A 72,089-nucleotide genomic window follows, 5' to 3' on the forward strand; every position below is an offset into this window, starting at 1 on the left:
AGTAATTTCTCATTTCTTCTTGTTCTGATGTTAGTGGAGAACAGAAAATAATTATACCCTCATATTTGAAAGTTTACTCTCACTTTTCAAAGAGCATTTTAATTCATATTATCAAAGGAAAGAATTTTTTTAATTGCTGCATGTCACTTTTAAAATATTTTATGTTGTATGACTTGTGTAAACTTTTGGAGACTTTTATGGAATTCACATGGTTAAGTCAGACAAAAGTTAGACCTATCTCACAGACGGAGAGAAGAAGCAACAGATTGAAATGTTCCGTAGCTATTGCTGACTTGGTTTATTTTGCACTTAACATTCATTACTTAAAACAATTACTGCTTGCTTTCAATAGATGTTGTAAGATGTTTTTAGATTATGTAGATATTAAAATGTAATTTGTTAATGAATCCAGAAGAAATGGAAAATTACTTAAGGTATTTATCATTGATGAGATTTGACCAACTTCTAAAATTTTTCTTTAAAAATTTCAATGCTTTGTTGTTTTGCAGTCTCTGAAGAAACTTAATCATGCCAATGTGATTAAACTGGAAGATGTTATCAGAGAAAATGACCATCTTTATTTTATATTTGAATATATGAAAGAAAACCTCTATCAATTAATGAAAGACAGGTATGTCTTTATTCTAAAAAACTAATTTCCTCCATGAGTTCTTCGGATCTTTTCAATGTGTCATACTTTGCTATATACAGATTTATCACTTAAGAGATAGATTTAAATTAATTAGTTCTCTTTTCTTAACACTGAGGAAGAACCGGCTATGACATAGCCACCACTTTTCTGTTATAATTTCTTAAAAATCAAAGTAGTACTCATATTTCATATAAACACACATAGTATCCAGTTATACTTTTTCTTTTATTTTTAAATTTTATTTTGTTGATATACAATGTGGTTGATTATTGTGGCCCATTACCAAAACCTCCCTCCCTCCTCCCTCTCCCCCCTCCCACCCAACAATGTCCTTTCTGTATGCTTGTCATGTCAACTTCAAGTAATTGTAATTGTTATGTCTTCTTCTCACCCCCGGTTTTTTTTTTTTTTTTGTGTGTGTGTGTGTGTGTGTGTGTGTGTGTGTGTGAGTGTGAGTGTGTGTGTGAATTTATTTATTTATTTTTATCTCCCACCAATAAGTGAGAACATGTGGTATTTCTCTTTCTGTGCCTGACTTGTTTCACTTAATATAATTCTCTCAAGGTCCATCCATGTTGTTGCAAATGGCAGTATTTCATTCGTTTTTATAACTGAGTAGTATTCCATTGCATAGATATACCACATTTTGCGTATCCACTCATCTGATGATGGACATTTGGGCTGGTTCCAACTCTTGGCTATTGTAAAGAGTGCTGTGATGAACATTGGGGAACAGGTATACCTTCGACTTGATGATTTCCATTCCTCTGGGTATATTCCCAGCAGTGGGATAGCTGGGTCATATGGTAGATCTATCTGCAATTGTTTGAGGAACCTCCATACCATTTTCCATAGAGGCTGCACCATTTTGCAGTTCCACCAACAATGTATGAGAGTTCCTTTTTCTCCGCAACCTCACCAGCATTTATCATTCAGAGTCTTTTGGATTTTAGCCATCCTAACTGGGGTGAGATGGTATCTCAGTGTAGTTTTGATTTGTATTTCCTGGGTGCTGAGTGATGTTGAACATTCTTTCATATGTCTGTTGGCCATTTGTATATCTTCCTTAGAGAAATGCCTACTTAGCTCTTTTGCCCATTTTTTAATTGGGTTGCTTGTTTTATTCTTGTAAAGTTGTGTGAGTTCCTTGTATATTCTGGATATTAATCCTTTGTCAGATGTATATTTTGCAAATATTTTCTCCCACTCTGTTGGTTGTCTTTTAACTCTGTTAATTGTTTCTTTTGCTGTGCAGAAGCTCTTTAGTTTGCTATAATCCCATTTGTTTATTTTTCCTTTGGTTGCCCGTTCTTTTGGGGTCATATTCATGAAGTCTGTGTCCAGTCCTATTTTCTGAAGTGTTTCTCCTATGTTTTCTTTAAGAAGTTTTATTGTTTCAGGGTGTATATTTAATTCTTTAATCCATTTTGAGTTGACTTTAGTGTATGTTGAAAGGTATGGGTCTAGTTTCATTCTCCTGCATATTGATATCCAGTTCTCCCAGCACCATTTGCTAAAGAGGCAGTCTCTTCCCCAGTGTATAGGCTTGGTGCCTTTGTCAAAGATTAGATGACTGTAGGTGTGTGGGTTGATTTCTGGATTCTCTATTCTATTCCATTGATCAGTGTGTCTGTTTTTATGCCAGTACCATACTGTTTTGGTTATTATAGCTTTGTAGTATAGTTTAAAGTCAGGTAGTATTATACCTCCAGCTTTATTTTTTTTGCTCAGCATTGCTTTGGCTATGCACGGTCTTTTGTTATTCCATATAAATGTCTGGATAGTTCTTTCCATTTCTGAGAAAAATGTCATTGGAATTCTGATGGGCATTGCATTGAATTTGTTTATCACTTTGGGTAGTATGGACATTTTCACTGTGTTGATTCTTCCAATCCAAGAGCATGGGATATCATTCCATTCTCTTGTATCCTCTCTAATTTCTCTCAGCAGTGGTTTGTAGTTCTCGTTATAGAGATTTTTCACATCCTTGGTTAACTCAATTCCTAAGTATTTTATTTTTTTGGTGGCTATTGTAAATGGGCAGGCTTTTTTGATTTCTCTTTCTGCATGTTCACTATTGGAGAATAGAAATGCTACTGATTTGGGGGTGTTGATTTTGCATCCTGCTACTGTACTGAAATCATTTATCACCTCCATGAGTTTTTTTGTAGAGGCTTTAGGCTGTTTGATATATAGGATCATGTCATCTGCAAACAGGGACAGTTTGACTTCATCTTTTCCAATCTGGATGCCCTTTATTTCCTTCTCTTCTCTGATTGCTCTGGTTAGTACTTCCAACACTATGTTGAATAGGAGTGGTGAGAGTGGGCATCCTTGTCTAGTTCCTGTTCTTAAAGGAAAAGCTTTCAGCTTTTCCCCATTCAGGATGATATTGGCAGTGGGTTTGTCATATATGGCTTTAATTATGTTGAGATACTTTCCATCTATACCTGACTTACCGAGGGTCTTTTGTCATCAATGAATGCTGAATTTTATCAAATGCTTTTTCAGCATCTATAGAGATGATCATATGGTTCTTATGTTTGATTTTATTAATATGGTGTATCACATTTATTGATTTGCATATGTTGAACCAACCTTGTATCCCTGGGATGAATCCCACTTGATCATGGTGAATAATTTTACTTATGTGTTGCTGTATTCTGTTTGTTACTATTTTAGTGAGGATTTTTGCATCTATATTCATCAAGGATATCGGCCTGTAGTTTTCCTTTTTGGTTATGTCTTTACCTGGTTTTGGTATCAGGATGATGTTTGCATCATAGAATGAGTTTGGGAGATTTGCGTCTGTTTCCATCTTTTGGAATAGTTTGTAAAGAATCGGTGTCAATTCCTCTTTGAATGTTTTTAAAATTCTGCTGTGAATCCACCTGGTCCTGGGCTTTTCTTTGTTGGGAGCCTTCTGATAACAGCTTCAATCTCCTTTATTGTTATTGGTCTGTTCAAATTTTCTACGTCTTCATGGTTCAGTTTTGGGAGCTTGTGTGTGTCCAGAAATTTATCCAATTCCTCCAGATTTTCAAATTTGTTGGTGTATAGTTGCTTATAGTAGTCTCGAATGATTCCTTGTATTTCAGATGAATCATTTGTAATATCACCTTTTTCATTACTAATTTTTGTTATTTGAATCTTCTCTCCTCTTTTTTTTGTTAGCCATGCTAATGGTTTGTCAATGTTATTTATCTTTTCAAGAAACCAACTTTTTGATTCATTGATCTTTTGTATTGTTTTTTGGGTTTCAATTTCATTAAGTTCTGCTCTGATCTTAATGATTTCTTTCCATCTGCTAACTTTAGGTTTGGATTGTTCTTGTTTTTCTAGTTCTTTAAGGTGAAGTGTTAGGTTGTTCACTTGCCATCTTTCCATTCTTCTGAGGTGAGCATTTTATGCAATAAATTTCCCCCTTACCACTGCTTTTGCAGTATCCCACAGGTTTTGATATGATGTACCATTGTTTTCATTAGTTTCAACAAATGTTTTGATTTCCTGTTTGATTTCTTCTTGGACTCATATGTCATTAAGTAGATTGCTGTTTAATTTCCATGTGTTTGTATAGTTTCCAGAATTTCGTTTGTTACTGATTTCTAATTTTAATCCTTTGTGGTCTGGAAAAATACATGGAATTATTTTTTTTAAAGTATTTTTAAAAAATAATTCCATTTTTTTAAAAAAATTTTTTGAGACTTGATTTGTGACCTAACATGTGATCTATCCTGGAGAATGATCCATGTGCTGATGAGAAGAATGAATATTCTGAGGTTGTTGGATGGAATGTTCTGTAGATACCTGCCAAGTCCAATTGGTCTAGGGTGTTGTTTAGATCTTGTGTTTCTCTGCTGATTCTTTGCCTAGATGATCTGTCTAATATTGACAGTGGGGTGCTCAGGTCCCCTTCTATTATGGTATTAGTGTCTATTTCCTTCTTTAAGTCTAATAGAGTTGCTTTATAAATCTGGCTGCTCCGACATTGGGTGTGTATATATTTATGATTGTTATGTGTTCTTGATGGATGAATCCTTTTATCATTATGTAGTGGCCCTCGTTATCTCTTTTTATAATTTTTAGTTTAAAGTCTATTTTATCAGATATAAGAATAGCTACTCCAGCTCGATTTTTATTTCTGTTTGCGTGATAAATCTTTTCTATCCTTTCACTCTTAGTCTGTATGAGTCTTTATAGGTGAGGTTGGTCTCTTGAAGGCAGCATATAGTTGGGTCCTCCTTTTTAATCCAGTCAGCCAGTCTGTGTCTTATGATTGGAGAATTTAATCCTTTTACATTAAGAGTTGTTATCAAAAAGTGTTGATATACACCTAGCATTTTACTGATTTTTGTTTGGATGTCTTAAGTGTCTTTTGTTCCTTTCTTCCTGATTTACTGTTTGTCTTCTGTATTTGTTGGTTTCTTGGGTTATAGATAAACTTTTTTTTCTCTTCATTGTTGGTGTTTTTATTTTACTAGTGGGTTTTTATTTTTCTTGAGTTTTTATGGCAGTGGTAGTTATTTTTCAGGAACCAAGCCCAGTACTCCCTTGAGAATTTCTTGTAAGGGTGGTCGTGTGGTGGTGAACTCCTGCAGTTTTTGTTTCTTTGAGAATGTACTATTTGCCCTTCATTTTGGAAGGATAGCCTTGTGGGGTAGAGTATTCTTGGCTGGCAATCTCTGTCTTTTAGTATTTTGACTATATCATCCCATTCCTTTCTGCCTTTTAGGGTTTGTGATGAAAGGTCTGATGTTAGCCTGATTGGGGCTCCCTTATAGGTGATTTGATGCTTCTCTCTTGCAGCTTTTAAGATTCTCTCTTTGTCTTTCAGTTTTGCCAATTTGACTACAACATGTCTTGGAGAAGACCTTTTTGGGTTGAATACATTTGGGGATTTTTGAGCTTCCTGGATCTGAAGATCCGTGTCTTTTCCTTTACCTGGGAAGTTTTCTGCCACTATTTTGTTGAATATGTTTTCAATGCTATCTCCTTTTTCCTCACTTTCTGGAATACCCATGACTTTGATATTTGAGAGCTTAACGTTGTCTGATATCTCTCTTAGATTTTCTTCAATGTTTTTAATTCTTTTTTTTTTTGGTCTGCCTGTGTTTTTTCAAACAGCCCATCTTCAAAGTCGGAAGTTCTCTCTTCTGCTTCTTCAAGCCTGCTGGCTAAACTCTCTGTTGTGTTTTCTATTTTGTTGAATGAATTCTTCAGCTCGGCAAGCTCTGCTACATTCTTTTTTCAGGGCCATTGATTTCCTTGTACATTTCTTCTTTCAGGTCCTGTATACTTTTCCTCCTTTCATCATGTTGTCTAGCTGAGTTTTCTTGTATCTCATTTGGTTTCCTTAGAATTATCACTTGACATTTCTTGTCAGACATTTCAAGGGCTTCTTGTTCTATAGGATCTAGAGCTTGAGAGTTTTTACCCTTTGGTGGTGTGCTTTCTTGATTTTTCATATTTCTGGTATCTTTCTTTTGATGTTCAGTCATTGTGGCAGGGGATTTCACAGTCCACTGGTTCGACACTATTGTCTGGCTAGGATCCTGCTGGACTCATATGTCATTTGACCCAATTTGGCATGGCTGCCTCAGTGTCTGCTCGGTTGCCTGCTGGTGCCTCAGGCGTGTGGTTGCCTTGGGTCTTGGGCCTCTCTGGGGGGGTGTCTCTCTGGTCAGCGCACACTCTGCTGGGCTGTGGATGGGTTCTGGGGGTGGCAAGGCCTTCCTGCTAGTTCACATGCTGGTGCCAAGGGGCGCATGGTCTCCACTGGACTCGGGCCTCTCTGGGGGGATGCCTCTCTGGTTGGTGTGCAGTCAGCTGGGCTGGGGATGGGGTCTGGCAGCAGTGAGGCCTACCTGCTTGGTTGCGCACTGGTGCCAGAGGGTGCATGGTCTCCACGGATCTCGGGCCTCTTCAGGTAGGTGACTCTCTGGTCAGCATCCACTTGGCTGGGCTGGGGATGGGGTCCGGCAGCAGCGAGGCCTACCTGCTCGGTTGCATGCTGGTGCTGAGGGGTGCATGGCCTCTGTGTGACTCAGGCCTCTCCAGTGGGGTACCTCTCTGGTCAGTGTGTACTCAGCCGGGCTAGGGATGGAATCCAGCAGTGGTAAGGCCCACCTGCTCAGTCACATGCTGTCACCGCAGGGCGCATGGTCTCCATGGATCTTGGGCCTCTCCAGCAGGGCGCCTCTCTGGTCCGTGTGCACTCGGCCGGGCTGGGAATCCAGTCTATATCATTTAAGTGGGGAATTTAGTCCATTTATGTTCTGGGTTGTTACTGAAAGGCAAAGCCTTCTTCCTGCCATTTTGTTAATTTCTCTATATTTGTTTTATATTTCTTATGTTCCTTTCTTTCCCTTTTATTGCTTGTCTTTGCTATTGGGTGTTTTTTTTGTAATGATAAAATGCATTTTCTTTCTCTTTCTCATTTATGTATTGGTTCTACTAGCAGTTTTTATTCCTTCTCATGTATTTGTGATGACATATCTTTCTCTTTTTATTCCAGATGTAGGACCTCCTTGAGGACTTGTTGAAGGGCTTGTCATGTGGTAGTGAATTCCCACGGTTTTTGATTATCTGGGAGAGGTACTATTTCTCCTTCACTTCTGAAGGAAAGTTTTGCTGGATATAGTATTCTTAGTTGGCATTTTTTCCTTTTTTTAGTACTTCGAATATGTCATCCCATTCTCTTCTGGCCTGTAGGGTTTCTGTTGAGAAGTCTTATGTTAGCCTTAGTGGGGCCGCCCCTATAGGTGATTTGATGGTTTTCTCTTGCTGTTTTTAGAATTATTTATTTGTCTTTGACTTTTGATAATTTTGACTATGATGTATCTCAGGGAAGTCCTGTTTGGGTTCAATTTGTTTGGAGACCTTTGAGTTTCTTGGATCTGTAAGACCATATCTTTCCAAATATTTGGGAGGTTTTCAGCTATCATTTCATTAAATAGGCTTTCAATGCTTTTTTCTTTCTCTTCCCCTTCTGGTACAACTATAATACAGATGTTTGTATGCTTAAGATTACCATAAAGATTTTGCAGGTTTTCATTATTTTTTAAATTCTTTTATTTTCTTTTTGGTCCAACTGTATTTCAAAAAGCCTGTCTTGTAGTTCAGAGATTCTTTCTTTTGCTTGTTCTGGCTTGCTGTTTATGCTCTTTGTTGTATTTTCTATTTTTTTGAATGAATTTTTCAATTCTAGGATTTCTGCTTGATTGTTTTTATTGTTTTTATCTCTTTGGTGAATTTCTCATACATGTCCTCAAATTTATTTCTTTTTATCTAATTTTTATCCATCATTTTGAGTTTCCTTAGTATTGCCCTTTGGGATTCCTCCTCAGGCAATTCATCAATCTCCTGTTGTATACTCCCAACTCAACTTACAGATGAAAGTTTTGTAGCCCAGGGAAAGAGAGTGGTTTTCTCCAAGACACACAGCTATTTAGGAGGCTGCAGTAACAGGGTGACCAATTGCCCTGGCACTGAGGGGTTTTCCAAGCACTGAGGGGCTTTCCAGGATGCAGCACTTTAAAAGCTAAAACCTGGGCAATCCTAGGCAAACCAAAATGGCCTAGTCACCATAGGCAGTACTGAGACAAGGTCCTTGTCTCCTGATTTCCAGCCAGAACACTAGCCTTTTCACTTATGAAACAAATGCTCTATACCAAGTGCCCTTCCCCCAGTCCTTATTGAGCTCACAGTCCTGGGTGAGCCCTGGGACTATGTTAAGGTCACTGTGCAGCTCAGGGCTAGAGCACAAGGACTGGGTGAATTGGCATCTGTCTGCCAATAGCCACATTGCATCTGGGTGTGCTGCTTGGGTACCCGTATTCAGGCCACATGGAGGTGAGGAAGGATAAGAAATATTAGTGGGAGCCTGGGCTGATCATAGACAGAATGGGACAAGTGAATTCAGCTCTAAAATAAAGTTGGGAGATGGGTGGGAGAAAGAGTAAGGAGTTGAGGTTGGTGGTATGAACTTTGCAAATGACACATCACATCTTCTGCCTGGATGCATATAAACAACAAAGAACCTGTATCCAGAATATATGAAGAACTCCTACAAATCAATGAGAGAAGACAGATCACCTAGGAGGAAAAATAGGCAAAAGACTTAACGAACAATGTACAAATAAATGATCAGTAACATATGAAAAGGTGCCAACCTTTAGTAATCAGAAAAAATGCAAATTAAAACCATATAAACTTACCAAAGTGACTAAAATAAACACCAAGTGTTGTTGGGAATGTGGAACAACTGGAACTCTCATATTCTGCTGGTGGGAGAATAAATTGGTACAACCACTTTGGAAAATTGCTTGGCAGTGTCTATTAAAGCTGACTGTACACATACCCCATGAGCATGCAATTCTGCTCTGAGGTATGTGCTCAAACAGAAGTGAATGTTTATGTGCACTGAGACAGAAAGAATGTTCTTAGTAGCATTATTTACAAGAGCCCCAAACTGGAAATAACTGTCTATCAATAGAATGATGGATAAATAATTGTGATATAATCGAACAATGGAATGCCATACAACAACAAAAATGAATGACATTGCCATATCTAACAACATAAATTAGATACAGAAAGGAACATGTTATATACATGATTCCATTTATATAAAGTTCAAAAGTAGGCAGAACTGATGCCTAGTTTTGGAAATGAAGATACTAATGCCTTTCAGGGAGTTGGTGAGTAGGATGGAGTGTGAGCAGAGCTTCTTGGAATGTTCTTTTCCTTGATCTGGGTGGTGTTTACATGAGTGAGTTCACCTTGTGAAAATTTATTGAGATGAGCCCTTGTAATTTGAGTTCTTTTCTGTATGTAGGTAATTCTTTAATATGTACATTTATTTAAGAAATGGAGGCAATGTTTCATCTAGTGCCTTTCCTCCATGTTCTGAGTCACTGTGCAGCTATGAGCAAAAAATCTGGGCCTTAGTTTCCCTAGGACAATATCCTACTACTGTCCATAGTTATGGTGGGAAAGAAAGGTACTTATTTGTGCCTTCCCCTTGGGTTCTGTCCTGTAGGCTGGAAGACCCTTGCCATCTGCCTTCCCTGTCTGGCATGAAGGTTCCCATGTGCAATGGTGCGATCAGCCCCAGAACACCTTTACTTCTCTGGAGGAAGTTCTGGGCCCCAAACCATACCGAGCCACCTGTTCTAGAACTTTATCAAATTGGCTCCTGTCAATCTCCTCTCTCCCTCCAGCCATTCCACTTCATTTTCAGGCCATTTAGTCCATTTTTTTTTTCTCGTTTGTCCTTGGTTTTCAAGACAGCCCATTTGGGCTGAACCGTATTTGATGACAAATTGTCAGAACAGCTCAGGCCTTAGTTCTGTTGTGTGATTTAAGCAAAAAATAAAAAAATTTTTTTTTGACTGGGGAAATTAGATGAAGGTGATTGCAGCTAAAGTGCCTTTTATTGAAGCTTTTGGAAAATGTAAATGTCATCAGTCTTGTCAAAGCCGGACACAGGAGAAAATAACAGAACTAAAGGCGGGCCAGGATACATGCTGGGCCTGCACAGACTTAGAATTAGCCTTCCTATTTGTTATTATTTTTTCCTCACAGGTAGTGAGGTGGAAGGGGGAGGAGAGGAGAAGATAAATAGAAGGGGAAAGGGGGGCACGGCAGGGATCTAGGTGAAAAATGCTAAACCTGAGAAGTCTTATTTATTTTTTTTAATTCCTCTAGAGTGCTGACAACATCCTAGTGACTTCTGAGCAACCGAGATGCGAGCTGCGAAGGGTTGAAAGCTTCATCCTTGGCCCGGACTTGGAGTTGAGGACAGTGGGCCAGGCTGGGCGGGTTGGGGAGACATGGCCATCAGGCCCCTGTGCCGTCATCTCAGCAGCTAGAGATTGACACCTTGGGAAGTGTACCCACATGGGAAGAACCGACCCATCAATCAAAGACCCACTGAGCACTCTTGGGTGTGAGAACCTGGATATAACATGAAGACCATGTCTCAGCCTTGTCCTAGAAGAGCGTGTTGGTAAGAATCTAGAACTGGGACTCTGATGAAGGGTTGGTGTTAACTATGGATCTGTACTTGTTTTTTTTCTTTTCCTTGGTGGCTGGCGTTAGTTATAAGGTGGCACTCTTACCAATTGAGCCAACCAGCCACCCCTGGATGTGTAACTGGAGGAAAAGCTATCTATGGAAATCAATTGCAACTTGAGTCTGAAACCAGTAGATTAGTGGATGAGGGTAAAGAACAGGTGACACATGAGTTATTTAACCAGGAATTCAAGCAGAGATTGAGGTTGGGGCATAGCAGACAAGCCTCAGAGAGCTGACCCTTAGTGCAAAGGTCCAGACTGGTGATGGTCAGCTCTAGTAAGGGCAGGCAGGAGGCAACAGATAACCATACACAGGAGGTGGGAGTTGAGGGGAGGGAAATTTAGCCCCTCGGTTCTGGGCCAGGGCATAGTCAATGGGAATTAGACAGAACCGAGTCTTAGGTTATGGGGAACAGGGTATGACTTTAAAGAGCAAAAGCTGGAGCCCAGTCTCAGAGAGGAGAAAGTTCAAGTTTAGAGTGGGAGTCCAGTAGCAAGATTACGTCAAAGATCATCTCTGGCCTATGACTGAGGGCTGCTCACAGTTCACCTGAGGATAATGTAATTCCTTATTCTATAGCGGGATGAGACTCTACTTGGGAGTTGAGTATCTGGAGTTCCTAGGGTTGGCAAGATGTAGGGAGCCTAACAGCTCTGCATGGAAGAGCTGTGTCTCATCAGCACATATCTGTCCAGACACGCATGTTGGGTCTCAGCAAGCTGGCCAAGAGCTTTTACTTTAGAGAAGGGAGAAATTGTTTCAGGCTGGCATCATTGGTAAAGGTTTTTTGGAAGAGATGGGAGCCAGACTCAGAAGTTGCCATCTCCTCCCTGGTTCACAAGGGTGGAGCGAGCCAGATGGCAGCTCCTGAAAGTACCTTCAACACTTCGCATCAGCATTAAATTAACTAAATTCCCCTTTCAAAGACTTGCTTTCCTTATTCGTGAAATCAGAGTTTGTAATGATGTTTAAGATCACTTTCTCATCCTACGTCTGTGACATGTCATCATTGCCTGGTGTCAGTATGCTTGAAAATGTCACTCACAATCTTTTGTAATTCCTGGTTTAATATCTGTTTTTGCAGATCTCTGAGGGCAGTAAATTTGTCTCTCTTTTTCATGGCATATATTTGGCAGAGAAACTGTCATAAAAGGCACTCAGTAAATATTTGTTGAATGAACGAAGAGCAGCCAATATTCTTTAATACCTGCCCAGATGTTTGAGATGTAAGTCTATCAGGAGAGTCAAAACACCCTTCCTGCCCCCTGCCCCCTGCGCCCTGCCGTCTCTTCCTCTTTGATGCTCTATAGTATCTGAACTGTCTTTCTTGGGACAGATGCTTTTTAAAGATATTGATTCCTCATTTCAAGCATGGTAAATCCAGAAGCAGATAATCTACAGCCTGAGATGTCCACAGAGAGCAATCCAGCTTCAGCAACATAGCCTGCATGACTTCAACCCTCTTCCAGCAGCAGGGAGGAGACCACCAGAATGTGCTGTCCCTGGACAGTGGACAGGGACTGTCCCAGCATCAGGCACAATGTCTCTGGCAGCAGAGGCAATACCACCTGAGGGCACTGAACACTTCTCTCGCCTGACCCACCATCAGTCTCCAAGGAAGCATCCTCCACCGGGATGTCCTCACTCACTCCCAGATCCTGGGCCAGATTTCAGTTCTGTCTTATAGTCTCACCCTTCCTAGAATTGAAGCCAAAGCAAATTCCCAGAACCTTCCCTTCTATGGTCTGCATTTCCAATCTGGGGAAATCTGGGAGTCTGAGCTCAGGGATTGGGGTAGTTCCTCTACTTCCCTGGGGTTCTGAAAAAGCGTTCATTTCTTTTTTCTTTTAAAATTCTCAGCCCCCAGGGCAGTACTATCTTAAGGCAGATGGCCCGGGCTGCAGTCCTTGGGGACTGGTCCCTTGCAGATGCTGCCATCCATCTAAGTCTACCTGATTCCCCTTCCCTGCCTGGCCAGAGACCAATAGAGTTTGTCTGGGAGCTAGTTCTGTCAGACCCTTTGTGCCAAAGAGAAAAAGAGAAAACAAATCTTGGGGCTTTAAATGGGTTTGGGAGAGTTCTCTAGCCCATCTCCACGCACAGTACCTACTATACTCTTCTTTCCTTACTCTTGCCTGACTTCTCTTCCCCAGCCGTGCCTACTCACTTCCTGCAGTGAGTATCTCAGCTGTCCAGTCCTGCAGCTTCTCCAGTGCCTTCACCTCCAACTCACCTCCTGCCAGTAGACTCCTGTCTCCCAGGCCACCCACCCGCACTCTTTGTACCTGCACATTTGACACCCACTGGTAAACGCATATTTTCCTTAGGGTGCCATCTCCCATGCCCAGACTGACCATGACCCTCAGGACAGAATAAGAAACTGTGATGAGTTCTGATGACATTCGTTTACTTTTCACTACTGCCCTGAGGTCAGTTCTCCTAGTTTCACTTTCCAGGTGAGCAAACTGAGAGGGAGGTAGTAACTTTCCAGAGTCAACCTACTTATAAACAACAGTCTGGGTTCCATATCAAGAACTTCCTAGTCTGAGTTTAATGCCCTTACCATTATATAACAGCTGCCAAGGGCCACGGAGATATTGTGGCCAGACAGTCATGAGCTTTCACTTAGAAGGAAAAGTCAAAGATTGTGCCCCAAGTAGCAATTTCTATCTGACTTAATATTATGAGTCATTCTCTCCCAGGCAGCTCCTTTCCTGTCCATTTGGCATTCCCCTTACACAGAGGCAGCTACAGTAGGGGCTAAGTGAGGCAGGGGCCCTGCTATCCTACTTTACCTTGGCACAATGGGGAGAGCTGCCTGTCAGATAGGAGAGAGGAGATGACCTGCCCTGCAGGCACCTCAATTAGTAAATGCATTTTGGACTTGAATTCATTACTGCAGATTAATTGAAAACTACGAGTGAGGGTGGATAGACTAGCATAATTCCACAATTGGAAAAACCAACCTTCTGGCCTGAGAAATGCAGGAAGCTCCTGAGGCTGCAGTCCAAAACCCTCTTTTTTTCTCTTTAATCTGCTCGTGAATTCATGAACCTCAGGTTTTGCAAGCCCAACAGAAAGGTGCTTCCTTTAATGCCTTTCTTCTCCAGCATTTGGTCATTTAAACCAAGCCCCCTTGAAGGTGGATCTGTATGAGTCCAGCTTTCATTTCAGAGAGCCCATTTCAAATGACCTCTGTGTTTGCATGGCATTTACCTCTTTCATTAGTGACTTGTTTCATCACAGGCATCCTGTCCCATAAGCATCATGGTTTGGCTCAATTTCAGCATAGAATCAGAGGTGTCAAAGGTTAAATGCTTCCATCAGAAAGAGCAAGGACATTAGAACCAGTCCAACTCAAGGTTGAATCCTAGCTCTGTTGCCTACAAACTGTGAGATCTCACTTCTTAGAGCATCAATTCTTAATTATATATGAAGAAAATAATATGTATCTTTAGGATTACCTTTAGGATATTGAGAAAGAATGAGAAAACAGATGTAAATTGCTTATTCCTTACACTTACATATAACAGTCCTTAGCAAAAGCCCCTTCTCTTCCTCCCAACCTTTTTGACCCACACCAGGTTTGTTCCAAATACACATTTGAATATTACCTTTCAACTCTTGTTTATTTCTCCTGTTTTGTCATCATTCCTTCTTGCTTTTTCCTGTCAATACACACACTTCAAATGCCTTAGGAACGTGGTGGCCAATTTGTGGCAGCTTGATTCCATGACTTTGTTATTTGTGGTTAACATTACCCTGCAATTTAAGAAATAGATTGATAGGAGGAGGCAGCATAGTTCCAGAGTCCCATGGCCTCAAATTCACAGAAGTGCATGTTTCATGACACTAGGTGACAATTACTTCATGTGAATGATCTCACTCACTCCTCACCACGGTTTTGGGAGGTATGTATTAGTATAAGCAATGCTTAATCTTCTGCAATAGATGATCCCTGTGGTTTAACACTACACCTTTATTTCCTGCAAAGGAAAAATCCAGTCTATGGGGACTGGGATCAGGAGGTTCTTCGCCGTGAAGACATTCAAGGACCTTAGCTGATGGGGATCATTCAGTTTTAACACGTGGCTTCCAAGGTGGTCTCAGGTGTGGAAAATGGTTGTAGAAAAGGGAGAAGAGAAAAAGGGTGATCACTCAGAGTTTGTTTCTTTGTTTTATTTTTGCTTTTTAATTTTTGTTTTATCTTCCAGGCTAGAAGAGGCATCAGTTTTTCCCATGTCTTATTCCTTTGGCCAGAACTCAGTCACATGGCCATATCTGGCCATGTGGGAACCTGGGAAATGTAGTCTAGCTACACTCTCAGAAAGAAGGAAAAGGATCTGGTGAACAGGTAGACAGGTGTCTGCCAGGGATTGGTATTAATATCCTCATTTTACAGATGATAACATGAATGGGCACACAAAGCAAACAGAAGAACCAAGTTCTGAATTTGGACACTTGTTTCATTTCTCTTCAAATCTTCTGAGAATTAGGTTTTTGAATTTCTAAGTACATATCAGAAATACATATTTTTACTAAATAATCAAATCCAGGCAAAATTTGAGTCAAGAAAGGATAATTATAGCAATTCTTCTCAAAATGGAAAAATTCCTTTTCTCTTTGAATTCTATTTTTTCACAACCTTTTTAAAATACCCTATTATGTGTTCATAAGCCAGAGGATGTGAGACTATGGATAAGCATGACACACCCGAACCATTAGTTTTTGCTTAAGAGTAAATTATTTTAAATTTTTTCCCTTTGAAACAAACCTGAATATATACATAGCAGTATGTAAAATTTGTATAGACTTTTAAGATTGAAAATGGGGCTTCAAATAAAAATCTTGCTTGTGGTAAGCCACTGCCATGCCCTGGGATGCCTAGAGGTTCAAGGTCACTCCTCTTAGTTTCAGTGGTAGAAAAGTTTGAGATGGATGGTTTAGAATTTTTTTTTATAGAAAAAAACAAAAAAACCCGACTATATGATACATTTGTATGTAGTGATTTCTGACTAACCCTTACTGTAATCATTCTAAATATCAACTTATGTTTTGCAACACCCCTCAAATTTGATTTTGGTTGTTAGTGTTCTACCAATTTCCAAAGCTTAGTTTTGTGAGCTGGGATTCTAAAGTCTTTTGAAGTATATTTCTCAGTTGACCGTTTACCTCACCTTTCAGGGATAGTCTCTCTGTTCCTTCCCCAAACCAAGGAATATACTGTCTTATCAGTATTTCTCTCGTTTGGCGTTTCAGCTTTCTTTTAGCCAGAAATCTCTTTCTAGTCCACTGGGAACAATGAAAACCTTATATGTTTTTCTTACCATCTCAAGAGAACATCATTACAACTCTTCTTATCTGCTTTCTGTAGTGAGTTAAGCCATTTAATCTGCATATAATGACTGGGGCTAATTAATAGTTTTCCCACAGCTGGTTCCCTTTAGAAACATTTAGCAACTGCCTTCTAGTAGAAGCTGCCCTAGAAACAAGAGTTCAGCCTAACAATATCTCTTTATAATAGAACAGAGCATTTTCACGCTAACTGGTTTGATCATGAAGGGCGAGAATGACTCACTGGGGTTGTGAATCATGCAAACATCTTGTACATGTGACCCCAAAATGATGGTGAAACACCTTTCACAGCTGTTATTTATTTACTTTTAACTTATTTATTTATTTATTTGATTTTACTCTTTCTTTTTCAATGTTTCCTTTATTCTCAGCAAGTGACCTCACATGTGATATCTTCACCAAATTGCCTTTAAACATTTTTTTTCCTCTATTTTTTAAACTCTCTGTGGACCTTAGGTGCACAGAACTGTATTAATTCTATCTTTGATACATCACTCACTTTCATCATTGGAATTTATTCAGTTATTTTTAATAACGTAATGAGCATTCACAAAACCACCAATGCAAATAAAACCTCAGCCACTGATGATAAGTAATCATATGGTTTCCCCCATCCCTTCAAATTTTCTGGTTTCCTCCATCTGAGACAAACATTACCATGAATCCTGTATTCATCCTTTTCTTGCTTTATTTTTAATTCTTTTATTTCACTCCTATGTAGTCCTAAAAAGTCTATTTTGATTTTAGTTATTTTGGACTCTATAAAGATGATATCAAGATCTATGCAAGCTTTGGGAGTTACTTTCCCACTTAACATGAAATTGCTAATATTTATTTGTATTATTGCAAGTTAATACAGTTTATTTACTTCATCTGCTTATAATATGTTATCCTGTAACCATTCTGCCCTTGGTTCATCCATTCTCCCATTGATAAGCATTTGGGTAGTTTCCACCCAATAAGGAACAGTGACAATATGAATTTTCTTGTATGTCTTTCTTGTTTTACATGCTCAGAAATTTCTTTTAGGTATATAATTAGGAGTGAAAATGGTGGGTTATAGGGTTTATAAATGATTAAATTTAGGAAATATTATCAAAGTGTTGTTCAAAGTGGTTGCACCAATTTATCACATCAATTCCAGAAGCAACATGATTATGTGGATTCATGTCTTTTCCAATACTTGATTTTGTCAGACTTTTAAATATTTCACCAGTTAATTAACTATAAAATGGTATCCCACTGTGGTTTTAGTTTTCATTTCTATGATTAAAGTCATCTTATGATTCTTGGCCATGCATTGCTTCTGCGAAATGCCTATTTAAGCATTTGTTTGTTTTTCAATAAGTTGTGCTTTTTCCATTGATTTGAAACAGTCTTTTTATTTTCTCTGTATAATTGTTTGTTGGAGCTGAGTAATAGAAATATCTTCTCTCAATTTTCAACTTTCTTTTTCACTTTTCTTGAAAACTATGTTGAAGAATAAGAATATAATTTTGTTTATTTTATGTTCAAATCTATCGATCTCTCCATTTATTTAATTCATTAAAAATATCTAATAAAGTTTTAAAATTGCCCTCTTAGGGTCCTGCATGTGTTTTGTTAGATGTATTTGTAGATATTCTCTGATACTATTATAAATGCTGTCCTCTTTTTATATTGTCTGGTTGTTTCCTGATATATTTTAGATTATCTTATATCCAGCTACTTTACTAAGTTCTCCTATTGTAGTAATTTATCTGTAGATTCTTCTAGGCTGCCTATTTAAAGGACCAATATCATCTACAACTCCTTATGAGTCTAAATTCTTTTCTTGGTTTATTTTACTTCCAATAAAATCTGTAATGTAAGTGGTAGTTGTAACTACTCTACAATTAGAAAGATAATATAGGATTATATTTTCTCTAGATGTAAAAATATTCTTTATAAAGTTCCTGTTTATTACTAACTTAATAAGAATTTATTAAGAATGGGTGTTGAATTTCATCAAATTCTTTCCCTGTATTTAGTGAAAAATTATGTTTTTTTCTATTAATCTCTTAATAGGGTGAATTATGTTTTAGGACTTTAAAGTATTAATTTATCCTTCTATACTTGGGATAAAACCAATTTTGTCAAGGTGTATTATCTTTTAAATATGTTTTTAAGTTAGTTAGATTTACTAATATTTTAAAGGATATTTACATTTATATTTAAAATGGAATGGCATGAGTTTTTCTTTTCCTAAAATGCCTTTGTGTTGTTTTAGTGTTGGGGCTATGCTGGCCTCACAAGCAAGCTGGGGAATATGCTCCCTATTCTATTTTCTGGGTGTATTTGCATAAAATTGGGATAATCTATTACTTAAAATTTGAAAAAATATCACCTGTAAAATCAGGTCCCTTGTATTTGTGGGAAGATTTTAAGTCACAGTTTCAATTTCTTTAACACTTACAAGACTATTTAATGTTTTTATTTCTTCCTGAGTTGGTCTAGTAAGTTATATTTTTTCCTAGTTTATTCACTTTAACTAAATTTTCAAAATTATTAGCAAATCGTTGTTGATAGCATTATTTAATTATCACTTAAACTTTTTTTTCTCCAGTTTTTTATTATGGTAACATAGACATAACTAAACTTACCATCTTAACCCTTTTCAAGTGTACAGTTCAGTGGAATTAAATACATTTAGAGTTTTGTGCAACCATCACAACCACCCACCTCCATAACTCTTTTCATCTTGTAAAACTGAAATTCTAGAACCATTAAACAATAACCCCCCTAATTCCCCCTCAGTCTCTGGCAACTACATTGTACTTTGTGTCTCTGATTTTGACTACCCTAGGTACCTCATATAAATGGAATTATACACATTTGTCTTTTTGTGACTGGCTTATTTAGTTTAGCATAATGTCCTTAAGGTTCATCCATGTCATAGGATATATTAGAGTTTTCTTCCTTTTTAAGATTGGATAATATTCTGTTATATGTACATACCGCATTTTGCTTATCCATTCACCTGTTGATGAGTGCTTGGGTTGCTTCTACTATTTAGCTATTGTGAATAACTCTGATATGAACTTGGACATATTGCTTAATTTTTTATCTGAAGTTTTTTGTTTTTTGGTAGATTGTCAGTTGTTTTCATTCACAATATTTTTTATTTATGTTTCCTCTTCTCTCTTAGTGTTCAACAGTTTCTTGGTTTTTTTTTTTTTTTTTAACAAGTCAACTTTTGACTGTTGATATGCTGTTTTATAACTTTGTTTCCTATTTTGTTAATTTCCACTCATGTTTTTATTGTCTCTTTCCTTTTATTTATTATTTTTGGCTTATTCTTTTGTTTATTAAGATGAAGAACAATTAACTCAGTAATTTAAAGCTTTGTTATTCTCCAGCATAGGTGTTTATAGCCATAAACATCTCTTGAACCAGTATTTTGGCTGTGCCCTACAGGTTTTGATTATCATTATCATATTTTCATATGTTATCAATTATTAATACATTACCAGGTGTTTTTATTATCATTCAGGTCTAAGTATTTTAAAATTTTATTGTGGAGCATAGATACAAAAATCCTCAAGAAAATACTAACAAACTAAATTCAACAATGCATTAAAATCCCACCATGATCGAGTAGGATATATCCCTGAGATGCAAAGATGGCTCAACATACACAAATCAATGAAGGACAAAAACCGTATGACCATCTCATTAGATGCAGAAAAAACATTTGACAAAATTCGACGTCCTTTCATGATAAAAACTCCCAACAAACTAGGTTTAGAAGGAATGTACCTCAGCACAATCAAGACCGTATAAGATAATCCCACAGCTAACATTATACTCAATGGTAATAAATTGAAACCCTTTTCTCTAAGATCCAGAATGAGACAAAAATGCCCACTCTTGCCACTTCTAGGCAACATAGTATTAGAGGCCCTTGCCAGAGCAATTAGGTAAGACAAAGAAATAAAAGGCATTGAAATAGGAAGGGAGGAAGTGAAATTGTCACTGTTTGTTGATGACATGATTTTATATAGAGAAAACCCTAAAAATCCCAACAAAAATCTGTTAGAACTAATAAGTGAATACAATAAAGCTGCAGGGTGCAAAATCAACACACAAAAATTGGTAGCATTGCTATGCATTAACAGCAAAATTTTCAAGTGAACAATCCCATTTATAATAGCTAGAAAAAAAAATTAGGGATAAATTCATCCAAGGCAGTGAAAGACCTGTACACTGAAAACTGAAACATTAATGAAATAAATTGAAGAGACAAATAAATGGAAAAATATCCATCTTCATGGATGAGAAGAATTAATATTGTTAAAATGTCCATTCAACCCCAAGTAATGTTTAGATTCAATGCAACCCCTATCAAAATTCCAATGTTCTTTTTAAAAATAAAATTAGAGAAAACAATCCTAAAGTGTATATGAAACCCAAAGAAACTCCAAAAAGCCAAGGCAGTCATGAGCAAAAAGAACAAAGCTGGAGGCATGATACTACCTGATTTCAAATTATACCACAAAGTGATAGTAATTAAAACAACATGGCACTGGCATAAAAATAGACTCACCAGCCAATGGAACAGAATAGAGAGCCCAGAAATGAATTCATGCATGTATGGTCAATTGATTTTTGACAAAGGTGCCAAGAATACACAATGGGAAAAAGGAGAGCCTCTTCAATAAATGGTGTTAGGAAAACTGGGTACTTACATAAAGAATGAAGTTGGATCCTAATCTCACACCATACAGAAAAATCAATTCAAAATGGATTAAAGACTTAAACATATGACCTAAAACTACAGAATAATTAGAAGAAAACATAGGAAAAAGAACTCTGCAATGTTGGTCTGGGTCACGAGTTTTTAGATTTACTCCCAAAAGTACAGACAACAAAAGCAAAAATAGACAAATGGGATTACATCGAAATAAAAAGTTTCTGCACAACAAAGGAAGCAATTAACAGAGTAAATAGACAACCTATAAACTGGGAAAAAATATTTCTGTTCAAAATATATAAGAAACTCAAACAACTCTATAGAAAGAAAGCAAACAATCCTATTAAAAAATGGGCAAGAGATGCACATTTCTTAAAAGAAGACATACAAATGGCCAACAGATTTGTGAAAAAATGCTCAGCATCACTAGTCATCGGGGAACTGCAAATTAAAACCACACCATGAGATATCACCTCATGCCTGTGAGCATGGCTGGTGTCAAGAAGAAAGATAACAATTGTTGGTGAGGATGTGGAGAAAAGGGAACCCTGGTACACTGTTGGTGGGAATGTAAATTAGTACAGCCATTATGGAAAACTGTATGGAGATTCCTCCAAAAACTAAAAATAGAATTATCTTATGATCCAACAATCCCCCTTTTGGATATTTCCCCCAAAGATTTGAAATCAGTATGCCAAAGTGATGTCAGTTCTCACGCTCGTTGCAGCATTACTCACAGTAGCCAGGTTATGGGAGACAAGTACCTCATGCTCTCACATATGTGTGGAATCTAAAACAATCAAACTCAAAGAAGCAGAGGGTAGAATGGTGGTTACCTGAGGCTGGGGTTAGGAGTATTGGGGGTACTGGGGAGATGTTGGTCAAAAGCTACAAAGCCTCAATTAGACAGGAGAAATAAGTTATTTTTTTCCTCTGGGGTGAATTACACAGTTTGCTGAATATAGTAAATTACAATGTACTGTACATTTCAAAATAGCTAAGGATAAGTTTCAAATGTTCTCACCACAAAAAATGACATTTGAGGGATGAATACGTTAATTAGCTTGGTTTAATTATTCAACATTGTATTTATAAATCATAACATGATTTTTACCCCATAAAGAGAAACAAATTTGTCAATTTATAATTTAAAAAATTATAAAACCTCTACTAGAAATATTTTTTTATTTTAATTCCTTCTTTAACATAAACTAAGCACAGTGCATTTTTAAACTTACAAATTGTGGGATTTATTTTTTGTTGTTAATATTAAACTTAAATGAGGTATGGTCACAAACCAAGGTGTGTTTGATACAGTTTGTTTTTCATATGTTATGTGCTCTTTCTCTTCATAAGTTTTTTACAATTTCTCTCTATATATATGTATCCTTAAATTTCTGTATAGTGTGTTTGAATGTGGATTTCTCTTTGGCACTTTACAGGTTTTTTCTATCTGAGATCTTCATCCTTTTTTAATTCCAAAAAATATATCCCCACTATTCAAATATTCAGATATTTTCTCCTTTCTATGTTTCTCTCTCTTTCTGGGACTTCTTTTTAATCTAAATATGAGTATTTTAACTTCTATTCTCCACTTCTCTTAACTTTTCTATTTTCTGTTCATTTGCTTTTTTTATTCTTTATTTTGAGAAATTTCCTCGATCTGGTCTTTCAAATCACAAATTCCTTTTGTAGCTGAATTCCTTCTGCTATTCAGTCCTCTGTGTTATTTAACAACACTTAATGTATTTGATAGCAAATATTTCTGTTTTGTACATTTTTGTATTTTCTTACTCCGCTTCATATTGCTAAAATCTTCTTTTATTTCTCTTAAGAAAAATTGTTCAAAACTTGGAACCAAAGAAAAGGATAAGTGCAGGTTGTTTTAATGTCATTCTGGAGCATTGTCTAGTTCCATTCCAGGATTACCCAACTCTCTCAGATAATGTGCTTCTGACTTTACTATTTATAACTGCTTAGGGGTTTACACTGAGTGAAGCTACAGGTTAACTTATATATGATTGATAAATACAAACTAACATTTGTCTGGTAGAAAAAGAAACTGTGAAAGGCTATAGTTTTGTTTTGTTTTGTTTTTTTTCTCTGTAAGACATTAACCAGTTTTGTGACTGATTTGGCAATTATATTCCAGTCATCTTTCTTCCATTAATCACACATACCCCGTCTTCCAAGTTCTCTTTTGAACCAACTTTACCTTCCTGTTGGATTTACTGAAGTAAGTAAATCTGAGTTAAAATATGTGTTCACTAAGATTTGTATGAGAATTATATTTTTAACTTTTGAAAATTATTTTTTGCAACCTCTTTTAAATTTGCTCAAACTAATTTAAAATAATTAGTTTTTCTCTGCTAATTATTCTATTTTTAGTGTACACCATAACCCCAAATATTGTTATTGCTTTTTAAAAATGGTTATATGCCTCCAATGTCTTCTTATTTTGGTGTATTTGTCTCCCACCACCCTGAGATATTGGGTGTTTTGTCAGGAAATGAGTCTGGGGGGAGTCTAGCCTCCATACCTGAGTCGCTTTGGGCGTGGGGTGGATGGAGTGCAGAGAATAAGCCCTGGGTTGGAGTCTCCAGGCTCCAGAGAACTGGAGTCACACCTCCATCCCACCACATAATGCTCAAGTCAGCCCTTCCCCTCATCTGTGTCCACCTTGGGTAGAAGAGGCCTGCGGAGGTGTATTAGTCTGTTGCTTTTGCTTATAACAAAACACTTGGAAATAGGTGATTTATAAGAAAATGAAATTTATTGCTTACAGTTTCAGAGGCTGGAAGTCCAAAGTCCAGGGAACATATCTGATGAGGATCTTGGTAGTGACGACAGTGACCCAGGGGTCTCACGTGGCAGAAAATGGCAGAGGATAGAGACAGAGAGACAGTTCCTCACACATTTTCCTTTTAAAGCCCTCAGAGTCACACCCGTGACCACCATCGTTAATCTATTCATTAGGGCATGATCCTAAGAGTCTATTCTAATGACCTCTTTAAGGCCCCATCTTTCAATAACCATAATAGGATTTCCTACCTTCAACAATGACAATGGGGACTAGGCTCAATGAGTTTGGGTGGGGCATTGGATCTGCTGCAGGAGGGAACACTCCTCACCTTCTACCTCGCGGCTCTGAGGGTGCAGATGGGGGCAATGGTGGGGAGGAGGAGGAGCAGACTCCAGCAGGTCTTTTTCTTCTTCCTCTCCTTCCCCCAGCCATGCCTGGCTGTCTTGTGCCCTGTGTTTCTCCTCTGTAGCTCCTCCAGGGTTGACCTTGGTGGAGGGACCCAGTTGTCTTATTGGTACCATCTCAGAAGGAACCAGAATCAGCACTAGACCCTCAAGGTGATTTCTTGCTGTCCCGCTGCCTTCATAAGAGATCTTCCTGAGACAGTATCTGTCCCCTGGTCCTGGGATGTGGTCTCTTTGTTATAGCTCTGGGTTGTCTCTGCTGATCCTTTCACTTCTGATGTCCTTCCTTGTGAGACCTCCACTGTGCCCAGCTGTCCCCTGCTCGGGCTGCTATCTCATAACTCTGGCTTTAGGGGTGGGGACACTACTTTCCACTAGTCCACTTCATTTCCAAGATGGCACAGTTTCTGTCTTTAATTCCCCACAACACGCTGTAGCAGGTCAAATGGTCCCCACTCAAACAAACAAACAAACAAAACAACCAAAAACTGGAAGACATGAATGTGACCTTATTTAGAAAAAGGATCTTTGCAAGGTAATTACATTAAGGATCTTGAAATGAGACCATCCTAGATTATGGGTGAGCCCTAAGTCCAATGGCAGGTTTCTTTTTTTATTTTTTGGGTGGCTGGCCAGTACAGGGATCCGAACCTGTGACCTTGGTGTTATAAAGCTGTGCTCTAACCAACTGAGCAGGTGTTCTTATAAGAGACAGAAGAGAGGAGACACAGGCACAGAGGAGAGAGCCCTGTGAAGATGCAGACAGAGGAGAGTGTGAAGCTGCCATCCACGGAACATCTGGAACCAGAAGCTGGAAGACATGAGGAAGGATTCCCCCTGAGCCTTTGGAAGAAGCACAGTCCTGCTGACACTTGATTTTGGACTTCTGGCCTCCAGAACTATGAGAGAATAAATTTCTGTTGTGTTAAGCCAAGTTCATGCTAATTTGTTTCAGCAGCTGTAGGAAACTAATTCAGGTAACCACGACCAGGCTGTAACCTTTAAGTGTCTTCACTAACAGTTTGGGGACAACAGAAGGAAAGAATAACATGGACAATAATTGGTAAGTACGGCATAGGCTGGTCCGCCCCAGGCACATGTCCTGCCTCCTTGGGTCCAGAAGCAGCACTTCAAAGTCACAGTGTGGAGATCGGCTGATTTCACCCCAGGCTAGAGAGAGTAGGAAGTTCTTTTCTTCACAGCTGTCTAAGGCAGGCTGTTTAGTCCTTCCCAGTCCTAGCACTGACTTTTCTCTCTTTTCATAAGAAATCCTCTCCCACCCACAGGCTGTGAGCTCCAAAATCATCACTCATCAAATTGTCCAGCAGTGCTTTTCCCATGGTCTGGGTCTTTCTGTCCTAAATAGTAACATCCATGAGCCACCAACAGTTCTGTGTAGGGGGGGCTGCTCCAAGTCCAGCCACTGCTTTCTGTGCTTTGAGGTTTCAAAAAACAGTCTTAGAATCAGGGTTCCTCAGGATCGTGTTACACCGAGTTTATTTTACAATGCCTTAAGCTTGAGTTGTTTATGGGAAAGACTTCATGAAGTAAGTTTTACTAATGATTCCAACTATGTGAAGTCAATGCATATGAATGGAGACCGGGTTAGGCTGATGAGAGTATGTAAGGTGAGATTATGGGTGAGATTTTTGCTCTTTAAATATGTCTTTTAATGTTTCTTTCAGAGAGTCCATGCTGTTTTTACAGTAAATAAGTACTGTCGTAAAGTTCTGACGCTATGAGAAAAGAAATATATTCCTTTGCCTCTCTGCTCATCACTTTGGGGGAGAAAAAGATGCTGGTTGCCAGGGACCAATTTCTCTGCAGAGAGAAACTCTTACAGTTTATGTGCATTTCACATAGTCATAGATCTCTTTGGGAAGAGAAATGCTTTCCTCTCTTGTTCATAGGGAGAAAATGTTTTCTCCCATGTTATTAAAAAATATCAGTCATGAAGTATCATTTAGATTGGGTGAGGTGAGAGAAGGAGAGGGAGTGGGAGAGGGAGAAGGAGGGAGAGAGAGAGAGAAAGAGAGAGAAGAAGAGGGAGAGGGAGAGGGAGAGGGAGAAGGAGGGAGAGAGAGAGGAAGAGAGAGAGAGAGGGAGGGGGGAAGAGAGAGAGAGGGAGGGGGAAGAGAGAGAGAGGGAGGGGGAGAGAGAGAGAGGGAGAGAGAGAATCAGGCCAAGACATGGAAGAGGATAGGGACTTAAAACAAGAAGACAGCAGAGGATCCAGAAGGCACATCAAGGCTGCCCCCTTAATTAGCTGCAGCCACAGCTGGGCCCAGGCAGAGGCCAGCTGCTTGCAGGAAACTGCAAAGACTGGTGAAGACACCCTGGGTGTGTCCCTAAAGCTCTGCCAGTCTGCTTTCTGCATCTGGACAGCACCTCTCCATCTCCACTTGCTGGCATCCAAATTCACCTCAAATGGCAGCTTTTCTATAAAACCTTTATTGATCACTCCAACCCCACCAAGCACTTGGTTTACAAGTGTCTTAAAAGGTTTATTATATTTTGCCTAAATTTGCCTTTTGCTTGCCTCAGCCTCTTCTTTCCAACCCTCCACATGTTCTCCTCACATTACACTATGAGATTCTTAAGGGCAGCAAATGCGTACATTCTCAGAGTCTACCTTGTGTCTTCCATGCTGTCAAGAAAAATCTGTTTATGTAAACTCACTGGAAGCCCAGTGATAAAATGAAAGTTGGTTAGATTATGTTGCAATAGTAACAGAAATCAGTGAAGAGTATCACGTTATACTCCTCTTTTCATTTTTAACCACTGGTTTTAATGTAGATGCTTCAAAAATTAGTTGCAATTTAGACACAGCTGTATTTTGTGTAAAAAAGAAATACAAACAAGAGATTGAAAAGCTCCGCTACTCCTATTATTCATGCCTTTTGTCAGAATCTGCTGTTTAGACCACACAGCCATAATCTCATCACCAACACGTGTAGATTGTGTTTTAACAATAGCCAATAAGAGGTGCATTAAATGATCACAGAAAGTTTAAACACTCTCATGTCATGTTGAAAATCAACATTGTCTATCTGTGAATGGGTGGTTACAAGGATTAAATGAGTTAACATGTGTAAAGCATTGCTGTAGATTGGATGCCCCCCAACCTCATTGAGGCTTAATGGCCACTGTTACTGAGGGTGGGAAATCCTATTATGGTAATTGGAAGGTGAGGCCTTAAAGAGGTGATTAGATTGTAGGACTATGCCTAGTGAATGGATTAATAATGGTGGTCAGGGGCATGGTTCTGAGGGCTTTAAAAGGAGAGTGAGTGAAGAGGTTGGTCTCTCTCTGCTTCTACCATCTTGCAATGTGAGACCCCTAGGTCATTGTCACCACCAGCAGATGTGTTCCCTGGACTTTGGACTTCCCAGCCTCAGAAACTGTGAGCAATAAATTTCGTTTTCTTTATAAATTAGCCAGTTACAAGAATCAACATAGTGAAAATGTCCATACTACCCAAAGTGATATACAAATTCAATGCAATCCCCATCAAAATTCCAAAGACATTTTTCTCAGAAATGGAAAGAACTATCCAGACATTTATATGGAATAATAAAAGACCACACATAGCCAAAGCAATGCTGAGCAAAAAATACAAAGCTGGAGGCATAACACTACCTGACTTTAAGCTATACTACAAAGCTATAATAACCAAAACAGTATGGTACTGGCATAAAAACAGACACACTGACCAATGGAATAGAATAGAGAATCCAGAAATCAACCCACACACTTACTGCCATCTGATCTTTGACAAAGGCACCAAGTCTATTCACTGGGGAAGGGACTGCCTCTTCAGCAAATGGTGCTGGGATAACTGGATATCCATATGCAGGAGAATGAAACTAGATCCATACCTCTCACCGTATACTAAAATGAACTCAAAATGGATTTAGTATTTAAATATACACCCTGAAACAATAAAACTTCTTAAAGAAAACATAGGAGAAACACTTCAGGAAATAGGACTGGATACAGACTTCATGAATACGACCCCAAAAGCACGGGCAACCAAAGAAAAAACAAACAAATGGGATTATATCAAACTAAAAAGCTTCTGCACAGCAAAAGAAACAATTAACAGAGTTAAAAGACAACCAACAGAGTGGGAGAAAATATTTGCAAAATATACATCTGACAAAGGATTAATATCCAGAATATATAAGGAACTCAAACAACTTTACAAGAAGAAAACAAGCAACCCAATTAAAAAATGGGCAAAAGAGCTAAGTAGGCATTTCTCTAAGGAAGATATCCAAATGGCCAACAGACATATGAAAAAATGCTCAACATCACTCAGCATCCGGGAAATGCAAATCAAAACCACACTGAGATACCATCTAACCCCAGTTAGGATGGCTAAAATCCAAAAGACCCTGAACGATAAATGCTGGCAAGGTTGCGGAGAAAAAGGAACTCTCATACATTGTTGGTGGGACTGCAAAATGGTGCAGCCTCTATGGAAAATGGTATGGAGGTTCCTCAAACAATTGCAGATAGATCTACCATACGACCCAGCTATCCCACTGTTGGGAATATACCCAGAGGAATGGAAATCATCAAGTCGAAGGTATACCTGTTCCCCAATGTTCATCGCAGCACTCTTTACAATAGCCAAGAGTTGGAACCAGCCCAAATGTCCATCATCAGATGAGTGGATATGGAAAATGTGGTACATCTACACAATGGAATACTACTCAGCTATAAAAACGAACGAAATACTGCCATTTGCAACAACATGGATGGACCTTGAGAGAATTATATTAAGTGAAACAAGTCAGGCACAGAAAGAGAAATACCACATGTTCTCACTTATTGGTGGGAGCTAAAAATTAATATATAAATTCACACACACACACACACACACACACACACACAAAAAAAAAAAAAAAAAAAAACCGGGGGGGGGGGAGAAGATATAACAACCACAATTACTTGAAGTTGATACGACAAGCAAACAGAAAGGACATTGTTGGGGGGGAGGGGGGGAGGGAGGAGGGAGGGAGGTTTTGGTGATGGGGAGCAATAATCAGCCACAATGTATATCGACAAAAGAAAATTAAAAAAAAAAAATCCTGGCTCTGTAGCTTCCCGGCTATGAGTTGCTGGGTAAGCAATTTAGATCCTGTGCCTTAGCTTCCCCATCTATAAAGCAGGGGTAATAATAGTACTTACAGTGTGTGGTAAGGATTAAACAAGTTAATGTGTGTAGAGTTCCTTCTGTAAGTGAGTACTGTAGAAAGAAACCTAATTATAATTTTTAAAAGGTTGGCAATGAAAAGGGTTTTCATTACCTACCACATAGGTAGAAAAACAACTCTAAAATTCAATTAGATGTTCCTGTGCTCTCCAGAAGTCTCCTCTCTATCGCCTGGCATCAGAGTTGGCTTAGGATTGGGGATAAGTCCTCTAGTTTATTCTCTCACATAAGCCTAGTCTCCCAGGAGTAGATTGATGAGTTAGAGGGGCCTATAGATCATCTAAAGGGAAATTCAAATACAGGTCAAAGGATAGGTAAAGAGGCCAGGGCTAAATATAGAAATGTGGTAATAATTTGTGTGGAAAAATTGGAGAAATCTCAACAGTGACAGCGAAGAGTAAGGATGAGCAGGCAAAAGGAGAAGAGGCTGGGAAAAACCTCTAAAGATAACCAAATTAGTAAAATTTTAAACATGAAATGTGTACTTCCAACATAAGATGCCAGACTAAGCACACTCTATTTAAGAAAGTTCATTAAAATTATAGTAAAAGATGTAAACCTACAACAATGGAAAGAAAGTGTGGTGGGTATCAGAGGATACAGAAGGCAAACTCTTGAAAAAGTGCTGACAAGGGCAGCTGAGCTTAAAATCTTCACAGAGAGGCTGCAGCAGAGGAGAGAGAAGCTAGGCTGACCAGCAGACCCTGGGGACAGGCTGGGTTCCTGACCATCAGGCCAGATGCATTAGATAGTAGGTTGGAAAAAGTAGGGCTGAAAGTAGGAAGTAATTATAGGTTCTATATGGAACTTTTGACAATGGATCCCAGAAGACAGTGGAGCATTCCTTCACAGTTGAGGGAAAATGCCATTAACCTGAAATTCTATACCTAAATCATTATTCCGTGTTAGAATTGAATATAGACATTTTGTAAACATGCCATGGGTGGAAAAGTTTGTTTCTCGCATACCTTTTCTAAAGGAATTATTTGAGGATGTGTTCCAAGAAAGCAAAGAACTAAACTAGGATAGAGTAAAGTACAGGATTCAGAAGACAGTGTAACCAACTCAGGGGGGCAGTAGAAAGTAGCTCTAGTGTGAGCACAAGGCAGCAGGGCCCGTGGGGAGACTGGACTGGAGAAGAGGCTGAAGGGACGACCAGAGACCAGATGGTGTGAGAGAGTGCTAGAAGAACGGAAGGATAAGCAAATGGCAGAGTGCGCAGAGGATGAGAGGAGTGATGAGGAACTCCAGGTCAAAATGAAAAGCAATGCAAGAAAATCATGGCCTGAGTATGAAGCAAATGCACTAGGATGCCTCATAAAGATGAATAAACTGGGTTCCAAACAATAGATAGACTGTGCAAGAAGCTGGAAGATAAAGGAAAACATTCACACATGGGAGAGTAAAATATTTATATAATAAATTCATGGTGCAAAAGTATAGCATCTTGGTCCATTTTGTGTTGCTGTATCAGAATAGCACAGACCGGGTAATTTACAATGAACAGAAAATTATTCAGCTCATAGTTCTGGAGGCTGGAAACCCCAAGAGCATGGAGTTGAAGAACACTACTTGGCACAACAATGATCAATATTTACACCATCAAACAATGTAAATATTATTAGTTGGTTCTTTAACTTATGGAATCAACCTGTATACAAACACTGAAAACTTTATTTAGGCATGTAAAAAATTTAAAAGTTCTGAACCCTGACAATATAAAAGTAAGGATTTGGCTACAACATTGAGAAGTGGAGGGAAGGATATAGATGACAAGATAGTTATTTTACAGAGGGGGCAATAAAGAAAACTAATAGAAGGGCCAATATTATTGATGCAGATCTGCTAGCGAGGGAGGGAAGAAGAGAAAGCATTACAGATAAACTAGATCATCATCAAGCAGTGATGGAGTCAACAGATAAAATCAGAAGCTGAATATTCAAAAACGAGCTGTATAAATGTAACAGAGGCTTCTAGTTAACTATTTAATATCCATCCTCCTCCTTTTTATACAATAAAAATGAATCAGGGCACATGGCCATCCAGCTAAAACTACATTTTCCTTGCAGTTAGGTATGGCCAACAAGGATGGGAGCTGAAGAAAAGTGTTCGAACTTCAGATCAGGTCCTTAAAATATGAAAAGCATGGCTCTTGCTCTGCCTCCCTAGGCTGGAATGCAGCTGAGGCAGAGAATCTGTTAAGCACGTGGAAAAGGTCCACCTCTCACAGAGGCCGGAGCAGCAAGATAGAAGGAGCCTGGGTCCCAGCACTATCAGAGTGCTCTAAATTGCCTACTAGGGCTATGTGAGAGGAAAATAGCTTCTGCCATGCTAACACCACTATATTTGGGGGTTTGGTGTTAGAATAGCCTGACTTGTATCTGACTCCTACGAGTAATTATCTGGAGACATAAAGGTAAACATGTAAGATTTAAAACAGAAATGATTGAAAGTTTTATTCTGGAAACTAGAATCAGGTGGTGTAGCAGTTGAACAGAAGATAAACATTGCTTTTCATTACAAAGCTATGTTATTTAATTTTTAAGCATGTGCTTGCACTATTTTGATGAAATGAAAGGTAATTTGTTAATTAGAAGAAGATAGGACATATACAGTAGCAAAATGAAAATAGCCCATTCTTTCACCACTATGAGAAAACAACTTGGTGATTTACTTTAAGCTACTTTTCTACACACATTTTTTCTTTGTTTGATTGAAAGTCTACTTTTGACATTTAAATTTTTAACCTACATTATTGTACATATGTTATTTTATTTATTTACTTATTTTTTTGGTGGCTGGCCTGTATAGGTATTGAACCCTGGCCCTTGGTGTTATCAGTACCATGCTCAAGCCAACTGAGCTAACCAGAAAGCCCCCATATATATTATTTCAAGTGAACTCAGGCTCCTGTGTGGAGATTGGACTCTTGGAGGCAAGATGAAAAGGGACATGACCAGTTAGGAAGTTATTGTAGCTGTCCTGGCAGGAATTAATGGTGGCTTGTACTTGGATAATAATAATAATAGAAATGATGAAGGAGTTAGGATTCTGGATACAGTTTGAAGTTTGGTTCCAAAAGAGTTTGTGCGTGGATAGCAGGTGGGGCATGAGGAAAGGGAAGAGCTATTGGGTGACTGGGAAGGGAATGATGCTGAATAGTAAGGGAAGAATAGATTTCAGGTAGGAAATCAAGAATTCTGTTTTAGATACATCAAGTGTCAAATACCTATTACACATCTAAGTGAAAATATTGAGTATCAGTTGTATATAATAAATCTAAGCTCAAGAAGAGCTTAGAATTTCATGCGTACACACACACACACACACACACACACACACAATACAGAATATATATATTTCAAAGATCCTCGGTCTTTTAAAAAAGATCCTATATATGTATAAATATACGTTTATTTTTTATTTTATTTTTTTTTCCCAAAGATCCATACCAGGTCATTCACCTTTTGGGAACATCCTAAAAGCCATTAATTCTCCTCTGTACTGGAACACCTACACAAGGTTTTCTTAGCCAGACTCAGAAAAACGCCTCTTTTCCCCATTTCCCTGCACTCACATTAGGCGACAGGTAGTTTTTCTTTTTTTTTTTTCATTTTCTTTTTTTTGACCGGTAAGGGGATTGTAACGGTTGGCGTGGTGTCGCCCGCACCGCGCTCAGCCAGTGAGCACACCGGCCATCCATATATAGGATTCGAACCCGCGGCTGGAGCGCCGCCGAGCTCCCAGCTCTGCTCTCTCCCGAGCGAGCCACCGGCCGGACCCAAGCGGGCGGGTAGTTTAAATCACGTAGTAAAAGAGGGTGAAATCAAAAGCTGTGATCCACAAGAACAAATGGGACGTCAAGTCGGTTCACCATTGGCAAATGGGGGCGTTTAAATAACTTAATGAAGAAAAAGCAAGTTCTCAAAAAGAGGCCGACCCGGACTCGGTGGGAAGTCGCCCGAAGGCAGGGGGAGGGGCCTGCGCCCGCCCCGCCCCTCTCCTGGGGACGCGGGACGTTTACACTCCTGACAGCGCCGGCCGCGGAGGAGGAGCGGGAGCCGTTCGAGGAGGAGCGGGAGCCGTTGGCGGAGGAGCGGGAGCCGTTGGAGGAGGAGCGGGAGCCGTTGGAGGACGCGCGCGCCTCCGTCGCAGGGTGGGTGCCCGCGCCCGCAGCGTCCGCGGGGCGGCGCGGCGGGAGGTGGCCGATCGGCTCCCGGCCTCGCAGCCCAGCCCCCGGCCCAGCGGGCCTTACCGCCGCCGCGCCTGGCCGAACCGACCGCACGCTCCGGCTCCCTCGCGGGCGGGAGAACGGAAAACTCCCAACTTCCTGGTGAGTCGCTGCCGCCGGGGGCGCGGGCGCCTGGGCCGACTGGCCCCTGCCGGGCGGGGCTGCTTGTGGGAGTCGGGCCGGGAGACGGAGGTCGGGACCCTGCGGGGCGGCCTCCAGGAACCCCGCGCCCGGGGGATGTGGGGCGGGGCGCGCAGAGCTCGGGCCGGCTGGGGGTTCGGGTCTGATCATTGGCAGTCGTTGGCGCGGGCTGCAGGAACCTTTTGCCCGGTACCGATTCTGTCGGCCCGAGGCCGTCGTGGGCGCCGCGGCGGTGGCAACAGGTCCTTGCTGTCAAGACCTGAGGAACTTCAGTGAAGTCCCGCCCTCGGCGGATGCTGATTGGTGGCGTCTGGTATTTATCCTCGCGGATTGGTTGAGTCCATCTGTCAGGATTCGGCAGCAGCCCGACTTAGAAAAATGAAGTTCACTGGGAGAGAGAGAGTGGTGGCAGCCAGGGACATTGGGGAGGACCTGAAGTGTCTGGAGAAGTACAGGGAGGGTGACAGACCTGCTGGAGAATGACCTTTAGAGAGAGTCGGGATTAGAAAATGTCGGAGAGGGATTGATTGCGAGTTAATGGCGAACATCCGTGGTGATGGCGGCAATGGAAAAGAAACAAATGGAAGTTGAGGCCAAAGTCAGGGAGAAGAAGGGGACCCAAAGGAAAAAGAAAAGTAAGACCACGAGGCTTCAGAGAAGCGTTAGGCAGCAAACAAAAGCTAGAGGATGCGTCAGTGAGGTCTTAGAACTCCCGTTGCCTCTCTTTTATGCTGTAGACTTTGGGAAAAGTATCAATAAATGAATCCTGTTCTCGCATAGCTGTAGTCCTTGTTAGGTATAAATACTAAAAATATCTAGGATCCTGCCCTTCTCTGCACGGGTGGCCCAGAGCCCACGTCAGGAACTCCAGAGGCCTCTGTCCCTGCTCCTTCCCAAGGGTGACCTGTGCTGCTGGTGTGTGCACCTCTGGCTTCGAAGGCAGCTAACTGCAGGGCTGTGCTTGCAACTTGGATGTGAGAGCTGCGGTGTTCACGTGGAAACCCAAGAGGCTCTTTGACTTCTTGAGGAGCCGGGGTGGGAAGAGAAGGGGAGATCGATCGTGTGCGGTCTGTGGTCCTCACAGTATGGCCCAGCCTGAAACTTCAGGGTGTCTAAAAATCCTAAACTTGAAACTGACTTTCCAGGTAATTAGGAAGGTAAGTTGTTGGAGTAAGCAGGACTGAAGCCATGTTGGGAACTAAAACTGCATGGGTTCTAAAAGATTTGCAAACGACACAGATACTTTTTTCCTTGGACTTCATTTCTCTGAGTTCCCTCTTTCCCCATGGTTATTAGATATTTTGAACCTCGGTTATGGGTCAAGATGACATTATATACATGGACGTGAAGCTGTTCTCCGGTCAGCCTGGAGCTGCAGAATTGCATGTGCTATCCAAGGAAGACTCGCTAAAGCTATGCTGATTCCATCCCTCCAGCAGGACCCTGAGATAACAGCAAGGACGGGAGCAGAAACCAGACGGAGGCTGGCTGAGACTGCACCTGGTTCCTTGCACGTGCCCCTCCCTCCTGCTTTTCATTTCCCGTGCTCCATTCCCTCCGTTCCCCCTTAAACTCCCCTGAAACCCTAAAGTGGTAGACAGTTCTAGTCTGTCTCCTTAGACATCTGATAATGAACTTGCTGCCTCGCACCAACATTTGGGGCTCACCAGTCTTTTGTTTCTGATTGGTGAGCAAGCGGTGGGACCTGGATGCCAGGAACATACTTGTAAAGGTAGGAGGATAGGACATATTTGATTGAACTGTTTGCAACTCAAGATGGGGCTTATAGGACTTCAGCTTGTGTTAGTTGATTGGGGGAGGGTTCAAGGAAGGGGTGGTTTTGTTCTAGACTGGGTGCTGTCAAAAAGCAAGAGCAATTCTATGATTATCTTAATTTTTACCTAGAAGCAGGCAAAATAGTGCAGGAAAGGGAGACATCTGGCCCTTTTGTGGTGTGGACTAAGTTCTTGTTTTTGTCTGTTCTTAGACAATTACAGAACGGTCTTGGTTTTTGTCTGGATCCAGAAAGGTAACAGAGAGAGTGTTCTGGGACATGGTTTATGTTCAGTAGGAGAACTCCATGGCCTGGCTCAGCTATGGTGGTCAGGGGCTGCTTTTTTTCTTTCTCAAAGTTCACATTATAATCGGTTGTTTTTTTCCTTTTTTTAAAAAAGATGACCGGTAAGGGGATCTTAACCCTTGACTTGGTGTTGTCAGCACCACACTCTCCCGACTGAGCCACAGGCTGGCCTTGTTTTGTTTCTTTTAATCAAATACATTCTGAGTTAGTTCCTTCCTTTTGCTTATAACAAAATACATGAAAGTGGGTGATTTGTAAAGAAAACAAAATCTATTGCTTACAGTTTCTGAGGCTGGGAAGTCCAAAGTCCATCTGGTGGTGGTGACAGTGACCCCTGGGTCTCACATTTCAAGATGGTGGGAGCTGAGAGAGCAAGACAGAGAAAGACAGACTCTCCTCTTCTTTTAAAGTCCTGAGAACCACACCCCTGACCATCATTTTTAATCCATTTGCTCCTGAATGGTCCTACAATCCAATCACCTCTTCAAGGCTCCACCTTTCAACTACCATAATAGGATTTCCCACCCTCTTAACAGTCACAGTGGGGGCTAAGTTTCTTTCTTTTTTCTTTTTCTTTTTCATGTACAGCAACCAGGGATTTAAGATAAATACAACCAGCATAGAGAAACTCAAAACTATACATAAGCCAAACCCAGATGCCAAGAAGTGGGGATGAAGGCAGGATTTCTGACCCTTTGGTTCAGCCGGCCCTGCAAATAAAATCCAACCAAAAGAAATCAAGAAAATAACCACGACTCATACTGAGCTGTGGGAGAAAGAGGGGTGACGGGACAAAGGTAGGTGTGGGTGTCACCATGGGGTCAGGTCTGACCCTGGGATGGGAGGGGGAGGGCAAGGTCCTTCACCACCACATAAGCCAAACCCGAGCCACCCAGGTGCTATGAGGCCCTGCCCGAGCAGGGAGGCTGTGTCACACATGCGGCAGGACCCCGCCCCTCCCCCAATGGGATCAGACAGTGGCCACCCAGGCCTGCTGGGCTGGAGACTGACACAGGTTCTGCCTCCTTGTTTAGGCTGCCTGTGGAGAGAGGACGGGGTCACTGCTTAATGATGGCACCTGGCTCAGCCCCAGCAGACCACAAGAAGCCGGCCCCAGACTCACTCAGTGCCTCCAGCAGCTGTGCGGACGCCGCATCCTTGGCTGCCGTCATGCCCGTCCTGCCCATCTGGGGCCAGCGCAACCCAGATAAGGCCGCTGAAAGGCACTGGATGACCAGGGATCACCGCCTGGTACCAGAAGTGGTGCCAGCCAGCAGGTCCTGTCCCCAAACACTTGGTGAGGAACACTGGGCTGCCCAGCCTCATTTGTTGGCACAGCAGCTGGAGGGCAGCCCGAGCCCCTTGGGACCCTAGCCTGTCCCTAACCAAGGCCAATCGGCTGCCCTGCGGCTGTAGGCAGCGCAGTGAGGGACCCGCAAGCTGCTGGCGGAGTCGCTGCTTCGGGCCTGGCTTGAGCCACTCCACGGCCACCTGCCCTCCACAGAGGCGTGACAGCCCTCCCACCAGGGCCTTTGGGGGCAGGCGGCGGCGCTGCGCTGCGAGCTGAACTTGAGCAGCGCGATCTGCGCGGGCGCCGCCGGGGCTGGGCAGCAGCAGCGCCCCCCTGCAGGCCGGGCGCGGAGGCTGCAGCGCGAGCAGCAGTGGCGGCGGCTCCCGTCGGCGGCGACCCGTCCACGCGCAGCTCGCTCTTCTCGCCGCAGCGGGCGGCTGTGCAGCGGGGCCATGGCGGCCTGCGCGCCGCGCCGCGAGCTGCAGCGGGCGTCGGGAAGACGCGGTTCAGGCCGCCGAAGGTCATGGGCAGGCGGATCTCGCAGGCGGCCCGCGCGCTGCCACAGTGGGATCTGCTGGTGCTCGGAGACGTCGTGGGGCAGCCGCCCGAGAACACCTCCGAGCCGGCCGGCGGCGGGCTGCCCACCCGGCCTGGGACTGGCCCGCCGTCCTTCCTCTGCCCCTTCACCTGCACCCGCGGACGCCCGTTTCCCTGACCCGCGCCTCCAACACCGCCTCGTTCTCTGGATTCACTTGCTCACCCCGGAGCTCACACGCCCGCTTGGACTCGTAAGTTTCTACTACAGAAAACCTGGGGAGTACAATTGAAGCCTCAATGAGTTTGGGGGGACACAATTCAATCCACTACGCTTTCCCCCTACTTAAAAGAAAATGACTTTTTGAAAACCAGGTCAGTTTTCTTATAAAAAAAAATATGTCATTCTGGAGCAATCTCATAATTTCTTTGTGATGGCATTTAACTTGTTCCAATAAGCTGAATATAGGTCTAACGGCTTAGAAAGGTTAAATAAAACTTTTTTCTTGCAAGAATACTGTCTGGACGATGTCAGGAGGTGAATACATCCTGGCAAGAGGTATGGAATAGAATGGTAGATTGCCTCACTGCTAGTGATGTTAAATTTGTTTAACTTATTTTTATTTGTTAGTGATGTTAAATTTGATAACCTGGTTCAAGTTGACAGCAAACTTCTTCAGTATGAAGGATGGGCAGTGAGCCAGCCATTTGTCTGTGGGTACTTTGGTGCTATGCAAGTATCTGCTTCCCAAGACCCTCTTTCCAGCTTCAATTATCAAAACCTAAGTCGATGATTTTATTGTTCATTCTACATTTATTAGATGGCACTTGTTTCTTTTCTTTCTTTTTTTTTTCTTTGGCTGGCCAGTACCGGGATCTGAACCCATGACCTTGGTGCTACAGGGCTGTGCTCTAAACAACTGAGCTAACCAGCCAGCCCCCTAGGTGTCATTTTTCTATAAGGAATTTTCACTTCTCATCTGGGGATAAACTGCAGTTCCTCCTAAAACAGGGCATACTTCATCATTTTCCCTTTCAATGTTGAATTATTTATGTTTTTTAAATCTTTCTCTTCTTTTCCATTTTTCAATGCTGGATTTTAAAGTAAGAATTAGCCATATGAGTCATCTCAAGTCATGACGAATAAGTGTTTTTCCCCCTTGGTTTCCAGTATCATTAAGGATTTGTGGATTTTTTTTTCAATGTTTTATAAAAAGTTATTACTATCTTTTCTTCGTGATGCTCAAATTGTCCCAAATTTGGGCAGTGGGAACTCCTTCAAGTTGGCTATGTAACTGCAGACAAGATAGACTTAAGTCTAGACTTGACAGAATCCGTCTTTTAGGGCCACGAGTCAGATCCAGCCTCCTGCCTGTTCTGGTAAATACAGTTTCCTTAGAACACAGCCATGCCCACTTCATTCACATATTTTCTCTGGCTGCTTTATACACTATAAAGGCAACAGAAACCACATGGACCAAAAATCCTAAAACATTTTCTATGGGGCCTTTTACAGTAAAAGCTTGCCAACCCCCTATTCTAGAGGCAATTGATAACATGATATTCTGTGCAAAGGGCTTTTTGTCTGATTACTCTTGTTATTTAATGATTTAAACTATTTTAAATTTATTTTTCTAATTGTTGCTTATATAGAGAAATACATTTGATTTTTGTATTGATTTTGTAGCCAGGGAATTTCTTAACTGATTTATTAATTCTAATAATTTATCTGTTGATCTTTTTGGATATTCTATGATTATGTTATATACATATAATTTTAATTTTTCCCTTCTGATACTTATACCTTTTCTTTTTATTTATTGCCCTAGCTAGAACCACCAGTACATGTGAAATAGAAGTGCTGAAAACCAGTATCCCGTCTCTTTCATAATATCAGGTAGAAAATTTTAATTACTTTAAATACAAAACTTTCATGGAAATACCTTCGTATATTAAAAGGATACTTAATTGTTGGAAATATTTTCTCTTTAAATACATTTCTGGGGCTGGCTAGTTGGCTCAGTTAGTTAGAGCATTCTGTTGCCAACACCAAGGTCAAGAGTTCGGACCCCAATACCTGCCAGCTGCCAAAACAGAAACAAAAACCAACTTTTTGGAGTATAAAATTATGTGTTTTATTATAATATAATCTTTTTTACTTAATATATTCTGAACATTGTCATTAAGTATTATGTTGTTTTTCTTCTACAAGATTTTAATACCTACGTGGTATTCCATCACAGGCTTAGTTAGACATTAACCCATTTCATCAATCTCCTATTAGAATTTTCTATTCTCTCCAAGTCTGTGACAAATTAACTACTTCCCTCTTCTCTCTCTCTCTCTCTCTCTCTCTCTCTCTCTCTCTCTGCTTTTCCTGTGTCTGATTAGTACAGGGATCCCAACCTACTGTTGCTTTCTGTGTGGTATTGATGATAAGTGGCGTCCTTGTTGGCTGCCTGTCTCTCATGCCCCTGTGGACATCATGCTCTGTAAACTGTCTGCACAGTTCCTCACGGGGCGAGCCCCTTGGCTGCCCCCCATGTCCTCTGATGGGCCTTCTGGACTTAAGTAACATGTTCATTCCTGCATGCCCACTTTCCTTGGCCTCTTTATTCCTTTCTCTACCATCTTTCTGGACAATTCATGCATTTCCACTTTACCAGTGTTGGCTCTCCCTTTGTCCAGGCTTCTAAGAGCTCCCCTTTCCCCACATCCCAACAGCAAGTCCCCCCCCCTCCCATGGGACCTTGCTAGGATGTCTCCGAAGAATGAACTCCTGAGTCAGTTTACCCCTTCTTATCTATCTAGTCTTACATTCTGGCCCCCTTGATCAAGCACACTTAAAATCCAGTCCTAGTTGTACCTCTCTGGCTCCTGCTAGTACCTGCAAGCTAATTCTTGGAACATCTTTGGTGTAGAGTCTTTTTTCTCTCTTCTTAGGCTAGGCATGTCTGTAGCCAGATTTATCCTAGTTATCAGCCTAGCAACCAGGAAAGGATGTGGAGGAAGCTTCTGAGTGAGGCACCTGCTGCCTTGCAGGAGAGAGTCCTCTATAACATCTTTCATCACAACAAAAGTGCTAACTCTTGCTAGAGAAGAGTGAGCCCCCTCTGCAAGCTCTGAGGGTTCAGGGGAGCCTGTAGAGCTAGCATTGTCAGGGGCACCCATCCAGATGTCCCATCCCATGTTTCAAGGTCTCAGGATTTCCCCTCCAGGGCCCTGATCTCATCATAACAGCCCCACCTTGACTGAGCCTCAGATGTTGCTGGAGCCTACTGCTCAGCTGTGTGTGCTCTTCTGTGACACAAAATAAGGGTGCCTTGGGAAGCTTAGCCATTAACCACTTGTTTCTCATTATCCCTTTGCAGAACATCAATAGAACTTAGCAGTCACCAACCAATTCCACTCTTTGTAGGCACTGTTTCCCCAAATTTTCAAATCACTGAATTATTGTGTGTACAATGGTGTTTCCCTGCACCAGAACATTTTCTCACCTGCAGTAGTGTCCCCTCCACTGTGATGTTTTCCCAGCTCAGTGTCAGTGGAATTGTTAGCAACTGGGCCACACCTGTTTGCTATGACCTATCTTCGTACCACTTCCCATTCAGGATTAGGGACAGTGAGTGAGCCAATCCAAAGCCCGTCTTACTGCTGGCTTTGTCAAAGCCCACTCCAGGAGCTGCTTGTGCGTTTGGAACTTACTAAAAGAAGATGCCAAGACAAGATTAGACACACAAAATATTATTGAGGAGAAACCCCTGTGCAGGGAAAAATGGAGGGATGAGGCAGGAAGAGCCATACACTGTGCTGCAAGTCTGTATGAGGATTCTGTTGCTGCTGTAACAAATGACCACACGCTTAGTGGTTTAAAGCAACATGGGTTGATTATGTTACAGTTCTGGTGGTCAGAGTCTCACTGGCTTAAATCAAGGTGTAGGCAGGGCTGTGTTCCTTCTGGATGCTCCAGGGCAAACTCTGTTTCTCACCTTTCTTAGCTTCTAGAAGCCGCCAGCATTCCTTCCCTTGTGGCCTCTTTGTCCTCAAAGCCAACAGTTGCATCACTGTGACCTCTGCTCTCACTATGACTTGTCCTTCTCTGGCCCTCCTGCCACCCTCTTCTAAGGGTGAATTCATGGGGCCCACCAGAATAATCCAGGAAAATCTCCCCATCTCAAGACCCTTACCTTAATCACATCTGCACAGTTCCTCTTACCACATGAGGTAACATATTCACGAATTATGGGGATGAGGATGTGGACATTTTCGTGGACCATTATTTGGCTAACTGGAAGGTCTTTTCTCTGTAAAGGAGCAAGGGAAGGAAGGGAACTGGATAGTAAGACTCTTAGATGGTAGCATGCTTCCAAGAAAGTTTTTCCTGGGACAAGGGGGGGTCCTTGAGCTGAAATTGCTGGTCAGAGGAGTCCTGTGATTTCCAAGAACATACCCAGCCTAGTGTCTTTCCTCTCTCAGTCACTGTCTGGGTGGTGGATAGCTGGGGGCCCCCATGTGTTACATTTTCTGCTGCAGGAGACTGGGCATATATGCTCATGGCTGCCATAATCTGTTCCTGAACCAGATCTGCCTGGGGTTGTGTTGTAGCTCTATCACCTTGTTAACAACAGGAACTGGGGCAAATTACTTTAACTTTTTGGTGCCTCAATTTCCCCAAATGCAAAATGTGGATGATAATGGTACCTAATTAATGAACCCAATAGATTTCAATAGGGTTGCCTTGAGGAATAAATTAGTACAGAGCTCTTAATGACTATTATCTATACTTACCTGCTGTTAATGGCAGAATTGGGACTCAAACTCTATACCCATAGCTATAATTTCTATGCCCTTTCTGGTATAGCATATTGCTACATGGAAAAGTCTTCATGGTGGGGTGGTTAAATCCCTGTCTCTGTTGCTTTCTGTGTAAAGGCTTGCAGACTACCTGGCAAAAATATTGTAGGGGAGATACCTGTCTTGGATGTCGGCCAGATGAGATGGCCATGTAGGTTTGTCTTATGCTCAGATCCTATGATTCCATGATCCTGTCTAAAGAGAAGTCTGCATGATACAGGTGGGTGTGTTGGCCCGGGGGTCCAATTCCTGATTAACTACCCTGCTCTTGTTATGCCTTTTTAGACTTTGCATTCCACCTGTCTTAACATTGGTTTAAGTCAACTGAGATACTTATACCTTCCCACTTTCCTTGTTTGGCTGTCATAATGAGCAAGGAGATAACACATCCTCTACCCCTTTCCCCAAATTAGTAATGTATAGAATGCTTCTAGAAGAAAAAATACTTTTGTACTGTCTCCCTTCTATAGTGTTGACTTAAAGTATTTTCTGTTATTACTTATATATTTACAAACATAAAACTGGGCATAAATGCTTCATGCTTATACTTATTATGTCATTATATAAAATCAAATCAAATTTGTAAATTGAATACAAACAAAACCACAAAACCAATAAGGTTCAAATAAACAAAATTAACTAAATGGAATAGATTTTTTAAAAATAAAAATGAATTGTTGCTTGCAATAGTACTGGCTGCCTTAATGATAGTTGTTTTGAGTGACAGTATTTGGCCTCTGTTGGTAATTAAGCATTATTTATTATTTTCTCATTAGTTCAAAACAATTAGCACAGTATTATTTGTGATTATTAACACAGATTTAAGTGTGGGTATCAAAATGATGTGCCTGACTCATTTATAAGTAGTTATCCACTTATACTATATGAAATATACTTTTAATATTTGTTTTAGATTATGAAGATAAAAACTCAAATATTCAAAATAATATTATTGGAGAAAACTTGGGGATGTCTGGGAATGTAATCCATCATCAAACACTGAGATAATGAATGTGAATGTGATTGCCAAAGGAGTTAATAGTTGCTAGGAGCCATTGCTGAGACAAGATTTTAAGTTAAAAGCAGCTACCAAATCACATGAAGTAACATTTCTCATAACTCCCATCTCCTGACAGCATCATAACAGGTTGGCGAGGCTGATATTTCTGTTTCCTTTTGGATCTTCTTGGATCCCTGGTCATAGTGCTGCTCCCTGTAGTCCTAAAGGAAGCTGTCAGAGTCTTGCAGGGGTGAGGTAAGCAGGGTTAGCCAGTGAAGCAGCATTTCTTAAGGGGTAAGAGCAGAGTGGGAAAGGGAAGGACAGGTACTAAGCAAGCCAATTTTCTGGACATGACCCCACCTTCTCTATTACCTAGCAGGCAGGACAATGGTTTTTCCTCTTTCAGACAAGTACTGGCCCTGGCGTCTTAAGGGTGCCATATTTATAGGACAAGAATAAATGGATTACAGGGCCTTATAGGATCTTTAAAACTTTTACTACGAGGTTAACAACACTACTAATGACTTTTGGGTTATGTTTCTGGAGAGATAAAGGGAAGAGGCTTGAAGGCTATGCTTTTCCCTTTCCTCTTCCTTCCTTCTCTGTTTCCCTTTATTTGCTTTTCTCTTTCCTTTTTCCATCTCTTCATGTGATTTTTCTCTTTGTCGAGGACATAGACATTCTAGGTGGTTGCTTTTCACTCTTTTCCTTACCCTTGACTCTTTCTCAGTCATCACATTTGAGGATGTTTAATTACCTGACTGTTGAAGGAAGAAAATAATAATAAAATACTATTATGAATATTATTCTCACATGTTTGTATAATGTTTTAGAATTTATAAAATGCTGTTTTTTATACTTATGTATGTCATCTTGTTTAATCTTCACAACAATCTGTGATGTAGCTATTATTTTCCTATTTTACAAATGGGAAACAGAGGCTCAAAGAAGTGAAGGGGCTCTTCCTCTCTGTCTTCTCCATTTCTGTTGCTTTTAACTCCTTGCCTTCTTGAAGAACCCAGTCATAAATATGTAGGCAAGACTGAATCAGATAAGGATATGTGCCAGGGTGGGGGAAGCTGCAGTTGCCCAGGATGGGGAGTCCGAACTTGACCAGAGTTGCTCCTAAATATTGACTACATATATCCAATATTCAATAGAAAGTGTGACCTACACTCAGGAAAACAAAACAAAATAGTCAATAGAAACCAAGTATAAATGGGCTCAGGTAAGGTATTTAACAAAGACTTCACAGCAACTTTTATACACACTTTAAAAATTAAAGGAAAAATGATAATAATTCAACAAATAAGAAATCTCTATAAAAATAAAAATTTGTTAAAAAGAACAAATAATAATTCTAGAGTTAAAAATGTAATAATTGAAATAAGAAAATTGTTACATGGGCTCAATAACAAATTTGAGATGGCAGAAGAAAGTGTCAGCGGGCTTGAATATAGGTGATAGAAATCATCCGATTTAAAGATTAGACAGAAAAATATTTTTAAAATGAGTAGAGACTTAGAGACCTGTGAAATGAGCATACCAAGATACATGTAATGGGAATTCCAGAAGGAGAGGAGAGGCAGATAAAAGAAAAAAAATTTTTTTTGAAGGAACAATGGCTCAACGCTCCCCAAATTTGGTAAACAAACAAACAAACAAACAACAACAAAAAAAACCATTTTATATACTGATCTAAAAAATTCAATGAGTCTCAAGTAGAATAAGCCCCCCAATATAAACACTTAAACATATTGTAGTAAAACAGTTGAAAGCCAAACACAAAGAGAAAATTTTTAAAGTCACAGAAGAAAAATTACTCATCACGTACAGGGCAACAACAATATGATTTACTGATGACTTGTCAACAGAAACAATAGAGACCAGGAGACAGTGGAATGACAAATTCTAAGTGCTGGGGAAAAATATTCTTAATAAAGAGTTCTGTATCTAATAAAAGCATTCTTCAAAACTGAGTGCAAAATAAGAACATTTCCAGAAAATAAAGACAGAGTATCAGACCCACATTACAAGAAATACTAAAAGAATTATTCAAATACTTCTCAAATATTCAAACTCAAAACTCTTCACTTTATCTCTCCAGAAACATAACCCAAGTCATTAGTAGTGCTGTTAACCTTGCAGTAAAGTTTTAAAGATCCTATAAGGCCCTGTAATCAATTTATTCTCATCCTATAAATATGATGCCCTTAAGATGCCAGAGCCAGGACTTGTCTGAAAGAAGAAAAACCATTGTCCTGCCTGCTAGGTTTGAAGTACTTCAAACTCTAAGGAAATGATACCAATGATCATAAAAATTCAAAGGACGAAATGAAGAACACAAGAGATGATAATATGTGGATAAATATAAAAGACTATATAAATATATTTCCTTTACTGTTTTTTGTTAGTTTGCTTAAAAGATATAAGATTTTTTAAAGCAGTAATTATAACATTATATTTTGGTTTAGAACATGCAGATATAATATATATGAAAATGATAGGACAGAAAAGGAAGGAGAAGTGGAGCTATATCAGAGAAAAATTGCTGTATTTTGCTATACTTAAGTTAGTAAACTGAAGTATGTTGTGATAAATTAAGATGCATAGTATAATGCATAGAGCAAAAATATAACTGAATGATACATTGTTAAAAAAGTCAACAGAGGAATTAAAGCAAAGAAATTAAAAACAAAAGAGGAATTAAGCAAAAAAAAAATGCTTAAAACAAAAGGACACAAAGATGGAATAGAAGGGAAAAAAAGACATGAGATACATAGAAAACAAAAGCAAGATGGCAGATGTAAATCCAAACCTAATAATTACATTAAATTTAGATGGACTATACACTCCAATAAAAAGGCAAAGATTGTCATGTGAATTAACAAAAGCAAAATACAACTACCCATGAGACACACTTCAGATATAAAAATACAATTAGTTTGCAAGTAACAGGATGGTAAAAGATACAGCATACAAATAGTGACCATATGAAAGCTGGATTGGATATATTATTACCGGGAAAAATAGCTTTTAAATATTATTAGAGAAAAAGAGGGACATATTATAATAACAAAAGGGTCAAAATATCAGGAAGATATAACATTTAAAATGTATATGCATCTAACAAAAAAGCCCCCAGATATATTAATCTAAAATTTGCAAAACTGAAGGGAGAAACAGACAACTCAACAATTAGAGTTTGAGATTTTCAATCCATATTCACAATATTTGAAAAATCAACAAGATGGAAAGTCAGCCAGAATTTAGAAGACCTGAACAATTCTACAAGCAATGTGACTTAACTAATATTTATAGAAAACGCTAACTCAGAAGAATAGAATATGCATCCTTTTCAAGAAACAAGGAACATTTTTCCCAAGAAAGGCCATAGTCTAGGCCTTAAAATAAATTTCAATAAATTTAAAAAGATTGAAATTATTCAAAGTATATTCTTAGTCTGTAACAGAATTAAATTTTGGAATTAAACACAACTTCTAAATATTTGCTGATCTATCAAATTTCTTTTGGTTGTTGAACAGTAACTTAGAAGAAACACTTAGGAACAATGCCTCCACATACTACTTGTTAACCATTTCCCCTAAATCAATCTCTGAAGTTTTCTGAAAGGTAACATCTCTCTAGGACGTTGTCAGGAACAACTCATGACAGGACAAGGGGAGCAAGGAGGTACATCTGGCTGGTTGAGAGAGTTGCTGACAGGTGATATAATGAGAGTGGCCACAGAAAGGTCAGCCGTTAAATCAAAAGGAGTGAAAGAAAAGTAGGTAAGTAAGTAGCTCCACACCTACCCTCCTGCAAACAAGGAGTAAGAGTGTTCTAGAGAGAGGTCTTGGAGACGTGAAATTGCCTAGTGTGTTTGGGGAATTTAAAGTCATTCAGAAAGTGTACTGGGGCCAGAGCAAAGGGAAAGGCTGACCCAGATTATGAAAAGTCTGATATGCCAGGACCAGGCATTGGCATTTCTCTTACAGGTGAGGAACGCCAGTGAAGGACCTTCAGCAAGGAAAAAGATATGATTAAATACGCGGATCAATCACTTTTGTGGCAGTGAAGCAGATGGATTGGAGGGATCGAGAGACAGTGTACAGCCAGTTAGGAGACTATTGATATATCCAGGTGAGAGGTTTGCTTGAACCAAGGCAGTGACAGTGGATGTGGATTGGGGAGAGGGCTGACAAATGAGATGTTTAGGAGGCAGAATCAGCAGCACTTGGAGATGGCTGGGGATAAGGTGGATGGAGGGCTATGAGTCACTCCCAGTTCTTGGGTGTGGAACACAATGTGGGTGTTGGGGTGATCTCTTAACACAGGCAGTGCAGGAAGAGGAGAAAGTTGAGTGTGGGGTGGGGGTGGGGGTGATGGGGAGATAGTTTTTTGGGATATATTGAGTTTGAGATATCTATGGGAAATTCATAGAAAGACATGGAGTTTGTGAGTTTATAACTTACTGTTGTCCTTTGTGGGTTTTATATCTTAGGAGAGTGGTTGTATTAGTCCATTTCTGTCACTTATAACAAAATAGCTGGAACTGGGTAATTTATAAGAAAACAAAAATTATTGCTTGCAGTTTCAGAGGCTGGGAAGTCCAAAGTTCAGGGAACACTTATGGTGAGGGTCTTCTTTGGTAGTGGCTTTACAGCAACACAGGGGTTTCACGTGGTAGAAAATGGTGAGCAGAGCGAGAGAGACTCTCACACGCTCTCCTTTTAAAGCCCTCAGAACCACGCCCCTGATCACCATTATTAATTCATTCACTATGGCATGGTCCTACAATCTAATCACCTCTTCAAGACCCCATCTTTCAGTTACCATAATAGGAATTCCCACCCTCAAGAGTTACAGTGGGAGTTAAGTTTGTAATGTGTGAATTTTGGGGGACACAATTCAATTAATTCACAGTAGTGGTCTTAGAGGGAAATAAGGATTTGGAAACTGTAAGCATCTGGGTGTTAGTTAAAATTATGGGAATAAATGATATCTTGTGAGGAAAGGATGTAAAACAGAGGAGAAGATAGACAAGTGCTGGATTCTGGACTGTACAAGCATTTAAGGTGTGAGGTGCTGGAGAAGGGTCCAGCATGCATGACTGAAAGAAGCAACTGGAGAAGAGCCAGGAGAGAGCCGACCAGGAGAGGTAAATTCTAAAACAGGTGGGAGTGGTCAACCCTGTGGACCCAGCAGAGTGTTAGGTAAGTAATGGAAAAGGCTCCTTGGAGTTGGCAATGGGGATGATGATGACGGATGCGCTCAGAGTGGTGTCCATGGAATGGTGGTGACTGAAGTCACAGCGATGGCTCTAGAGGGGACTGGGAAACAGGGAATGGAGACAGCCAGTGCCCACTGTTCTTCCAAACGCTTGTCTGCCTGTATGAGGGATCAGATGCAAGCCAAGGATGGAGAAGCAAAACCCAGGAATGTTTCTCTGTGTCTTTGTTTTAGGGCAGTACAGACTTGAACATGTTGACAGGAGGAAGGGAAGAAGCCAGGAAGAGCAGCTGCAGATACAGAAGAAAAAAATAAATAAAATTAAGGGGGAGACAGCCTAATTTGGTCCTCTTTGGGACCACACGGGCTCCTGAGTAGTGCTCAGGGAAAGGTGGGACTTCGAGGTGTGATTTCTTTCTTTAGAGCTTTCTGGGAGGGCGGGTTAGGAGCGGCGTGGAGGCACAGTCCACCCGGATGATGTGGCGAGGCCTGGGCACCAAGGTCAGCATGTCTGTCCCATCGAGGAGTCTGACTGCTTCATTCCAGTTGGAAGGACATAGGATTGTCCACTGTCCCTGGTCTAGTCCCCCAGATCTACCCAGCCCATGTGCTATTATCCCTTTTCAACTATAGAATTAAACAAAAAATTGCAAAAACAGGTTAGGCTAGAGGGGCCCTTAGAAGCTGTCTGATGAGTTATTTTCAGATGAGGAAATGCTTGTCTAGAGATTAGGTCAAGGGCGTACAGCTAGTAAAGGAGAGTTAGTACTAGAACCAAAGGTCCCAGGCTCCCTGGCCAATGATCTTCAGTTTCACCAGTTCAGCCTTTCCCCATTTGCTGGCCACTAGTCCAGGCAGGGAAGTGATTCTGTTTCCCTCATTATTATCATTTTTGTCATTGGATCCCATTTGGTGCCAAGTGGAGTATGCGGGGGCTCAGGGGTTGCAGGCCCTGAACCTCCCAGTAGGCCCTTTTATCCCCCCGCCACAGGATGAGCAAGAGAGGGAACTGGTAGGATGATTCCTGCCACCCTAGTGACCAGGAGAGCCCGGGAGGAAGGTGAGGATGCCGCCCGCCTATTCAGCCCACAGAGAGACACTCAGATGCGGTGGGGGTTCCGTCAAGCAGTTCCGTTTATTTTCACACAAGCACCTGCTTTTATAAGCATATGGCAAGGGGATTTCCTAACTTCAACCTGTCATCTTAAAGGTCATGTGAACATGCATCTTGCTCTAATGCTTTGCTATTGCAATCATGCGGTGAGCATGAGCGTGGAAATATCTTTTATCCAATAATTTTAAACTATGTCTTTCCTTGGTCACTCCCCGGCGGCTTCCATCAGGCGCCATCCTTATCTCTCCTGTCCAGGCGAATGTTTTCAACAGATGACATACGCATATGTGGGTGGGGTTGTGGCTAGTTCTCTGCCCCGGGAGGAGGTGTGTGGCCTCAACGCCCCAACAGGAGTACACAACATTTCTGCTTTGCTTTTGCCTCTTCTGTCGCTAGACAAAAGCAGCTGGTTGGGCAGATCACTTTGCAAAAATCCTCATTGTACCCCACACTCCTATCCTCACTCCTGTTGAGGCACTGGTGAAACCTGCTAACAAGAATAAAAACTACTATTTTTTTAGCACTAACTATGCTTACTATGTGCTGGGCACTGTACCAAAGCATGTTATTTAATCCTATGAGTTGGTACAATTATCACGGTCTTGTTTTTTACAGATGAGCAAACTGAGACACAGAGACATCAAGCAATTTAGCCATGGTCACCCAGCAAAGGGGAAGAACCTGGATATAAACCCAGGCAATCTGGCTTCTAGGCCTATGCACACAATCTCTGTGCTATACTACCAAGGTGAGGTGCTTAGGGATGGCCAGAATGTGGCTGCCTCCTCCTCAGTGATCCAGCCATCAATGTCGCTTCCCCAGCTCAGCCGCTGCCCACTCCCAGAACCCCATCCTTGGGACCCACGGGAACCCACCATCGGCCCTTCCTCCTCCTCCTGCTCCCCTGCAACCCTTCTCCAGCTGAAAAAACCATTCTGGCAATTCAAGCCTGACGTCTTGTGAATTATGTTTCTCTAAACTGCAACATTAATAAGGGCCGTGTGTTCCTCGAGGATCATTAATTACAAACACGTTTTTATTTCCCACTGAAATACGGCCTGTGTTTCTGCTCCACACAGCTTTGGCACAATCTTGCCAAATGTGCCTGTGTGTTGCTTTTGACATCTGTTTTGACTTTCCAGCAAACAGCCCTTGTAGTTCCCTGCTCTCTGCATCTTTCTGCCTCCTTGGTGTGTGTCTCTTTGCCCACATGCTGAGAGTTCCCTTTTGCAAGCCTGGATAGAGGTGGAGGTGCCCACTGCTCAGCCTTCTCCAATCAAAACCGGTTCCCCTGCTGCTGGGAACAGTGCAGACTGGCCAGGGGTGAGGGAATCAAACAAATGATACCCTGCTGATGTTCCCTCTCAAAGACATCCCTGGATTTAAGAGGGTTCCAATAATTGGAACGCTCTGGGTAACTGGGTCCCTGCCTCTGCTCATGCAGCTTTCCAGAAGTCAGATCTACCGATGGACTCCACTTTTAGGCCTAGGCTCTGAGTCAAGTGGGACTGATGTGAAATCTGACAGGAACCCTCTTCTTCTCCCATCTGCTGAGGTTTGGAGATAGCAATTCTACTATGATGTTGACTGTCTCTGGTGACAGTGGTTAGACACAGGCACCTCTTGCTTCTACAGCCCATAAATTGAAGCAGATTTTAATCTCCCTGCATTGTTCCTATCCATAGACATGGGCTCTTGCTGGATTTCCACTCCTTAATCTACCTGAACACACCAATCTACCTTAGAATGTGTCTCCTTCTACATCAGTGATTTACAACCACAGCTGCATATTGGAATTGCCTGGGGAAAATGTACAAAACCCTGATGCCCAGGCCACTGCACAGACCAATGCAGAATCTCAGAGAGTGAGACCCAGGCATTAACAGTTTTTAAAGCTTCTTGGGTGATTGCAATACACAGCCAAGTTTAAGAACTCTTCTAATGCATGCTACTCAGAGAGGAATCCATGCAACAGTAACATGAACATCACCTGGGAAGTTATTAGAAATGCAGAATCTCAGGCCCCACCCCAGACTAACTGAATCAGAATCATCTACATTTTAATAAGATCTCCAGGTGATTCATATGCACTTTAAAGTTTGAAAAGTACTCAGGCTCAAAATGTTTTTCAAACTTTAGCATGAAAGAATCACCCAGAGAGCTTGTTAAAAATAAAAATCCAATTTTGGTAGGCTTGGGATGGGGTTGGGTATCTGCTTTGTTAACAAGGTCCCCAGTTAGTTCTGACATACACGGTCCTGGGACCACACCTTGAGATGCACTGCATCTAGGAATTCAGCTCAGGCCTCCTGGGCTGCAGACCGACAGCCGTGATGAGGCTCTAGATCCCGGGCAGCAGTCTTGTAGGAGAGGAGAGGTCTCTGGAGTCGGGGGAGACTGTCCGTTGCCCACTCCTGTAGCTGGGCAGATTCCAATCTTCTTGCCAATGCTGGCTGAGCTCTCTGGTCCCCGCTGAGGGAGGTCCTCTGCCCACTGTCCTCAGCTTGCCAAGGTTTGCAGTTTATAAAGAGCTATATATTTTTTAATTGAGATATAATTCACATAATGTAAAACTCATCATTTTAAAGTACTTAGTGCAGTGCTTTTAGTATATTCATTATAATTTGCAACCATCACCACTATCTAATTTCAAAACATTTCCACACCCTCCAAAAAGAAACTATCACTCAGTAGCAGTCAGCCCCAATTTTCTCTTCCCCCTCTTCCCAGGCAACCACTAATCTACTTTCTGTCTCTGTGGATTTGGCAATTCAGGACATTTCATCTAAATAGCATCATACAATGTGTGGCCTTATGTGCCCGCCTTCTTTCACTTCCCATGATGTTTCCAGGTTTATCCATGTTGAAGCATGTTGAGGGATGCTCATCCATGTTGAAGCATGCAAAAAGGTCTGCATTTTTGCTCTTCCCACCTACCACCAAAGGGCATGATTAGTCTTGACTGTGTGCAGGAGAGCTCTTTCTCATATCTCGCCCCTTAGCTCCCAACCAGGAGGCCTGCAAAGACAGCAGCATTGGCTACAGGCTGGGCACCACCAAGGACTGTTGGAACAAGAAAGAGTTTTCCAGGCCATGTGGTCCAACTGCCTCATTTCCCAGATGAGGAAACTGAGAATCAGGGAGGCTTTCCTGCACTGCTGCAGCCCCTCCAAAACACTCTGGGGCTCCCCAGAATGGAGAGAAGAGGAAGCTGTGGGAATGGGGGAAGGGCTGGGAGAGAAACTGGAAACAAGAAAGCAGGTGCCAGGAGGCATCTATGTCCGAGTCTGGAACGCCATCTGCCAGAGGAGGGAAAAGTGAAGCTCAAGGCTGAGATTTATATCTAGTATTTTCAAGTTTTCAGAAGACAGAGCAGACAAGACACATTTATTGAGAGATGATAAATTCCCTCTTTGCAGACTTATTAGAACTTGTATAGAGCTGGATCATAGATTTTTTTTGGCGAAAGTCCTTAAACTTTTATGTCCCGTCATAATGGTAAATGAAGTCTGGTAAGAAGTTTAAATAATTCTTCATTAAATGATCCTCCCTGTTGCCTGTTCCAAGCCTTTGCCCCTCCAGCTGGGCCTTGCCAATGGATGAGGCATCTGCAGACTCCCAGGGAAGCACAAAATCAGAAAAAAAAAATCTCTAGAATGGTAAAGAGTTGCTTCAAGCTAGAATTCAGGGACTAAGCTCAAGAAGGGCATAGGGTGGGCATAGTCTAGTGAGTAAATAACTGGATTAAACTGATTCTTGAAATTGGATATCTACTATGTGGTAGGTTCTTTAAGATTTAGTGTCCCATGTAATGCACTGTGACATAGAATTCTTATACAAGTTCCTCCTCATCTTCTTCCTCTCTTCCTTTGTTCACTCTGTTGCAGCCCCACTGGCCTCCTTGATGGTCCACAAGCAGCCTGCTGCCTCAGGGCCTTTGCACCTCATGTGTTCCTGTCAGCAAGGCTCTTCTCCCAGTTGTCCTTATGGCTGGCTCCTTCACTTCCTCCCAGCTTCTGTTTGAATGTCACTTACATAGACAGACTTTCTCTAGCATCAAAAATAGCTCTTTTACTCTTTTCCTCCTTATCTTGCTTTACCATTCAGTAATAACACGTAGCATCCAGTGACAAAAATGAACAAAAGAATTGAAAAAACTGTCACAAAAGAGGATATATGATGGATGGCAAATAAGCACATGAAAAGATGTTTAACATCGTTAGCTGTTAAGGACATGCCAGTTGAGAGTACAGTGAGATGTCACTACACGTCCACTAGAATGGTTCACGTTAAAATGACTAGTCATACCATGTGTTGGTGAAGATGTGTATTAACCAGAACTCTTGTATGCTGCTGGTGGAAATGTAATTGGTATAACCACTTTAGAAAATATGTTACAGAGTTAAAGATGCACCTACTATATGGCCTAGTCATTCCATTCCTTGATTTACACCCAAGAGAAATAAAAGCTATGTCCTTACAAAGACTTGCTCTCAGATGTGCATATCAACTTATTTGTTATAGCTTTAAATTGGAAAAGACTCAAATATTCATTGATAGCAGAACTGATAAATAAGCTGTGTTATATCCATATAACGGAACATTACCAAGTAATAAAAGGAAATGAATTATCAATACACAAAACAACATAAATGACCCTCAAAAAAATTATACTGAGTTAAAGAAGCTGGATAAAAATTAGTGCATGCTATATGATTCTGTTTATATAAAATTCTAGAAAATGCAAACTAATCTGTAGTAACTGAAAGCAGATTAGCATCACCTGTATTTGGGAGTGGGCTCATGATAGGTAGGAGAAAAGGATTATAAAGGGGGATGAGGAAACTTTTGGAGGTGATGTATACATTTATTATCTTGACTGTGGTGATAGTTTCACAGGAATGTGTATCAAATTTTAGGCTTTCAATATGGGCCATTTATTATATGGCAATTATACCTCAAGAAAGGTGTAAAAGAAAAATAAAAAAAAAAACTTTCCATCCCTAGGCTAAAGAACTGCATCTGTAGGGCCCTGGATAGTATGTTCTGACAGTAAGGAACCAGAACTTCTCCCTGGAATGATGGCATCCTGTGGGCACTGCCTGCTTGGAGAAACTTCTAGAAGTCAAAGCTACCAAGAGCATGAGGGAGGGCTAAAGATGGTTTATGCTCTATCTATATTATTCTCCTTCCACAGACCTAATCTGGTGTTCCCTCTGTTCCTTGGGCCAGAAATTTCTTGTTTATTTCCAGTCTTTTTAACCTTTTACCCCAGGCCCCCTGATCTCATAGCTGGAGTGATGGGCTCCACTTCCACTCAGCTCATTGTGTTGAAGTCTCCAACTATTATTGTGGATTTATCTCGTTCTTCTTGTGGTTCCATCACTTTTTGTGTCAGGTGCTTTGAAGCTCTGTTATAAGGTGCACAAACATTATGATGGTATGTCCTCCTTATGAATTGACTATTATCAATATGAACTGACACTCTGTATGCATGGTAATATTATTTGCTCTGAAATCTACTTTGTCTCATTAAAAAATTTTTTATTGTTTATCATTAGCATATTCATTATTACAAGTCATGAATTTTCTTTATGCCCTTTACCTGACTGATCACTCCCCAAACCCCCTCCCTCACTCCCCCCAATCTCTAGTATCCTTAGGTTTGTTCTCTCCTTCTGTAAGTTCAATGTATTGTTGTGATCTTTTCTTTTCTTCCTCCCTCCCTCCCTCCCTCCAGCCCTCATCCCTTCAACCCTCCCTTTCTTTCCTTCTTTCCTTCTTTCCTTCTTTGTGCCCAGTTATGAGTGAGAATGTGTGGTATTTCTCTTTCCTTGTCTGGCTTATTTCACTTAACATAATTTTCTCTAAGTTCATCCATGTTGCTGAAAATGGCAGAATTTCATTCTTTTTTTATGGCTGAGTAGTATTCCATTGCATATATATACCACATTTTCCTTATCCTAGGTTGGCTCCTTACTTTGGCTGTTGTAAATAAAGCTGCAATGAATGTGGGAGTGCAGGTATCCCTTTGACATGATGAATTCCATTCTTTTGGATATGTACCCAGTAGTGGGATTGCTGGATCATATGGTAGTTCTACCTGTAGTTGTTTGAGGAAACTCCATACTGTTTTCCATAATGGCTGTGCTAATTTACAGTCCCACCAGCAGTGTAGAAGAGTACCCCTTTCCCCACATCCTTGCCAACATTTGTTATTCTCTGTATTTTTGATAATAGCCAGTCTAACTGGGGAGAATTGATATCTCAACATGGTTTTGATTTGCATTTCTCTGATGCTTAGTGATACTGAGCATTTTTTTCATGTGTCTGTTGACCATTTATATATCTTCCTTTGAGAATTGCCTATTCAGCTCCTTGCTCATTTTTTAATTGGGTTACTTGTTTTTTTTACTGCTAAGTTGTTTAAGTTCCTTGTATATTCTGTATATTAAACCTTTGTTGGATATATAGTTTTTAAATATTTTCTTCCATTCTGTATGTTGTCTTTTTGCTCTGTTAACTGTTTCTTTTGCTGCACAGAACAGAAGCTTTTTGGTTTGATATAATCCCATTTATTTAATTTTTCTTTTGTTGCCTGTGCTTTTGGGGTCTTATTCATATAGTCTTTGCCCAGTCCTACTTCCTGAGTGTTTCCTTTATGTTTTCTTTTAGTAGTTGTATACTTTTGGGTCTTATATATATGTCTTTATTCCATTTTGAGTTGATTTTGATGTATGGTGAGAGGTACAGTTTACTTTCATTCTTCTATATATGGATGTCCAATTTTCCCAGCACCATTTGTTGAAGAAGTAGTCTTTTCCCCAATGTATGTTCTTATTGCCTTTGTCAAAGATAAGTTGGCTGAAAATTACAGGCTAATATCATTGATGAACATAGATGCAAAAATCCTCAACAAAATATTAAAAACCAGAATACAGCAACATATCAAAAAAATTGTACACCATTGTAAGTGGGATTCATCCCAGGAATGCAAGATTGGTTCAACGTACACAAGTCAATAAATGTGATATACCACATCAACAAAACCAAGGACAAAAACCATATATGTGATAATCTCAATAGGTGCAGAAAAAGCATTTGACAAAATTCCACATCCCTTCATGATAAAGACTCTTAGCAAATTAGGTATAGAAGGAAATTATCTCAACACAATAAAAGCCATTTATTACAAACCAATCGCCAATATCATCCTGAATGGGGAAAAGCTGAAAGCTTTTCTCTTAAGAACAGGAACAAGACAAGGATGCCCACTCTCACTACTCCTATTTGGCATAATATTGGAAGTACTAGCCAGAGCAATCAGGCAAGAGAAAGAAAGGGCATCTAGATTGGAAAGGAGGAAGTCAAACTATACTTGTTTGCAGATGACATGATCTTATATATAGAAAAACCTATAGACTGTACCAAAAAACTCTTAGAGCTGATTAACAATTTCAGTAATGTTGCAGGATACAAAATGAACACCCCCAAATTAGTATCATTTTTATACTCCAGTAACAAACTAGCAGAAAATGAAATCAAGTAAGCAAGCCCATTTACAATAGTCATCATAAAAATAAAATACCTAGGAATCAATTTAACCAAGGAGGTGACAGATCTTTACAATAAGAACTACAAAAATTACTGAAAGAAATTAAAGAGGACACAGAAAGACAGAAAGACATTCCATATTCTGAATTGGAAGGATTAACATTGTGAAAATGTCTGTACTACCCAAAGCAATCTACAGAATCAGTGCAATCCCCATCACAATACCAATGTCTCATATTGATACAGCCACTCCACTTCAGCTTTCTTCTGATAAATATTAGCATTTTCCCTCTAATCTTTTACTTTTAAGTTATTTGTTTCTCTTTACTTAAAATGGATTTCATGTAGGCAACAGCATATAGTTGGTCTTGCTTGTTAATGCAGTTTGGGAATCTGACTTCTAAATGGGATATTTTTATCATTTACATTTAATGGGATTATTGATGTGGTTGGGTTTAAATCTATCTTAAAATTTATTTTCTCTTTGTCCCATCTTTATTCGCTTTTTCTTTTTCTGCTTTTTTTTGGATTGAGTAATTTTTATTATTTCATCTTATCTCCTTGTTGGCTTATTAACTATACTCTCCCCTTTTTAATGATTTCATTAGTGTTATAGCATCCATTTTTACTATTTAATAGTCTATTTTCAACGAATATTGCACCAATTCACATATAGTATATAGATGGTACAACAGTATATTCCAATTTTCCCCCTCCTGGCCTTTGGACTACTATTGTCCTATATTTGCTTTTACATATATTATACAACCCATAATATAATGTTACTATGTTTGCTTTAAACAGTCAGTTATCTTTAAAAGAGATACATAAAATAAAGATGATAGTATTTATTTTTACTCACATATTTCCTATTTCTAATGCCCTTCCTGGATTTGTGTAGGTTCTGATGGCACCATTAAAATAAATATCTCACATGATTTCTGTGGATTTTATGGATGAGTTTCAGGTGGGAACAGTTTATCTGGGTGAGTCTGACTCAGAGTCTCTCATGAAGTTGTAGTCACATTGCTGGCTAAGGCTGTGTTCATTTGAAGGTACTAAAAACAAAGCTTGCTCATGCAGTTGCTGGCAGGAGGCCTCCGTTCCTCACCATGTCAGACTTTCCAGAGGGCTGCACACACGTCATGGCATCTAACTTCCCCTAGATTGAGTGATGAGAGAGAGAGAGAGAGAGCTCACTGCTGCAAGATGGAAGGCTCAGCCTTTGCATAATTTGCTGCTCTCATACTCCATGGCTTGTGTCATATGCTACCAGTCACCCAAACTAGCCTTGGAATGATGCAGGAGGAGCATGTGAACACTGGAGTTGGTGATCACTGGGGATCATCTTACGCCTTTAAAGACTGCCTGCCACAGGCCGAGCCCGTGGCGCGCTCGGGAGAGTGCGGCGCTGGGTGCGCGGCGCCGCTCCCGCCTGCGAGTTCGGATCCTATATGGGAATGGCCAGTGCACTCTCTGGCTGAGTGCTGGTCACGAAAAAAGAGACCAAAAAAATAAATAAACAAATAAATAAAAAACTAAAGACTGCCTGCCACACCTTGGTCTCCCTGGATTTTGTTTCTGCAACCCAGGGAGACTCGTGGGCTCCTTCTGGACCCCTTCTCAGCTTCTCTCATCACTCACTCTGGAGATGGCCCCCAGGCAGTAGGCAGAACGATAGTGCTCCTCTGGTTAGTTTCCCCTTTCTCAGGGATCACTGTCCTATACATGCTCCCTGATGTTCAGTGTCTGAGAACTACTGTTTTTTTTATTTTGTCTGTCCTTTTGTTGTTTCAAGAGGGAAGGTAAATCTGATTCCTTTGACTCCTTCTTGGCTGGAAGTAGACATCTTCACATATTTTAGTATAAATTTTAGTTGTTGACTGAGCCTTTAATCTGAGAATAGACTTTTTTGCGAGGGAGAGTAAATGGGCCGAGGGAACGGATGGGAGTTCTGGGCACCTGTGGTGGAGGGGCAGCTTGTGAGGCCGTGGGGTGAAGAGGGAAGGCTGACAAATACAATGAGGAATTGTGGCATGTAGCGGGCATCTTCCTGATTTTATCCAGGGCCTGTCTTTGTGATTTCACCTTCCTCTAGACAATACCTCTTCTTCCACGGTGGGAGGAAAAAAAACCTTTGGCATGTTTTTTTTGCCAGCTTTGACATATTTGACGTATGATCTTGCAGATTTCTCATTTTGCTTTGAGATCGTGCAAGACCCTGAGGGAGGAAGGAGACTCCGGTGAGTCCTGCATTAGGGAGGGGAAAGAAGGGAGGACAGGGCCAGGACTTGAATGGGTTGCCTGAGCTCTGTCAGGGAGGAGGACAGGAGCTTCCCCAACCAGGAGCACACTGATAGCTGCTTTTCACATCCACCTGCCTCCACTGACCACAACATCACCTGTCAGTTTATTAATTCATTTCTAATTTTTTATATTTATTGAACATCTACTAGGTGCTAGGCACTTTGGAACACAGCAGTGAGCAAAACACACACTTCCATGTTATCCTGGAGTTTACATTCAGGCAGGGGAGGGATACTAAAGCACTGATCAACCCGTGTCTACTTCACTGTCATTGTGGTAACCACCAAGGAGAGCCCTGGGTGCTTGGTGGGCAGGCATCAGAGGGCCCACTGGGAGGAGGATGTCCATGAAGAGGTCACAGTGCCCAGCTTGTCGTGAGCTTCTCTTTCAGCTCCCAGCCCTCTCTCTCCTTCACCCAGGTGGTCTGAGCCTTCCTGGAGGTGCTTTAAGATTGTAGCCATTAGCCTAAGTCAATGACAGCTAGCTCCTCGGAGCCCAGGTACTGCCTAGGTGGATCCAGCTCCTCTGCAGTGAGTCAGTTTTCTCAGCAGAATCAATACGCATAGGATTAAAATATTCCATTTTACAGTCTCCTGGGAGCTCAGGGACCTGTGGTTTTCTGTGTAAATATAAAGTCTAAAGTTTGTTGATTCTTCCTGATCACTGATTTTATCAGCAGAACTTGGATTTCTTACCCCACTTCCCTATATTTAGAAATCCTTGCCTATGGAAAGCACACAGGCCAGAAAGGCTGATGGACGTGGTGCTTGAGCATTGTTGGTGTGTGTGGGTACGCATGAATGTGTTTCTGTCTGCTTGTGTATGCATGCCTGTCTCTCTGTGTGTGTATATGTGTGCCTGTGTGTTTGTCTGTGTCTGTGTGTATATATTTGTATGTCTGTGTGTGTACATGTGTCTGTGTCTGCATGTGTGTGTGTATATGTGCATCTGTCTGTGCGTACATCTGTGTGTACATATGTATGCATGTGTGTCTCTTTGTGTTTGTGTATTCCTGTGTGTCTGTGTCTGCCTCTGTGTGTGCATGTATGTGTGTGTCTCTGTGTGTGCATGTGTATCTGTGTCTGTTTGTATGTATATATGTGCCTGTGTCTGTGCATGTCTGTATGTGTCTATATCAGTGTATATCTGTGTATATGACTGTGTGTATGTGCATGTGTCTCTGTGTGTGTGCTTGTCTGTGGTGTGCGTGTGTATATATAGAGTGCTTGCTCTGACATGGACCTGGTAGTGCAGTTGTTTGGATGAGGTTACAGGGTTCGTTTTCATTCCTCACTCGATCCCTTATTCTCACCTGTCCCTGATGACATGCGTCCCCAAGTGTCTCTCATTTCTACGTTGTGTGCCTTTTCTGGTGTCTGTTCCCAGCCACGTGCCCTTTCCCGGCCAGCTCTGTCTTGCTCCCTCTGCTCGTTCTCTGCTGACCCATCGGTTTTGTGAGCCTCCTCTTTCTTATGCCCAGTGAAATGCAGAGGCTGCATCTACCTACTGCTATGGACCAGTTCCTCTCCGACCACATCTACCTGCCTTGGGTTTCAGCACTCCACATTTGCCGACCAAAGGGATGAGTGTGTAAATTGCTGTGTGTGAAGCTAATATGTACACATATTAACTCACCTAAAACAAACAGCCATTCTGTGGGGCGGGTATGAAGATTATCAACATTTGCAGGTGAGGATACCAAGGTTGAGAGAGGCTCAGTAACTCAACTAATATCATACAGCTAGAAAGTGGCAGAGCTAGACCTCGCACCCAAGTAGTCTGGCTCCACAGACCCAAACAGCCAGCGTGTTACACTGCTCAGAGGAAGAGGTGACTTCCAGAGAAGAGAATCATCAGATTCAAGCAAAGGAGATTAAAGAAAAGGAAAGCAGCACTTGTGACCCCAAAACAATTCTCCAGGGAGCATGCCAAGAAAGGCCCTGGGGAGCGTGGAAGAGTGTTGCAGCTGGACAGATGGGCCTTCACATCCCGGCTTTGCCACTGACCAGAGGTGTGTGCTGGGTCAAGCTGTCTGACCACTTCTAGAACCTGCTTTACAGGACCATTAGCTCAGCTAATGGAGATACAGCTGCCGAGTGTCTGGCATCTAGCAGGCGCTTGGTAAGTCAGAACTCTGGTTATATTGATAGATGGGGTGGGTATATTCAGTGTAGACAGATGAGTGGGCACATCTCCTACACTGTTAACATCGAAGTTTAATAGTTTCCCCTTATTTTCCTGGTATTTGTGTCTTTCATTGCGCCTCACCTAAAGAAATACCATCTGTTCAGATCCAGTTAAACCTCATTCATTTAATCAGTGACAAATTGAGGTGGGGTGCGCAGTAGGTTTGGATCAGGTTGGGGAGGCCTTTTGTATAAAATGCATAGTCCTGAGCCCCACCCCAGACCTACTGAAGGACATTCTGGAGTGAGGTGGTGTCTGATAATCTGCATTAACATGGAAACTCAGGTAATCGTTATGCATCGTGAAGTTTGGAGATAAGCACTTCCACTCCAAAGGGTTAAACTGTTTACCTTGTGGAAACTTGGGGATGACTTTTCCGCCAGGGGTTCTCTTTGGACCTAAAGGTACTCTCAGCTAAGTCTGAAAAGTGGTAGGAGAAGGAGCTGGGTTAACTATATCACGTTCTGACTTGAGGGGCTGTGCTGGGGTGGCCAGAGCACCCTGGCTCTGACTGACCACTGTCACTCTCCAAACTGCTTGGAATGGGGGACTTGACTCCACCTGCTGCTGAAGTAAAGCCCAGTGAAAAGACAATTCAGCTCCACCTCTGGCCCTGCGGTTTTTGCAGTCTGCAGCCCCCAGAGTCCCCCACCCCACCCAGGGGAGGGCAACTGGTACACTGAGGTGACCTGCCACCTCCACCCCATCCCATCAGGCTCCTCCAACTCCCTCAGCATCCAGGACTGTGGGAACAAGTTGTCTTTCTTTCCCAAGGCTGCTGCTGGTCTCCTAGAGAGCTCTGTGTTCTGAGATCTGGAAAGCTTTTCAGTATTTGAAATGATTTTTTGTCTGTGTTGGGGTGGAACCAGCCCACTCCATGAGCAAAATCTATAGTGCTCAGAAGCGGCAGAAAATTGGCAAGGCTTAATACACCTCATGCCTGACGTGCTCCTGTGGCTATATATCAAAGGGAAAACAAATATATTGACTAATTCCACTCGGAAGAACATCCATAAATTACAGCTGTTTGAAACCAGCCCATTGTGAAAAAAGGTTACAGATGATGTAATTCGCACCATTAGAGGTATCACTGCCCTGCACCCAGGTTTAACTTTTCCTTCAGCCTATTAGCTCTGAGTGTTGGAAGGCCCCAGCACCCTGGGGCCATGTGGTTTTGGATAGGGTGGAGAATTTGCCTTCTCAGAGTCCCCCCCCCACCACCAAGGGCTTTATGTGACCCTCCTGACAGCTCCAGTGTGAGGGCTCAGCTTCTCAGAGGTGGGATGAAGACACTTTCTGTGGGCTGGGGAACACTGAACAGACACAAATTTATTGACCACGACCCTGTGCTCTGGACAGATATCCTTAGAGCAGCCTGAGTGCAGTTCTGTGCCAGAGTAACCCCTGCTGCCACACGCCTACGGGAGATTTTACACGGCTCAGACCCTCTTCCTCCTCTCACTGGCCCACCCAGGAGTTCTTCAGCGGGGCCCTGTGTCTCCAGACCCCTTAGTCTCTTGAACTCATCTTAGGTATCAAGAACGGGAGTGCCCCATGAGAGAGTGTTTTCTCTACTGGCTTGAAGAAAGCCTGTCCTGATGCCTGCAAGTGCCCACTGCCAGCCAGTGGGATGTTCCAACAGTGTTCTATGGAGATCCAGTGTAACCTGTGCTGACAGTCACAGGACACATTCAAAACCATCCCCCAGCTCTTGTAGTTAATCAGACTGAACCTATTATCTTCAAGTAACAGATGAGAAAACTGAGCCCAGCCGCTTAGAGCTGTCTGTACAGTGAATGAGCCCTTCCAATAGATCATTGGCTTCCAAGCTTAGCTATGCATCCGAATCACCTGGTGTGCATGAAAATGCAGATTCCAGGGCCCAACCCCAGAGAGACTGAGTTTGTATTTTTTTTTAAACAGTGCTCAAGTAGTCTTGATGCAACTAGGTTAAGAGCTACTGGAATTGGCCAAAGGGCCTTCTGGTGAATGCCAGATCCCTGGGGTCTTTCCTGGCATCCGTTATTAACTGACAGGTCCCCATCCATGGTTCTGCTGGACCCTGTCTTGCCGTTTCTCCAGCCTGTGCTAGACAAACAGAACTCAGCACGGACATGGGGCAGGGGAAATCAGGGCCCATTCCATGGGTCAGACTCTTTGAGAAAGGAAGGAGGGCAATGGGGTGGGTCTGCGGGGAGCTGGGCAGAGCAGTGCCTGAGTCAGGAAGCTGGGGCTTGAATCAAGCTCGACCGTGTTGGGTTAGATGTTCTTGTTGGACACATAACAATTGCATGTAGTGTTTCCGGGCATTAACATTCTCACTGTGTCAGGAAGGGCTGTCACTGCCCCTGATCAAGGAGCCCAAGAGGCCCTTCTGGTCCCAGCGTGTGCACACCGGCTCCTCCGGGGCAGGTGCAATGAGTGGAGGCATGTCTGGTGATGCAGGCGGACAGCCCATGCATCTGAGTGTGCTAATGCCTGCTGAGTGTTTTGTGTTTGTCTACATATAACCCATCAGTGGCAGCCACCCACTCAGCTTCTCTTGGAAAGCCTCTCACCCTCCTCTCCCACATGCACACGCTCATGCAGACACACAAATACACATGGCCACAGGCCCAGCTTGGCCCACTTCCTGCTTGACTCTATTCACAAGGCAAAAATAGCCGCAGACACGCTCAAGGATGAGTCTGATTGGACTGTCAGCTGCTCTCTTCCTCCTCTGGTGACAGCACGAAAAGCCACCCACCCCTCCTTGTTTCCTTAGAAGGTCTAGCTGAGAGCCTGTGAGGGGGTGGGAGAGGGATGTATGAATGGGCTCTTTGCTTCCTTCTTTTCTGCTTTGTCTTAGAACACCTGCTTCCTGGAACCTTCAGGGAAGATAAGAGGAGGTGCAGGAATAGGACTTTTCTTGAGCTGTGCATCAAGAAGGGAGGCCAGATTAGTTAGGTGGGTGAGTATAAACTAGACCTATCTGCAAGGGAGATGTAGACTCTACATACCATCTGACAGCAGGATCATGCATTGGGCTTGGACTTGGAGACTGAGGAGCTGGTCCTAGCCCCATCCCTGACAGGCTAGGAGGGTTTAGTAATATCCTCCTACCCTATCACCACTTGCTTTTTATTGGAGTTTAGTTTTAGTCCTAATTTATTTTTTAAAAATTACATGGTGAGTGTACAGTCCTATAAATTTTAACACATGTGTATATTTGTGTAGCCATCACCACAATCGGGATATGGAGCACTTCTGTCACCTGCAGAACTTCCTTGGGCATCTCTTGATGGTCACACCCTTCTCCATCCCTGATCTGCTCTCCCCCTCTATAGTTTTGTGTTTTTCGATGATGTCATAAGAATGGAATCATACAGTGTGTAACCTTTTGAGACTAGTTTCTCTCACTCAGCATAATGTCTCTGAGAATCATCCAAGGTGTTGCATGTAAAAACTATTGGTCTTTTTTATTGTTGAGTACCACTCATTTATGTAGGTGTACCACAGTTTGCTTATTAATGCGTCCATTGAACAGTATTTGAGTTGCTTCCAGTTTTTGATGATAATGAATAGACCTCTAAACGTTCATGTATTGGTTTTTTAATGAATCTCAATTTTCAGTTCTCTAGGATAACTACCCAGGACTGGGATTGCTGGGTCATATGGAAATACATTTTTAATGTTATGAGAAACTACCAAACTACTTTCTAGAGAGGCTGTACTCTTTTTGAATTCCTGACAGCAATGTATGAGAGTTCAAGTGGCCCTGGATTCTCACCAGCACTTGGTATTATCAATATATATATTTTTAATTTTAGATATTCTAGTAAGTACATAGTGGTATCTCATTGTGCCTTTAATTTGCATTTCCCTCATGCCGAATGATATTGAATAATTTTTCATATGGTTACTTTCAATCTGTCTGGTAAAGTTTGTGTAAGTCTTTTGCCCATTTTTTAATTGAGATTTTTGTATTCTTACTCTTGAGTTTTGGATCAAGCACTTTGGTGGATATATAATTTGCAAATGTTTTCTCCCAATCTGTGACTTGTCTGTTCATTCTTTTGACCGTGTTTTTTTAAGAGCTTTAATTATAATGTAGTAAAATTTACAATTTTCTTTTCCTGATGTCATGTCTAAGAACTCTTTGACAACTCCCAGGTCACAAAGATTTTCTCCTATGTTTTCTTCTGAAAGCTTTATAATTTTATTTTTTACATTTAGATTTATGATTTATTTTGAGTTAATTTTTGTATATGGTGTGATGTTTAGGTTGAGGTTTATTATTATTTTTAACTATAATAATTTATATAATAAATTATTTATCTATTTATTTTATGATTATACAAGGTAAACGTTCTTTGTGGCCCTTTAACAATTTTTCCCTAGCCCCTCTTCCCCTTTCCAACCTCTGGTGACCTCAGTTCCATTCCCTCCTTTTGAAAGTTCAAGGAATTGTTGTGAATCTTTCTTTCTTTCTTTCTTTCTTTCTTTCTTTCTTTCTTTCTTTCTTTCTTTCTTTCTTTCTTTCTTTCTCTCTCTCTCTCTCTTTCTTTCTCTCTCTCTTTCTCTCTCTCTCTCGCTCTCTCTCTCGCCCTCCCTCTCGCCCTCCCTTCCTTTCTTCCTTCCTTCCTTCCTTTGTTTCTTTCATTTTTTCCCCCCACCTCGAACTTACGAGTGAATACATGTGGTATTTCTCTTTCTGCACCTGGCTTATTTCACTTAACATAATTTTCTCTAAATTCACCCATGTTGCTGAGAGTGGCAGAATTTCTTTCCTTTTTATGGCAGAATAGTATTCCATTGTGTCTGTGTACACATTTTCCTTACCTAGTTGTCTGATAATAGACATATAGCTGGTTCCAACTCTTAGCTATTATAAATAGAGCTGCGATAAACATGGGAGTGCAGGTGTCCCTTCAAAGTGATGATTTCCATTCCCTTGGGTGTATACACAGCAGCAGGATTACTGAATCATACGGCAGCTCTATCTGTAGTTGTTTGAGGAACCTCCACACCATTTTCCATAATGGCTGCATTAATTTACTGTCCCACCAACCATATAGGAGGGTTCCTCTTTCTCCACATCCTAGCCAACATTTGTCATTCTCTTTCTTTTTGATACTGGCCAGTCTAACTGGGGTGAGATGATATCTAGTTGTGGTTTTGATTTGCATTTCCCTGATGCTTAGTGATGTTGAGCATATTTCATGTCTCTGTTGGCCATTTGTATATCATCCTTTGAGAAATGCTTATTCAGCTCCTTTGCCCATTTTTTAATTGGGTCACTTATTTTCTTTACTGTGAAGCTGTTTGAGTTCCTTGTACATTCTGGATATCGACCCCTTGTTGGATATATTGTTTGTGAATATTTTCTCCCATTCTGTATGTTGTCTTTTGTTCTGTTAACTGTTTGTTTTGCTGTGTAGAAGCTTTTTAGTTTGATATAATCCCATTTGTTTAATTTTTCTTTTGTTGCCTTTGCTTTTGGGGTTTTATTCATATAGTCTTTGCCCTGTCCTACTTCCTGAAGTGTTTCCCCTATGTTTTCTTTTATTAGTTTTATACTTTTGGGTCTTATATATATGTCTTTATTCCATTTTGAGTGGATTTTGGTATACGGTGAGAGGCATAGTTTACTTTCATTCTTCTGTTTTCCCAGCATCACTTAATGAAGGGGCAGTCCTTTCCCCTATGTATGCTCCTGTTGCCCTTATCAAATATCAGTTGGTTGAAAGTATGTGGGTTGATTTCTGGGTTATCTGCTCTGTTCCATCAGTCTGAATGTCTATTTTTATGCCAGTACCATCTTGTTTTGGTTACTATAACTTTGTAGTACAATTTGTAGTCAGATAGTGTTATGCCTCCAGCTTTATTTATTTATTTATTTTTTGCTCAGGACTGCTTTGGCTATTTGGGGTCTTTTGTTGTATATGAATGTTAGGATTATTTTTTCTATTTCTGTGAACAATGTCATTGGTATTTTGATGGGGATTGCCTTGAATCTGTAGATCACGGTGGGTAGTATGGACATTTTCACAATGTTAATCCTTCCAATTCAAAAGCATGGAATGTCTTTCCTTTTTGTGTGTCCCCTTTAATTTCTTTCAGCAGTGATTTGTAGCTCTAATTGTAGAGATCTTTCACCTCCTTAGTTAAATTGATTCCTAGGTACTTAAATTTTTTGGTGACTATTGTAAATGGGCTTGCTTTCTTGATATTTTTTCTTCTAGTTTGTTATTGGAATATAAAAATGCTACTGATTTTTGCGTGTTGATTTTGTATCCTATAACTTTAGTGAAATCGTTTATCAGCTTTAAGTGGGTTTTTTTGGTAGCGTCTTTAGGTTTTTCAGTATATAAGATCATGTCATCTGCAAACAGGGACACTTTGAATTCATCTTTTCCAATCTGAATGCCCTTTATTTCTTTCTCTTGCCTGATTTCTCTGGCTAGTACTTCCAATACTATGTTAAATAGGAGGGGTGAGAATGAGCATCCTTGTCTTGTTCCTGTTTTTAAGGAAAAAGCTTTCAGCTTTTCCTTATTCAGGATGATATTGGCAGTGGGTTTGTCATATATGGCTTTTATTGTGTTGAGATACTTTGCTTCTTCACCTAATTTGCTAAGAGTCCTTATCATGAAATAATGTTGAATTTTGTCAAATGCTTTTTCTGCATCTGTTGCGATAATCATATGTTTTTATGTCCTTGATTTTGGCAATGTAGTGTATCACATTTATTGACTTGCATATGTTGACTTGCATCCCTGGGATGAATCCCACTTCATCATGGTGCATAATTTTTTTGATGTGTTGCTGTATTCTGTTTGCTGATGTTTTGTTGAGGATTTTTGTGTCTATATTCATCAGAGATATTGGCCTGTAGTTTACCTTTTTTGTTGTATCTTTGTCTGCTTTTGTTTTCAGGATGATACTGGCCTCATAGAATGAGTTTGGGAGAATGGCCTCTGTTTCAATTTTTTGGAATAGTTTGAAGAGAATTGGTATTAATTCCTCTTTAAATGTTTGGTAGAATCCAGCAGTAAAGCCATTCAGTCCTGGACTTTTATTTATTGGGAGACTGCTGATTACTGTCTCAATCTCATTGCTTATTATTGTTTTCTATTTCTTCTTGGTTTAGTCTTCATAGTTGGTATGTGTTGACAAGTTTATCCACTTCTTCCAGATTTTCAAATTTTTGATGGTGGCCATGGCTGTGGTGGTGGCTGTGATGGGCCATCTACATGCAAGTGTTTTTTCCAGCTTGCTCCTTCCTTCTGCTTGGTGGTAGGTCCTGCCCCCAGCTCCTGCTTAGGACCCCGTGCATGCTCCTGCCTTCTTCCAGGTGGAAGCGGCAGCCCAAGGCTCTTGCCTAGGACTCCATCCTTACTCCTGCCTTCTGCCAGGTTGGAGGGGTTGCCCATGGCTCTTGCCTAGGCTCCTATTAGTTGATAACAAGTTTATCATTCATTTGCATAATTCCATTTCCTTCACTATGTCTTATTCAGAATATGACATCATAGAGTCAGAGAATACAAACTGTTCCTATACTGGGAATCCACAGTGATGTTCCTGAAAGCGGCCTGGGTTCTGGAGTGCTCCAGGAAAATGAACTTTGCTCCCCCAACAACAAACTAGGTGATATATCCTACTATGCAGCTAGACTACATAGTATAAACTATTGCTCTGACCACCATCATATATGCAATCTGTTGTTGGTCAAAATGTTGTAATGCAGCACATGGCCATACCCAAGATTTATTCATTTTTTGGTTGCTTTTTGAAATGTATAGAAAACCCTAGAATCATCACTTCAAGGGCACAAAGTCCAACCCCAGAATCTCAGGAGCTGCACGGGGACAGCCACAGCCTCTGGAATTTCAAGGTGAAAGATCTATTTTACTATTATTTTGCAGAAGGTATTAAACTGTTTCAACAGCATTTCTTGAAAAGACTGCTCTTTCTTCCCTAACTTGCTTTTGCACCTTTAGAAAAAAAAAAAAAAAAACTCCGTATTTGTGTGGGTCTGTTTCTGAACTTTCTATTCTGTTCTGCTGATCCACATATAGATCTCTTCATCAATACCATACTGTCTTCATTATCGTGGATATATAGTAGGTCATAAAAATGTGTAGCTTAATTTCTCTAACTTTATTTTTCTCTTTTAAAACTGTTTTAGCTTTTTTAGTTCCTTTGCTTTTCCATATGTTTCAGAATAAGCATGTCTATTCTACAAAAATCCTCATTGGGATTTTGATGAAATTGCATTAAATCTATACACATGTTTAGGTAGAATCAGCATCTTTACTATGCAGTTTCTTCCAATCCATGAACAGATTATCTCTATCCATTTATTTGTCTTCTTTATTTCATCAGCATTTTATAGTTTTTAACATATGGATTTTGTATATATTAAATATATACTGAAGTATTTCATTTTTGAAACTACTCTAAATGATACCGCTTTTGTTTCCAAATTGTGTATTGCTAGAATATAGAAATACTATATATTCCTGTGTTGACATTGTACTCTGTAATCTTGTTAAACTCTACCATTAATTCTACAAGTGTTATTATTATTATTATTATTATTATTATTATTATTATTATTATTATTATTATTATTATGGATTCCTTGGGATTTTTCTACATAGCCAATCAAGTTGTCTGCAAATAAAGACATTTTTTAGTTCTTCTTTTCTAATCTTTGTGGGTTTAATATACTTTTCTTGCCTTGTTGCACTTGCTAGGACGTCTATTACAATACTGCATAGGAGTTGTGAGGGTGGGCATTATTTTCTTGTTGATCATAGGAGAAGCATTTGTTCTTTTATCATTAAACATTACATTAGCTATAGGGTTTTTATAGATGAACTTTATAAGGTTGAGAAATTTCTTTTATATTCCTAGTTTGTTGAGAGTTTTTATCATTAACAGACGTTAAATTTTCAAATGACTTTTCTGCATCCATTGATATAATCACATGGCTTTTCTTTAAATGGTTCATATGGTGGATCAGATTGCTTGATTTTCAGATGTTCAACTAGCCTTGCATTCCTGGGATAGATCTCACTTGATCATAATACATTATTCTTTTTATATGTTGATGAATTTGATTTGCTTTTATTTTCTTGATGGTTTTTGTGTCTATGTTCTTAAAGAATATTGGTCTATAATTTTGTTTTTTGTATTTTGTCTGGTTTTGGCATCAGGATAATGGCAAACTCATAAAAATGAGTCGAGAAGTTTTTCTTGTTTTATTATGCAGAGTCTTTAAACGTTTGGTAGAATTTGCCAGTGAAACTATCTAAGCCTAAATTTTTATATTTCAGCAGATTTTTAAACTATGGGTTTAGTTTCTTTAGTAGTTATAAGACTATTCATAATTTCTACCTCATTTCTGGGGAATTTCAGTAGGTCATGGTTGTTGAGAAATTAGCCTGTTTCATTCAAATTGTCAAATTGATGTGCATAGAATTGTTCATGGTATTTATTTATTATCCTTTTAAAGTCTGTGGAGTCTGTAGTGATATTCTCTTTTTTATTCCTCATGTTAGCAATATATGTCTGTCTTTTTTTTTTCAGTTTTGCTAGAGGTTTATCATGAGATTTTTTTGGTTTCATTGATTTTTCTCAGTTGTGCTTGTTTTCACTATCATTGATTTCTGATCTGATCTTAATTACTTCTTTCCTCCTGCATGCTTCGGGAGTGTTTTGCTCTTCTTTTATCTTAAAGTAAAAATTTAGATTACTTATTTGACACCTTTCTTCTTTCCTGATAGAAGCATTTAGTGTTACATTCTCTTCAAACACTGCTTTAGCTACATCCCACACATTTTGGTAGATCATGTGTTTATATATTTCAGTTCAATTCAAATTATCTTAATATCTTTTGACACTTCTTTGACTTATGGATTACTTAAAAGTTAATTGTTAGGGCTGGCCCCATGGCTCATTCGGGAGAGTGTGGTGCTGATAGCGCTGAGGCCGTGGGTTTGGATCCTATATAGGGATGGCTGGTAAACTCACTGGTTGAGTGGATGTGGATGGCACTGAGCCAAGGGTTGCAATCCCCTTACTGGTCAAAAAAAAAAGTTCACTGTTAAATTTCCAGGTGATTGGTAATTTTCTTATTATCTTTCTGTTATTTATTTCTAGTTTGATTTCATTACAGTTAGAGAATTAAATTTATTTGTTTGTAATCCAGAACATGGTATGTTTTGATAAATTTTCCTTGTGAACTTAGAAAGAATGTGTATTCTGCTGTTGTTGGGTTGAATGCTCTGGGAATGTCAATTAGATTCAATTGGTTGGTGGTCTCTTCTATATCCTGTTAATTTTCTATTTTTT

The 72,089-nt window shown here is 40.7% G+C and overlaps 1 long non-coding RNA gene across 1 annotated transcript; it reads left to right on the top strand.

Moving 5' to 3' along the window:
* The first annotated feature begins 33,338 nt into the window (after positions 1-33,338).
* On the top strand, positions 33,339-37,868 carry LOC134378780 (uncharacterized). Its single transcript, XR_010023695.1, has 3 exons — positions 33,339-33,556; positions 36,264-36,472; positions 36,710-37,868. It is a non-coding gene; the product is annotated as an uncharacterized LOC134378780 (long non-coding RNA).
* The last annotated feature ends 34,221 nt before the right edge of the window (positions 37,869-72,089 follow it).

This window comes from Cynocephalus volans, chromosome 5 (assembly GCF_027409185.1).
Source record: "Cynocephalus volans isolate mCynVol1 chromosome 5, mCynVol1.pri, whole genome shotgun sequence".
Lineage (NCBI taxonomy): Eukaryota > Metazoa > Chordata > Mammalia > Dermoptera > Cynocephalidae > Cynocephalus > Cynocephalus volans.